Source organism: Pipistrellus hanaki (assembly GCF_964339955.1).
Source record: "Pipistrellus hanaki genome assembly, chromosome: 3".
In the NCBI taxonomy this organism is placed as follows: domain Eukaryota; kingdom Metazoa; phylum Chordata; class Mammalia; order Chiroptera; family Vespertilionidae; genus Pipistrellus; species Pipistrellus hanaki.
Window position 1 is genome coordinate 123,902,347 of NC_140505.1, and position 71,896 is coordinate 123,974,242.

Sequence of the window (71,896 nt, forward strand, 5' to 3'; positions counted from 1 at the left end):
TTGCATACATGCATGTACATATGTACTATAAAGAATACACATGTATTTAGTTTCATAAAATATGGAATTTAAAAAGTGATTTCATTTTCAAGGAAAAAAGTCAGCAATATTCTTACATATCCACACTGAGTAGTTAGGAGTCAGAAGCGAACAGTCTTAAGAGGGTATCATCAGTATCCAATGAGCATTCAGAATGACAGAATTGACAGGTTCTTCAGAGGTCTTCCAATCAGCCTACTACCAGCCATAAGAGAAAGCTGAAGCCTAGGTGAGTCAAACTTTTTGTCCCAGCAAGTTCATAGCCAAGCTTAGTCTAGAACTATGTCTTCCTACTCCTCAAGTTAATTCCTTCCCTGCTGGGTTAGAAGATTAAGGAGAAGCTTGTCCCCATTTTCTCCAGAATCTGTTTCAGGAAAGTGGTCAATCCTCATTTTTATTGTCCAAACCACTGTGGTCCCTCCAAAAAACCAGGCCCAAACCTGCAGCATAAAAATGGCACCATGTTGCTAAAACCGATTTGGCTCAGTGGATAGAGCATCAGCCTGCAGACTGAAAGGTCCCAGTCAAGTTATCATGAATAACCGGTCAAGGGCATGTACCTGGGTTGCAGGCATATCCCCAGTAGGGAGTGTGCAAGAGGCAGCTGATGGATGATTCTCTCTCATCGATGTTTCTAAATCTCTATCCCTCTCCTTTCCTCTCTGTAAAAAATCAATAAAATATATTTTTTTAAAATGGCACCATGTAAAGGTGTACCCCTTGACACATTATCCTATTGTTCCAAGAAACTGCCAATACAGCTCAAAATCTGTCCTATCTGTTGTGGTCTGGAATGTTTATTACAATACAACGGCATGCTCCCTAAGGAAAATGACCTTGCGCCATACTGCTAAAAATGAAAATGTGTCTGTAAAGATAAAGAATGAATTCCCTCTGTTCCCTGTGGGACATGGAATCACAGCTTAAGCACCTCCTTTGAACTGCTGGACATCTGGATGTAATTTGCAATGGGAGCCATGGCTGCCCTTTGGAATTAATCTGTCGTGGTTGTTGCTAAGGCCATGAGCAGGAAATATTCATGGGCTTATGCTCCATTTGACATTACTTGGTATCAGTCAAGAATAAATGTCCTGCTTTCTAAAAAAATACAAAAAAAAAAAAAAAAAAATCCTTATAGACACAGACAACAATATGGTGATTGCCAGAGGAATGGAGGGTGGGGACAGGCAGAAGAGGGTAAAGGGGGGGATAGATGGTAATGGAAGGAGACTAGACTTTGGATGGTGAATACATAATATAGCTTACAGATGATATATCATAGAATTGTACACCTGAAACTTATTTAATTTATTAGCCAATGTCACCCCAATAATTTCAACAAAAAATAATATAGGAGCAAATTTTTTTTAAAAGTTCTTAAAAAGAAAAAAATTAATTTCTGCCTTCTCTGAACTTAGCAGTTAAGAGATGCAAATATGTCACATTCCCAGACTCACGACTGGCTGAAACCAAAGTCCATTGTAAGTGGCAGCTCTCAGGTTAGGAACTGCTGAACTGATCCACTCACGGAGACTTGAGAATTGTCAGGACGTGAAGCCAAAGTCCCTCTGTCACCCACGTGGTGAAAACTCAGCTTCTAATTCCCTGCTGTGGTTGCACTTTTGTGAACAGATGATACATCGAGATGGCTGTGCCTGCAGGAGTGGGAGAAAACATCGGAGAAAGCTTATCCATTAACTGGACATTTCAGACTGTCTGACGTGAATTACATTTCACTACAGTGCAATTCTTTCAATAAAGTGAGATAAATCTTGGGATTTGGAACCCCAGAAGGGTAAAAGGCTATTTGCAAGTTTGAGAAGCTGTGGAGGAAGCCTTTTGCACAGAGGAACGCAGACATCATTGACACATATTCTCCTGAGCACAGCTTTTGTAGCTCATTCTTCTGATATACCTCCACCACATGCCCCGCTCATATTTCTCGTTGACAATCTCACGTCCTTCCAAAAACCAGTGACACGGCCACACATCAGCAAGACTCAGCTCTCTGAAACCTCCACACCTGCCCAATTCTTCCCGTTCTCATGGATGGAACCTGAGAACCCCATTTTAAACCACTGAGTCAGGAGCATACAAAGGAATTGAGGAATAGGCATACAGCTGGCATGATGCTAATGAACAAGACTCTAAGCGTTGAAAAATGCTTCAAACCCAAATCCAAGTCCAGATCAAGTAAACTCAAAATCTATGGGTGTAGGGTGCAGCTATTATTTTTTTTTAAATCTTCCCAGGTGATTCTAAAGTCTAGACAGGACTCAAACCCAGGGCGCTAGCACCATACAGGGCCCTGGGGACTGCTGCCATACAGATACACCATACTGTGCCCCAGTGAATGGCCTTTCAAGCAGACTGTCGCGGTAGAACTGAAATGTACTTAAATTAGCATGAAACCTGGTATGGCTGTTTTAAAGTTAGCCCCAAACTCTTCAACACTTCTCCCATTGAGAGGTAGGATGTATGTCCCCTCCTTGTTCTTCCTAAGTATGGGCGGATCCTTGACTGCTTCATCCATAAAAATACAGAACTGGTTTGTAGTCTTAGTTCTGAAGCTAAGAAAAGGGGGAAAAAAAATAATTTCTGCCTTCTCTGAACTTATTAGCAGTTGGAGAGGCAAATATGTCATATTCCCAGACTCGTGACTGGCTGAAAACAAAGCCCATTTTAAATGCCAGCCCTCAGGTTAAGAACTGCTACACTGATCCACTCAAGGAGACTTGAGACTTACCAGGCTGTCACCCACGTGGTGAAAACTCAGCTTCTAATTCCCTTCTGTGGTTGCACTTCTGTGAACAGATGAGACATCAAGATTTTTTTACAAGGCAAAAAGCAATGCCATTTCCCCTCAGGGGCTGGACACTTTGGGAGCCCTGAACCCCGATGCTGTAAGAGAAGGAGAAACAAGGAGAAATACACACAGGAACTGATGCCCAACCCGAGTTCCCAGCCACCACGTGTCAACTGAATAACTGAGACATTGACGGATTAGTCACAAATTCTGGGACTTGAAAGCATCAATATGAATAAGAGTGCTGGAGTAATGTCTCTGAATTTGCCCATAAAACATTCATTTTCCAATTTTCCTCCCAATCTAAGATCAATCTTACTTTAAATGATCAATCGCATTACAAGTGCCTGAGGCTACATATTGAATTTTTCTTGTTTTGAACAATGGCTACGTTTGAATTGAAATAGAAAAAAACAAAACAAAAAAACTCTGAAAATTCTAGGAAAAGGTCTGTAACAAAACTGACCTCAAAGAAACAACCACTATTATTTTGAAATATCAGAAAAATGAATACATTTTTAATATTTTTAATATGTGTCTAGAAGGCGACATGGTGATCCAAAAAAAGGTATATCCACATCCTAATCCCTGAGTGTCACCTTATTTGGAAAAAAGGATCTTTGCAAACGTGATTAAGAAATATGAGATAAAATTATGCTGGATTATATAAGTAGAACCTAAATTCATTAATAAGTGTCCTTATAAGAGACACAGGAGAGATTAAACAGATAGAAGGGGAGGAGGTAATGTGACCACTGATGTAGAGAGCTCAGGGATCTGAATGAGGCAGCCATAAGTCAGGAATTCCTTATGGCCCTGGCTGCTGTGCTCAGTGGTTAGAGCATCAGCTGTGGACCAAAGGCTAACTGGTTCAATGGGTTTGATTTGTGCACATACCTGAGTTGCAGCTTCCCTAGTCAGGGCACATGTGGGAGGCAATCAATCAATGTGATGCATGTCTCTCTCATATCAATGTTTCCCTCTCTCTCACTCCCTCCTCTCCTCCCTTTCACTCTCTCTGTAAGTTAGTGGGGAAAATAACCTTGGGTGAGGATTACAAAAAGAAGAAAAGAAAGAATTGCTTACTTACAGACCCTGGCCAGATAGCTCAGTTGCTTAGAGAATCGTTGACCCCTTATTCCAAGGTTGAGGGTTTGGTCCCTGGTCAGGGCACATACACAAATCAACCAATGAATGCATAAATAAATAGAACAAAATCAATGTTTCTCTCTCTCTCTCTCTCTCTCTCTCTCTCTCTCTCTCTCTCTCTGTGTGTGTGTGTGTGTGTGTGTGTGTGTGTGTGTGTGTCTCAAGTCAATCAATAGAAATTTTTTAAAAAATTGCTTACAGGTGCCAGAAGCTGAAAGAGGTAAAGAACAGATTCTCCTCTAACACCCAGAGTGTGGGGCTTGATTTTGGACTTCTGGCCTTCAGGAACTGTGAGAGAATAAATCTCTGTTGTTCTAAACCAACCAGTTTGTGGTGATTTGTTACAGCAGCCACAGTAAATTAATACAGTTTGGAAAACAACACATTTCCTCATCTAAATTTTATTTCCATGTCGATGCAAAATTTAATAAATTGCATTTTCATTCTTTACACTTCTCTCCTTATGCTTCTACTACAAGACAGATTGAATGACTTACCAGCACTCTTCAAGATTCTCAAGGTCATCAAAAATGAGGAAAAGTGCCTTATGAGCAATTGTCATAGCCAAGAGGAGCCTACAGAGACATGAAGGCTAAATGTATATCTGGCGGGGAGGGGAAGGAGGAAGGACGTTAGGTAACAATTAAATCTCAATAAGGTAATGACTTTACTTAAGAATAATATATCAGCCGAAACCGGTTTGGCTCAGTGGATAGAGCGTTGGTCTGTGGACTCAAGGGTCCCAGGTTTGATTCCTGTCAAGGGCATGTACCTTGGTTGCGGGCACATCCTGTGGGGGTGTGCAGGAGGCAGCTGATGGATGTTTCTAACTCTCCCTTTCCCTTCCTCTCTGTAAAAAAATCAATAAAAATATATTTTAAAAAAAGAATAACATATCAATACTGGTTCGTTGTTTTCACCTAAAGTACTACACAAATATAGAATGTTAACAAACTGGAGAAACTCTATCCCATCTTCTCAATTTTTCTGTACACTTCATAACGTCTATTAAAAGGCACATGTGCACACACACAAGACTGTCTCTATCAATATTCGTATTTTAAATAAGAAACTGAAGTTGGAGGAAGAGAGATATTTAATACAATGTTGAGGAAGTGTTCTCGAATGTTTCCCAGAACACTGGTCCTTAGTGCAAGGAATTATTCAATAAAGCCTTTTCCCCCTCTAATGATTGGCGACGTTCTGAATGAAATGGGAACACCACCAAGAAACTTTCCCGGAGTTGCAAAAAAAGAAAAAAGAAGGAAGAAAAAAAAAAAAAAAAACCGGGGGAAAACAGCTGGCTGGGCTTGCCGTCTGGTTTCCAAGGCTAACTGGCGTGCCATCTGCTCGCGGAGGAGCAGTAACCATGGCTCAGGGTCCCACCAGCTTGGGGTGTGAGCAATGTGCCCCGACAGGCCCGGCAGCTCGGCTCCTGCAGGTCGCTGGGGAGGGGGTGGCCTCCAGGGCGTGGACCCCGCTTCTCCCACCTCCATCTGCTCCCCTCCGCCCGCCGCGCCCGCGCTCTCCGCGCGCAGCCGGCATGGGGGGGCTGGAGCCACCCCCCTGAACCCAACAAAAGAGCCCGCCGCCCCGCCCGCCCGCCCCACCTCGGCTGCCCGCGGCCGCCCGGCCCGCGTCCTCAGCGGGAAGCGGCTCCGAAAGCCGGGTCTCCAGGTGCCGGGAGGAGCGGGGGAGGGGGCGAGGCCGCGACCGCGGGGCGGGTGCGCGCGGAACGCGGGGCCCCGAGCGCCAAGCCTCCGAGAGGGGGCGGGGCGAGCCCGGCCGTGCGGCCGCGTGATTGGCCGGGGCCGCCCCGCCGGCCGCCGCTGATTGGCGGGTTCTCAAATTCGGCCTCAAGGCGCCAGAGGAGGTGTTTTAGCGGGGACCGGGCTGCAGTCGCGGTGCGCGAGCCGGGACGCCGCGGAGTCCCCGCCAGCGAGGGGCGTTCGGAGCCGGGGCTGCGCGACTCGCTCTCCCCGCCCGATGCTGCCACCCGGCTGCTGATCGCATCGCCCCCGGATCCCACGTAGAGGTGCCCGGCTGGAAACCTCCTCCGCCAAGCGGGAGCAGTAAGTGGGGCCGGCGGGAATTGGGGGGAGAGGGAGCCCTCCCGCCACGGCCGCCAGCCTGCCCCCCGCTCCTCCTGGGGGCCAGGCCCGCGGGGGGTGTCCTGTCTGGCTCCGCCGCCAGCTGGGCAGTCCTGGGCATTTGCCTTCCCTCACTTTGGGGGGGCTGCGTTGGAAGAGTTTATCCTTTGGGGTCCGACCGGTGGGAGCTTGGGAAGAGGTTGCACTAAGCGCAGAATGGATTTGGTCTAGCGATCAGATTTCCTCTCCCCCCCCCACCCCATTCCCCCTTCAAACCCTCTTTACAGCCGAATTCCTCTCCGTTCTTTGCGCCAAAATTAACTGACCTTAGGAGACCCTGTAACTTTCTGACAGATTGGCCCTACACCTTCCTGACTTTGTAACTTCACTTTGTTCTGTTGCTTTTCATAAAAAAAATTTTTTTTAAATTAATACTTTTGTGGACTTTTTCTTCCCAAGTGTTCAGTAATTGATGCGTGTTTGTATCCATTCCTGTGCGTTTCAGAGAGTTGGGGGTTGGCTCTACGCTCCTGGAAATTCCCAGGATGGGTTTAGGGAGGGGAAGTTCACGTCCACGTCGAGCGAATAGCAAATAGGTGTTTTGGTTGGGGGAGAAAGCATCTAATTGTAAAATCGTTTCTTAATGTAATTGTGCATTACAGATGGAAGTAGATTGTTTAACACTGAAAGACCTGATCAACCCCAGGCAGCCCAGACTAGATTTTGCCATTGAAGATGGGGAAAATGCACAAAAGGTAAGTGCACTAAGGTCTTACGTATTTAGGGTAGTGATATCTAATTCACCTAAGTGTTTCAATATGGCACTTGTATTTGTCTTATAAACCTAATGAATATGATGAACATTGTAGAAATATACTTTTTTTTTTTTAATGCAGACACCCAAACCATGAATAATTGAGTCTCTCAGTCACTGTGCAGCGGAAAGAGGCTAGGTTAGATGTAGTGTTGGAACCAATCTGTATTAATCAAAGATATGCTGAACCCCTCAATCAAAAGTTTGTAATACTTGTGGTTGTCAACGTTGGAATTAGCTAATGCTGTGCAGGAATGTTAAGCCCGAGTGCCCGGGAAGAAAGACTCTGCTGTAAATGCCGGGTTATTAAAGTACTGTGAACTGTTCTTCATACCCATTCATTAATCTGCTCTGGAGGCAGTTCCATTCACCCGTATTGGGAGATAAGTGACTGAGCCCAACAACGCATGCTGTGTATCCGGTCTGGTTTTGCACTGAGTCGTTACCCCTTTTTTCCTGCCCTGTGATTTGTAAGACCCTGGTGGTGTCTTTAAGAAACATTACCAAGTAAACTGGCCACCCAACAGTGCCCTACCAAAAAGCTGTAAGAGCTTGTTAGTGGCAAACATCTAAGTGTGTTTAGGCAAAGGCAAATACTTATAATACACCTGAATGTGCAAACTTTGAATATAAATCTGAGCATAGCAACTTCCTTGGATATTGAACTTTTCAAGGGTCCTGGTCTAAATTTTAGATTTAGTGCCAACAATGACACTGCCTGGTTGCAAAGAACCTGTATGGCCCTTTGAAGAATATTTGACAACTATTCATTTTAGATAGGTATCAAATTGTATGCTTTTATGTTTTTCCCATGTAGGTTTTTCCCCTCCTTGCATTCACTTTTTTTGGTTTTTTGGTTTTTTGTTTTTTTTTTTGTTATGAAAAGAAGTACACCAAAGCATTATTGTTTTAAAGAGAACTTTTTAAAAAAATTATTGAAGTTATATGAGGGTGAAAATGCCCAAGACTTTATATTTTCAGAATTTTGGCTTTGGGAGTTTCAGAGCAAAACTGTTATCTTTTATAATTTGGATGGGACAGCCTTGAAAAAAATATGTATACATATAGTATATAAAGCCTAAGTCAGTGTACACTTTTTTTTTTCTGGACCCCCTTTTTTTATTGTATCTTCACCCAAGGATATATTTTCCCAATTTTTTATTTTTTTTGAGAGAGTGGAGATGGGGAGAGAGAAACATTGATAGGTTGCCTCCCGCGTGTACCCAACTGGGCCAGGGATGGAGTCTGCAACCCCGGTACAGTGTCCTTGGATGTGAATCGAACCCGAGACCCTTTGGTCTGACGCTCTAACTACTGAGCAAAACGGGCTAGGGCTGGGTCAATGACTTCTTATCAAGTGCCTTCAACTTCTGCTCTAGTTAGCATCAGTAAGTGCTATATCCAGTTGAGCTTTCTCATTCTAATGGATATGGAGGAAAACCTCGAGTGACTCCAGAGTGATTGGGAAAGTGGTTACAATGTTTGAAATGGAATGTCTGAGCAGGAATTATTTACCCTCTTAAAGAGAAAGCAAGGGGTAAGAACAGAGTGCTTCTGCTAGTTGCTTGGAGGGGCTTTTTCTCTTTTCCTGCTGCTGTGAAGGATTTCTGGGGATAGTGAGAACGTGGGATTTGGCGTCAGATCTGGGTTTGAGTTTCTGCTCTGCTATTTATTCACTTATGTCACCTCAAACAGATATATTTATTCAGTTTTTAAACAAATATTTATGTCAAAGGTGCTGAGGGGACAGTCATTTAATTAGGAGTCAATACATCTTCTAACCTCATTAAGTCTGTTTTCTTTCTTCCTTAAATTGCAACTAATAAGTAGCACTTCCCTCTTTGGGTTTTTGTTGAGCTCGGCAACACATACTGTTCACACTGCACTCAAACTAACAGCCCAGAGATGAATATGATGCAGACCCTGCCCTCGTTTATTTGAGAGACTTTCAGGAACTCAGATGTAAAACTAACCAACTGTACCATGATTTGATAAGTGCTGTAATTAGTGAGAACAAAGTGGTCCCTAGGGAACAGAGGGGGAAGAAATGAATTCATGGGGCGTCTAGAGAGTTGGAAGGCTTTCGAGGAGCTAACATTAAGGTTGAGGATGTTCAACACCCAAGAAAACCAGAGTGAGTGAGAGAAACATTTTAAGCAGGAGAAACAACATGATGTGTGGGTGTTTAAGAAATGTTCAAGAGATCCAGTAAGGCCGAGAACTCATGGTGCTGAATTGTTCCTTCTTAAACCCCTCTGAGGGATGCTTGCTACAGTGTCCTGGCCATCATTTGGCATAGAGTGCAATGGTCCATGAGGTCTGAAAGGTTGGCGACTGCTGATATAGAGCATTTATCTTTCTTGACTGGTCAAGAATTCTTAAAGTACTGTATCATACATGCATCTTCTTATTTCTCATGGAGAAACTTAAAACATAAAGTTTTCAACTTGGTTACCCAAATCTACTGTTCCCAGTTGTGGGATTATAAACAACTCTCCTAATTTGTTTACAGTGCATTTAAGCATGACAGAAATAGAAAAATGGGTGATTTGGGCCTAAGAGATGAGCAGTGAGGAGTGAGTGAACTTTTTTGTGCAAGAAGTAACACTTGAGCTAGGGCTTGAAGGAATGAAGGGTAAGACTTAGGCAAGTAGAAAGGAACTAGTAAAGAAGTAGAAATGAGACCCTGGCTGGTTAGCTCAGTGGGTTAGAGTGCCATCCCAATATGCCAAATTGTGGGTTGGATCTCTATTTAGGGCACATACAAGCAATCAGTTAATGCATAAGTAAGTGGAATAACAAATCAATGTCTCTCTCAAATCAATTTGAAAAAATGGAAGTGAGGGGTATATTTGGAGACAATGCCTAGATTGAGTGAGCACAGGTTTTTTTGGAAGTTCATTCATCTCTTTTGGGAGTGGTTAAGAAAGAAGGCGAATTCAGTTTTATATACATATATATATATATATATACACACACACACACACACACACACACAAATACAGATATATATGATTACAGGTAAATAAATATGTGCAGAAGGCAGCTGGTTGCCCGGCTTTGGAATTCATTGAAGGTGCTAGCCAAACACAAACTTGAGAATTATCAACATACAAGTTGGTTTTAAAATCATGTACATGAGAGTCATGAACTAAGCAAGAGAGAGCAAGCAGAGACAAGTGTCAAACTTTGTAAGGGTGGGGAAAGAGGAACCAATGAAGGAGACTGAGAGAAAACGAAATAGGAAGAGAACCAACAGAAAAGGACTGTTATCTCAGGACCAACAGTTTTTATAGAGCAAAGAACAGTCAACAGTCTTAACTATAACAGTGAGGTCAAGTGAGGTATTCTGCCATTGATCTGGCTCCTGGAAGGTGACCTCAGTCAGAAGCAGTGGATCAGAACACACCGATAATTTGAGGAACCCCTGGGATATGATCAGGGGCAAGTCCTCAGTGTGGATTACTCATTCTAGAAGTGCTCGGAAGGGAAAGAGAGCTGTATGAAGTGCAGGGCAGGTTTAAGAAAAGCAAGTGGACTGTTGGGGCAAAATGTGGAATTTGCGTAAGCTGGGAACTGGAAAAGAGGTTGACATAATGCCAAACGACTATATTATTTGAGGTCACATGATCAAAGCTGTATCTGAAACAAAAGCAAGACTGAACCCAAGATCTTTTGACTACCAACCCTTCTCGGTGGCAGCGTACAGCATAGTCTTGACGCTGGTATAATCAATAATGATGAGCATTTGTATATCCTTTCACCATTACAAACTGTTTTCCCCTTCATTATCCGATCTGATCCTCACAGTATCTCTGAAGCAGGCTCTCCAGAGTGTCTTACTACTATTTACATAAGAAAACCTGTGTCCTGGATCCCTTTCTCCGGGCTCTTCTGAGGGAGGAAGTGATTTCTAGGGTGTTGCAGCTTAGATTTCCTGACAAGCAGGTGTGTCAGAGAGCTTAGTGTGCAGGAGGCTTCTAGGGAGTTCTAGGATGAGTTGCCTGGGAAGGGAAGAGAAGGAAAGGCAGCAGAAATGGACAGAGGAAGAGGCAGATCTGCAACACAGTTTCAGGGGAAGTCTGAGTTTACCCTAGGGGAGGTCTGGAATGACCCCTGGGAGTAGACCCGGCTTTACCTATCAGGCCTCCCCGGCAGGGGGCGATCGCAGATGAGTCAGCCCTCTGGCCGACCAAGGCATTCCAGTGAAGGGCTTCCTGTTGGCGTCACTCCCAGCAGCTGGGGGAACCATTCATTCCTGAAGAGGTCTGGTTGCATCCAAGCATCTACCACGCCGCTGGGCAGCCTTGCTGGAAAGCCTTGGAGACAGAGACTTCAGTCTGAACTCCTTGTTTTATGGACCAGGAAACTTGGTCCCAGACAGAATGCACAGCTTGTTCAGTATCAAAAAGATAACGGAACTGAGACAAAAGCCAGGTTTCCAAATTCTTGTTTCAGTCCCCTTCCCACTGCCTTATGCAGTGTCAGGATTGCAGGATAAACAGGCAGATGGAGCAGGGTCGACTAGATAGCAGTCGACTTTCTACCCACCTGCTGAGACCTTGGAAAACAATTTGCTAGACATTTTTTTTTTCCTTTTGCTATAGAGGTGTGATACCATCACATCATATCAGATAACCTGACTCTCCTCCTACTTCGAAGTACAGATGGTCCTGTATTAAGATGGTTAAACTTACAATTATTCAACTTCATGATCTATCAGAATTGCTCCTTGATATGAAAAGAGGAAGAGCACATGGTTTCTGTGTCTGCAGGTGCCATGGAAGGTAGAGAAGGCGGGTGAATCTCTGCCTGGCTCAGTAAGCCTGGGCCACACCCTCTACTGTAGGGATGCCTCTTTGAATAACCAGGTAATCAAGGCACCGTGTTCTCTGCACACTTGTCTGGGGCAAGGCATTGTGCCAACAACTGTGAGGCATGAGACATGTACTTACTCCCTGACCTCCAGAAGTGCACAGTCTCATGAGTGAGACAAGACATTCACCCCGGAAGTTAAATATATTAGCTCTGCGTGTCAGAATGAATGGTAATAAAGACTAGGAAAGAGCCGAAACCGGTTTGGCTCAGTGGATAGAGCATCAGCCTGCGGACTGAAAGGTCCCGGGTTTGATTCCGGTCAAGGGCATGTACCTTGGTTGCGGGCACATCCCCAGTAGGGGGTGTGCAAGAGACAGCTGGTCGATGATTCTCACTCATCAATGTTTCTAACTCTCTATCCCTCTCTCTTCCTCTCTGTAAAAAATCAATAAAATATATTAAAAAAAAAAAAAAAGACTAGGAAAGAGGAAAAGATAATAGCTAAGCTTTATTGTATGCTTACTATATGCCAGGAACTATTCTCATAACCCTGAGGTTGGTATTTTTTACGAACTTCATTTTCAGTTGCGAGACTGAATGCCTAGTGAGGAGAAGGGCTGTGCCCTCCCTGGCACCAGAACCTGCATGTGGGACTGCCTCCCCACCACCCCCCCATCGATACTGTGGGGCCTGCTGGGGACGGGGTGTTGGAGCGGTGAGAAAGACAGCTTCCTCCAACAGGCACCCAGGACAAGCTTATTTCTAGATGCAGAATTTCAGAAACTCCGCTTTCAGTATGTCTTGCATACCAGCTACTTTTCTGCGGAATGAGGTTGTATGTAACCTCAAGCAAGTTATTTAACCTCTCTGTGCCTCGGTTTCTTCAGCTGTAGACTGGGAAAATAATACTATAGTACCCAGGTCACAGGAGTAGAAGAGGTTAATATCCATAAGTACATGAAACACAGTGTGGCACATAGTAAACCCTCAATACTTTCCCTGAGGGCCCGCTTGTAGAAGATTTCGTCAGAATTGCACACTCACAGGAACTTGTTAAGAGATATCGGTAGAGAGGGGAGGAAGAGAGGAAGCAAAGAATATATATGCATAGCTCGTGGACATAGACAGTAATGTGGTGGAAGCCTGGGAGGAGCAGAGATGGGGTGGAGAGAGGTGGGGGGACATCTGTAATAAGAGTCAATAATAAAAATTTTTAAAAAAGAAAAGAGTTCAACGATAATAGAGAGAGAGAAATAAGTCGGTAGATGCAGCTTACTGCTGCTGTGGCGGGAGGAACGTAGGCTCCCATCCCCACCCGCTCCTTCCTGTCCCAGGAGGACAGGACCACCATGGCCAGTGGGCAGCTTCTGCCAATTCAAGAACAGGCGTTGGCGTGCTAACACAGATTCCAGTTTCTCCCAATCTTTTCCCTCTGCACATGTTGCTCGTTTATAAGAAAGCACTTTTTGTAAACCACTGTTCAGCCAAAATCCAAGCATGCAGTAGCTATAGAGTGCTTACATGTACAGGAGAGGGAGTGACAAATACTTAACCACCCACCTTCATCATTGTATAAGACGCTATTGCCTGCAGGTGAAATTCTGCTATAAGAAGAGCCGAACCTTTCTGTTTTTGAATGCCAAAAGCTGGTTTTAGGGGAAAGAAGTTTGTTTTCGTTACTCGGTAGTTCCAAATGTGGGTTCTCTGTACTCAGTCCTGTTTTGAAAGGGACATAATGCACCCATCATTAATCTCAACGTGTGATCTGAGGGTGGGTTCTACTCCACAAACTATTACAAAGCTGGAAAAAATTAAGAACAGAACTTGAGAGATAAGCACTTGGAAGTCTCCGTAGCAGTTTAATATCGCCCCCATGACACCTAAGCCTGTGATCAGTGGTCTCTTCTTATTGAACAGGCTGAAGGTCAGTTTGATTGGTAATCTCACGTGCGGAGTCATGTAGGGTCGGGGTTACGTATGAGTCCTTTGAAGTGAGACTGCTCTCTAGTTTTGTTTTACATGTGGCATTTTGTTGGATGCACTTATATCCATTGGTCCTGCTCATTGTTATATTAGCCCTGTTGAACACTGAACTACAAAGCATTGGTTTTCTTTACTGGTTAGGCAAACTTGCAGTGTTTAAGAAATATGGCACTTAGGGGTATACGGACTCCATTCACGATTGCCCTTTTCACTCCCACCTGTGGTAGATACACTCGTGACTTCTTTCACAGCGACTCCATGAAAAACATGCACAAAAGGAGCAGCAGATTATAATCCGTTTCCCGCCGGAGCTTCTCCGTGCGTCCCCCGGGTCCTGTTTCATTAGTCCTGTCCTACTATTTCTCAGCCCTGAGCATATGGGCTGATTGTATTTTCATGGTGGGAACAAAACAGTTCTCTTAGTGGATAGCTGACCTGTCCCATTCTTGCTAAAAGATCTCTTTTTTTTTTTTTTAATTTATTTTATTGATCTTTTTTTTGCCCCCTCCCTCCTATACATACCCTCCCTCCCCAGAGTTTTATGTCCATTGGTTGTACTTATATGCATGCATACAAGTCCTTCGGTTGATCTATTATCTCCCCCAAATCTCCCTCCCCTCCCCGCTGTAATTTGACAGTCTGCTTGTTGCTTTACTGTCTCTATATCTATCTTTTGGTTCATCAGTTTATAATGTTCTTTATTATCCATAAATGAGTGAGGTCATGTGGTGTTTCTTTCTCAAAATAGGAAAACATATTTGTTGATCGATCAAGGATGACCCCGAAAACTCCAATAAAAAATGAACCAATTGATTTATCGAAGCAAAGAATCTTCACTCCAGAAAGAAACCCCATTACTCCCGTTAAGCTTCTGGACAGACAGCAGACAGAACCATGGACGCCCACAGCTAACCTGAAAATGCTCATCAGTGCTGCCAGCCCTGACATCAGAGACTGGGAGAAGAAGAAGGGACTGTTCAGGCCCATTGAGAACAAGGATGAAGTGTTCACAGACTCTCTGCAGGTAAACAGGCTGTGATAGAATTAAAATTTTTTACTTGATTATTTTTTTTTTAAATTATAGAATTCTCAATTTTTCAGCTACTATTGAGCCAAAGGCAGTATTAAGCTTAATATCTTTTCTTTATATAGCTGAAAAGGAATTCTCATTCTGTATCTCATTTTTCACAATGAACACTTTTCTTTTTTTAACAAAAAATGTAATACTTATTGTTAAAAGTATTACATATGTTATATGCATGCAAATAAGCCTAACCAATGGACACAGACAACAGGGGCATGAGGGCATGGGGGTAGGAGAAGTAAGGGGGGAATAAGTACACATATGTAACACAGTAATCAATACAGAAATTTTTTTTAAAAAGAGTATTACATATGTACCCTTTTTCCCCTATTGACTCCCTCTAGTCCACCCTGGCCCCAGGCCTTCAGCACCCTATTGTTTGGACACAAGTAATAGGGAACACTTTCTTTTTATAATATTCCCTTAACCAATATATTTAAAAATCCATTTTTAAGCAATGATATTTAATAACTTTGATTTAATTGGGGAAATTGTGTTTTTATTAAAAATGCTGCTGTAGATTTAATTTTGCTCCAATTTTAAGGATTTTTTTAAAATTTTAATATATTTTTATTGATTTAGCGAGGGAAGGAGGAAGGGAGGGAGAGAGGAAGGATGAGAAAGATCTGACCAGAATCAAAACATGACCTCATGGTTCATAGGTCAACACTGAACCACGCAGGCCAGGCAAGGATAATTTTAATCTAAATGTTTTTGACCTGGGAAATTTTATTATTCTCATGTATGTTCAGTTTGTTGGTTTGGGCTTTAAAGTTATCTTTAAATTACATGTCTAACCAGAGCTATTAAGTAAGCTGCATATCTATACTTTAAAAAAAAAATCAGTGGTCAATAATTTTCACTCTCCCATCAAACTTTTTCCCAGACTTGCTAAGAAAAGTTGCTCACAGATTGGAATGTTATTTCTCTTCCAGTCATTTTGATGGATTTTTTAAATCTATAAATATGTAAATTAATAGTATTGTTCTGGTTTGGGGATTGGTTGTGCGGTAGTGTCATGGGTATTAAAGACATTACCTACACAATAAGTGTATTTTATATGACCAACTATTCTAGCAAAAAGTAAAAGAAAAAGAAAACCAATTTTTTAAAAAGATATTTCTCAGTATTTTTTAAGAATATAAAGGGATCCTGTGACCACAAAGTTTGAGAACTATTCTAGGGTATATACCTAACAGTGCAATTACTGGTTTATTGGATGTTCAAATACTCACAAGATAATGCCAGATTGTTTTACCAAGAGCTGTTTGTTTCCACCAGTAATGTATAAACATATAGTGAACCATATCCTGACACTTGAAATTCTCAAATTTATTTATTTTTGCCAATCCAGTGGGTGTACAATTGTATATTATTGTGGTATCCGTTTGCTTTTTTCTTGGTTACCAATGAGGTTAAGCTTCTTTCCATATCTTTACTGGCTACCATGTCTTCTCTTCTGTGAAATACCTGTTGGTGTTCTTTACTCATTTTTATTAATTTGTAGGGTTTATTATATATGCATGAAACTAAACCTGTACCAGTTATACGTGTTACATTTCAATTTGGCGCCTTTTTTCCCTTTATGTTGCTTCTTATAATCACTTGTCCTTGTATCATGTATTCAGTTCTTCCTCTTCCCTGGAGTTGGCAGTGCTACACCTGTCACATATAGATCCACTTGTGTGTGCATCTGTTTCTGGGCTCTTTTCTGTTCCTTTGGGCAATTTGTCCATCCCTCCACCAATACCATACTATATAATAAAAGCCTAATATATAATACTAAGTGTCTGGTTATGTGGTTGGCTACCCAACCAATCAAAGTATAATATGCTAATGAGATGCTAAGGACACTCAACCGCTCACCATGATGTGCACTGACCACCAGGTGGCAGATGTCACAACCAGTAGGTTAGCTTGCTGCTGGGGTTTGGCCAATTGGGACTGAGTGAGACAGGTTGCACACGCCCTGGAGCTCTCCCATGTCCCTCCCCAGCCCCCATCATGCACCGGTGGGGGTCCCTCAGCCTCGCTTACACCCTCTCACAATCCAGGACCCCTTGGGGGATGTTGGAGAGCTGGTTTCGACCTGACAGCAGAATGACCAGTTGCTATGACATGCACTGACCACCAGGAGGCAGATGCTCTATGCAGGATCTACCCTCTGGTGGTCAGTGCACTCCCATAGGGGGAGCACCTCTCAGCCAGAAGCCAGGCTCATAGCTGGTGAGCTCGGCAGTTGTGGGTGCCTCTCCTTCCACGGCAGCACTAAGGATGTCTGACTGCTGGCGTAGGCCCGCTCCCCATGAGCAGTGGGCCTAAACTATCAGTCAGATGTCCCCCAGGGGCTCCCAAACCACAAGAGGGTGGAGGCTGGGCTGAGAGACCCCCTCCCCTGAATGCATGAATTTTATGCATCGGGCCTCTAGTATTATAATAAGCCTTCATATCAGGCAAAACAGGAACCTCAATTTTTCCTTCAGAATATGTGGACTATGCTTTGCCCTTTTTTCTTCCGTAAGTATTTTAGATTGGATTTTAATTGTAATTTCATTGCATGTAGATTAATTTGAGAATGAACCTATTTATGGTACTGAGCCCTCCTATCCATGAGTATATGTGTTTCTCTTAAGTTTTAAGTCTGTTTCTGTAAAGACCCAAATTTAATATTTTATACAAATAGATATTTACTAGATTTTTTTTTCCTTAAAGAGTTTTGTCTTTTCAGCAGCTTTCTACAATCTCTTATTATTGTTAATAATTCGTCAGTTTTGTATTTTTCATGTAAACAATCACTGCAGAATGAAAGTTTTGCTTATTCCTTCCCAATTCCTGTGCCTCGGTTTCTTTTTCTTGTCCTCATCCCCTGGCTATCTCCAGTATGGTGCAGAAGAGGAGCATCCTTATCATTTCCCTGATTTTTAAGGGGGTAGTTTCAAGGTTTTTTCTTTAACACTTGTTTTCAGTTGGGTTTTCATAGATACACTTTATTCAAGTTCTACATTCCTAGTTGTCTAAGGACATTTCTGAAAATCATAAATGGTTGTTAAATGCATTACATGTTTTTTTTTCCTGAAACTATTGAGATCATCCTATTGAATGTGTTCACTGAAAAACCTTTTCTTTTCTTAGGTTGGATTCAGCCCTTTTGAAATGAGGGTTGAAAAGACAAGGACGCTAGTTTTGTGTACTTACAATAAGAAAGAATAAGATTTAGCTGCTCTTGTTCCGTTCCATCAACCCTTGGACATTTGTAAACTTAGAAAACGGTTTAATGACACAGTGGAGACCACTGCATCTTCAATTTCATATTAATAGAAATCACTCATGATCTTATGAAAAAGAGATTCTGATGGACCAGTTCTGGGATGAGGCCCGAGACTCTGCATCTCTAACAAGCTCTTAGTGATGCTTGTCTACAGTCCAACAAACACCCTGTCAGCAGGACTCTAGCAACCTGTAAATGTCCGTACTATTCATTGTTCACGCTTTTAACTAGTAGGCTCGGCCTCAAATTGCAAAGGACAAGAAATTCAGTCTAGAGAAGGTAATAGGCAGAATGCTAAGAAAATTAGTTTAGGAGGTGTATTTTAACTAGACTCCAGGATGGTATGGAATGGGATGTCCCCCCAGCGTGCCAGTACTGCCCATCGCAATTTATGAGGATGTTAACCATGATGTCTCCTCCCCTCCTTCTGTCTGCCCGCTGCAGCTTCGTGTTGTGGGGGACGTTGCTGTGGAGAAATTTGAGAAGTGCAGGCCGAGCAGAAAACAAAAGAGTTTAGGACTCCTGTGCCAGAAGTTTCTAGCTCGCTATCCAAGTTATCCCTTGTCAGCTGAGAACACCACCATTTCCCTAGATGAAGTGGCTGTCAGTCTTGGTATGTATCGTCCGGTTACCCAGTTATAGTGGGACACTGGTTTCCTGGGGCAGGCCCCCCAAAGAGTGAGGAGAGAAGCAGGGGGAGCTTCCTTCCGCCATGACCATCCAGTGTAGGCTTGCAGGGGCCTTCTAGGCCTGAGGGGCAACAAGAATTTGGTTTTCCTAAGCTTAAAAAACACTTGGTCGAGACTCACATTACAGAGCCCTGTCTCCTATTTAAGTTTCATCTTATTTCAGACAGACTAAAAAATGTCTTGAAATATCCTGCTGTTTATTTTTACAATAATGCTTCTAAGAGTTCAGAATTGGTGTTAGTTCTGTTACAAAGCGAGATTGGAGAGCGAGAGCATGATGTTAGAAGCCCTATTCTGTGCTATTCACAACAAGCCTGCCAAACTAGGAAAAGCACATCTGGTCATAACGCAAACAGCTAAACCTTTATAACAAAGAGGAAGGCATGTGTTCACATGGGAGGGTGTGTACAATGTGCAAAGCTGTATGTTCTACAAATAAGTCCAGCAGCTTCCGAATAGAGACCCCTAGTGGACATGGATGGCAGCTGGTTTCAGGATGCGCATATTGCTGACAGTCATTAAATAAGTAGGAATCACAAAGATTTGAAGGTGGAAGTGTCTCCTTAGGAGGTTTTACACACATAATTTTGATAGATTATATTTTTAATTTGTTTATTAGTTCTAGTTCTTCCCATAGCCCAGAGAAATATGCACCAGCAGATGATTGTCGGTCTGAATTATTCAAACTGATGGTTAAAAAGATTGTGCTTGCTGGAAACTGAAATAATGAGGATGTCAAGGGTTGTGATGGGAAGACCACGGACGGGTGGTCAGGGAAGGCTGGATTTGAAGCCCAGTTCTCCATTTTACAGGCCATGAGAGCTTCAGGAAGTTAATCAACCTGTTTCCATTGGGATCATAGCGCCTACCTGGCAGAAACTGAGCCAGGTTGGGATAATGTCAGTAACGGGCCTACCTTGGGCCCTGGCATGGGTGGTTCTTACTGTTACATGGACATTTTCCCTTGGCTCTTACTAGATGTATCCCTTCTCCCCTAAGCTGTTCCTTCAGCCTCTGCAGTTAGGAAGGGGGAGTGCTTTGCTTGAGGAGCCGTTTTGAAACCCAGAAATGGGAACACAGTATTGGGCACTGGTGGCCACGAGACAAGAAGGGCAAAAGGACCCAGCTGGGGAGAGGTGTGACCCATCGGAGGCACAGCGTCCTGGAAACACGTCTTACAGAGGACGAGGGTAAAGCAGCAAACCAGTGTCCTTCTCGCTGGGATTCACGAAGCCAGGACCCTGCACTGATGTCAGTGCCGAAGACCAAGGGTTGGAGGTAGGAAGGCTGTGTTACAGGACACACTCCTACTTGGGGGCTGCAGGTCACTCTGTAGGCCCGCGAGTTGTGATTGCCTGGGGCAGACCCAAGGATTTTTTTTTTTTTTAATAATATATGATATTGATTTTTTACAAAGAGAAAGGGAGAGGGATAGAGAGTTAGAAACATCAATGAGAGAGAGACATCGATCAGCTGCCTCCTGCACATCCCCTATTGGGAATGTGCCCGCAACCAAGGTACATGCCCTTGACGAGAATTGAACCCAGGACCTTTTAGTCCGTAGGCTGAACCAAACCCGATTTCGGCCAGACCCAAGGATTTTTGCAACAGCTGGCTAATGCCTCACATCACCCAGACCTGCCAGATGAACTTACCATCTCTCTTCATGTGAGGTCAAAAATTAGGTCCCTCCAGGAAATTATTTCAGGGGTGATTGACTCTTCAGGTTGAATGTAAACGCCTTGCTGCATCCCGGGTCTCAAGCTGTAAGACCATATTTTAGCCAAGGATGTGCAGAGCAGTCAAACTGCAAAGTTTCCCAGATTCTGGTCCCATGTAGATTGGACATGGATGTTACAGATAAGAAGTTGAAGGGCTAGGAGGACCTTATTAAGTGGAAAATAGCACGTCCTAAGAAAATAGTTTATGGGGCTGAGATGTTCTTGGTAAGCTCCATCGGGGACTAAGGGAAGCCTGGTAAGAACTGGTAAATCCTTGATGTAGTGCCGCGAATAGGATGACTAGGATTGCCTGGATACAAAAGGAAAGGAAGGCTGGTGCCAGGGAAAACCTTCCCAGCGGGACAAGGCCCAGAGCAACTGGCGCATCTTGTGTCCTGTGAAAGGGGACTTTTCAGTGCACCAGCCGGAGGCCAGGGGCAGGCAGCCCTGAGGGAACAGGTGGTGCTGGTGCTGGCAGCGGCTGCACGTGCCTCACCGGCGTCACCAACAAACGCCTATCGTGCACCGTGAATGTCTTCCTCTCCAGGTGGTCAGATCTCCCTTTCTTTTCCCTTCTTGGGATGTCTAGCCACTCGATGGAGACTCAGCAGATTGCATCTAATACGAAACAACCAAACAGCCAGGCATATGGCTGGCCCTGAGGTGTTTCAGTTGCATTCACATGACATTTCTAATGGGAAGGTTTATAGAACGTTGCACTCTACACACGACGTGTTAATATCGGAAAGCAGACTGGAGCAAGGAACCCCGGGGGTCTGGACAGGGGGCTGCTGACTGCCCTGCCACCGCCTTCCAGCAGACATCTGGCACCGACATGGGGTCAGGAGCCGAAATGCTCTGATGGGCTGTGAAATGCCTCCTCATGCATGTGATGAACTTCCTCTCAGCTCCGGGCTTCTCCTTGTAATCCGGTCTGTTTCTCCTGTGAAGTTTCTGAAGGGCCACATGCTGCATTTGCTGCGTCTGCCCGGATTATGCAGCAGCTCCTGGCGAGTGCGCAGAAAGAGGGCCTGGTTGCAGCTGCGCTGGTTTTCTCCAAGGGGCCTGGCGGCCTCTGTCCTGGATACGTATGTGAGAGCAGAGGGGGAGGTGGTGCCAGAAGCCCAAGGGCCTGTTGCACTGCAGGTTTTTAAATCTGTTTCCACTGATCCTCTTGTGCCAGCGGCGACCTGAGGTAGCCCCAGTGCCATGCAGGAAGCGCCACACAGCGAACATGTGTTGGAGACGCTTCATGTTTGTGGTCGCATTGAACCCTCCTTATCTTGTGAGATAAAGACTAAGTCACAGACAGGTTAGGTCACTGCTCAGGGTCACCCGATTGGGACAGACAACATGGGGATTCATATCTAGGCCGTATAACCCCAAAGTCCCCACCCTCACCACCATAAATATTTTTGGTAAATTTCGTAGACGGCTCATAATCCTAGCTATTTGGGCAAAGCATTGGGCAAGGAGTAGGGAACTGATGAACTTGATGGTCCGACTGTACTGTACATGAAGTCTCTGTTTCGCTGGGCTGCTTGGTGGGATACGGTGACTGAGAGCACGGGAAGAGTTGTCTGTACCCATGGTGAAGCGGAGGGTACTCAGATATTGTTCCAGCCCTAACCGTGGCTTCATCCATCATTTGAGAAGGTGCCCAAACTCTTGACTCCTCAGTTTCCAGTGTGAAATAGGACATAAGATACTTACCATCTGTTTCCCTTTATTGGGCCATTAAGAGAGTTAGTAAGATAATCATTTTGCATCATTCAAACTCCAGGAAAGGAAAGTATTGTCCAAACAAAGTGTCTGCTCTTGGACACAATTTATCTTATAGTCTGCATAATTAGGGCTATAAGTCAAAGTCAGCCAGCCAGCATTCACCAAGTGTCCATCAGGCATGCTAGCACCTACCTGGGTCGCTCAGTCCACCCATTGTACAATAGCATGCCAACAGGGCTAAAGAACAGACATCTGCTGCATGCAATCCAGGTAGGACATCAGCCATCTCTGGGTGGATGTTTTATCCTACTGGGGGTTAGATCACAAGAAAAGGAAAGAAAAAAAATTTCTGTTAATTGCCACCCTTTTGGGATGAATTTGTGGCGCAGTCACACTTCACGGACATGCCACAGGGCATCACGCAAAGTAGTTCACACACATGGTCCAGGCTCTCAAGGAATTTATCCTCAAAAATGTCTGCATGATGATGGTTGGCTTGTGTCTTCCAAACAGGCGTTGAAAGGAGACGCATCTATGACATTGTGAATGTGCTGGAGTCCCTGCACCTGGTCAGCCGGGTGGCCAAGAATCAGTATGGCTGGCATGGACGGCACAGCCTGCCCAGAACCCTGAGGAACCTCCAGAGGCTGGGAGAGGAGCAGAAGTACGAGGAGCAGATGGCACACCTCCAACAGAGGGAGCTGGACCTGACGGATTATAAACTTGGAGAACGTAAAAAAGATGGCTGTGCAGATCCCCACGATCAACAGTTGCTGGATTTCTCTGAGCCCGACTGTCCCTCCTGTGAGTTCCTTGTAACCACATGAGTCATAGCAGAGAGACAGAGACTCACTGCTGAGATGGAAAGTGCCAGATTGGCAGCCCTGGAGGGAGGTGTCCTCTTACTCTCTCCGCTGCAGAAAGGCAGACAGATGGCTCCCCCACTGGGCTGCCCACTCATCCTCACTGAAAACCTGTCTGCTGGCAGGTCGCTTGGTGTTGGGTGTGTGGACCGCAGATCGCTAGCAGAGCTCCCATTCCAGATTGACAGCCCCATGCTGGTTCCTACCCTGTTTCCCCGAAAATAAGACAGTGTCTTATATTAATTTTTGCTCCCAAAGATGCGCTAGGTCTTATTTTCAGAGATGTCTTATTTTTCCAAGAAGAAGAATACGGTACACATTTATTGTTAAATGAAAATAAAGGAAATTTATTACCTGTATACGGTACGGTAGTACGGTAGTTGTCAACACAAACCAGACAAACTGAATCCTACAGTATCAAGAATTTACTCATTTATTCAATGACAATCATCTTTTGGAACATCATCATAACAATCCAATTCCTGAATTTCCTGGTGAATTTCTTGTGACTCCATTTCTTTCAGAATCAGTGGATCAAATCTCTCATGTTTAGCCTAGGGGGGCCTTATTTTCGGGAGGATGCCTTATATTTCACTCAGAAGGAAACCTGTAAGTAGGTCTTATGGATGTCTTATTTTCGGGGAAACACGGTATTTGTGAGCCTGTAAGGAAAAGTTGCTTTGGAAGGAGTTATTGTTACAATGGTATTAATTTTTCAAGTTGCATATTGGAGTAGATTCTGTAGAAAAGAACCCCGTTAGCAGCAAACGTTGATTAGAAAGATAGACATTGGATGCAGAATTTTTTTAACTTCCATCTACATTGGCCTTCCCCTCCCGACTCATTTATCCTCCTCCTGTCTTAACCACGGATCCTCATCGTTCTCTCCCTACTCCCTCTTGCTAAGACGATAAAGTGCAAGTATCACGCACGTTTCACTTGCAAATTTAAGAAATAGGAATGCAAAGGTGGGCCTGGTTTTCATTCAGTTTACTGCCTCGTGCCTTTTAGTTCCAGCCCGTGAGCCAGTTGTATCTTAATAACCAGGGGAGACGGCCATCTGTTGGGATGGTTTGCCTGCCATCCTCCGCAACACACATCTCATCAGTTCTCCTGTTTAGTTACAGTTTATTTGTGAAGAGAAATGGAAGAGGTGGGCACCTGCTGTGACTACAGCACATTCTGGAAACAGACATACAGTACCTCAGAGCCAGTATGGGCCTGGTTCCAGACCTCCGCAATAAAGCACGTTGTAGTGGAGGGTTCTTGCCTTCGATTTGTAAAAATTACAGTATCTGTGAAGTGCACTAAACGAGGTTAGTATTGTGGGCACAGAGAAATTAAAGTGGAATCCTTGCCTTTAAGGTCAGAGTGGATGTTTGAAAGCAGTTTCTCATCCCTACCCTATTTACCCCCCTTTTTTTTCTTTTTTTTTTTTAATCCTCACACAAGGATATTTTTCCATTGATTTTTAAAGAGGGTATGGAAAAGAGAGGGAAAGACAGAGAAATATTGACGTGAGAGAAACACATCTATTGGTTGCCTCCTGCACGTGCCCCAACCAAGGTACGTGCCCTTGACCAGAATCAAACCGGGGACCCTTTGGTCCAAAGGCAGACGCTCTGTCCACTGAGCCAAACTGGCTAGGGCTCTACCCTATCCTTTTCTCCTCCCACATCAGTCCTGGCGGAGAATCGCTTCAGGAAAACCACCTCCTGCTTTCTGTTCCACACAGTGTGAGTGTAAGGCATTAAGAGTGGATTAACATTCGCCTTTCAGAGTCTATTCCTTGTCTTTATAAGTCTGTGACTGTCCAGAAGGCCTCTCTCTGTAACAAAAGTGATCTTTCCGTGCACTAGCAGACTTAGATCGTTCTGGCAAACTGTAAATACAGTCTTTCTTGTGGTAAATTATCTTTTTTGATGCCTTTGTTTCATTCCCTTTGTAGCGTCTGCAAACAGAAAAGACAAGTCTCTGAGAATCATGAGCCAGAAGTTTGTCATGCTGTTCCTCGTCTCTAAAACCAAGATTGTTACCCTCGATGTGGCTGCCAAAATACTGATAGAAGGAAGCCAGAATGCGCTGGACCATAGTAAATTTAAAAGTAAGCATCCTCACCTAAACCCACCTCACCAGCACAGGAGGGTGGGATTCATACGGGGATGTTTTCTGCCTCTGAAAGTAAAAGAATAATTGTTTTTGGAGAAGCGTACTCCTTTCTGCATCTCAAAGTCCTTGGTGCTGTGAGAGGTGAGTCAGTCACATGCTGGATTCCCATTGAAGTCCCCTTGGCAGCTAGAGCGGACGGTGGAAGCAGAATGCTATCCGCAAATGCAGGTCAGGGTGGGTGTAAGATACTTCGCACTTCTCGTTAGTATCGCAGCATCCAAGTCAGAACGTCTGAGTTTTGTTTCCCCTTTATTCCCCACCCCCTGCTTACTCTTCTGATGGGTGGAGAGGAAAGGTGTGTACAGGTAAGGACCAGCGGAGTGACCAGAGTAGGGAAAGGGTGGTGGGACATGGCTGCGGACAAGGAGGGCGTTTCCGAGTTTCATACTTTTTGTCCAGCGTGGGTCCAGCGTGGTAGTCCATTCAAAACTACCAACAGCCATGAGCTCAACCTTACCTAGTTGTTTGTTTGTTTGTTTGTTTCCAGCTGGAATTAGAGCCACCCTGTGGGAGAAATTACTAAATAAAATCTAGCTCTCCCACGATTGGAAAGAAGATGAATGCTTGCTGTTTCTAGACAATAATCAACACTTCTTTGCTTGATCTTAGCCCTGAAGTCAAGTGGGTTTCCTACCTGTAAATTGATTTCTTAAATAGAAATTACTTTCTGGGCATCAACCTGCTTATTCACTGTGCTACCCCCCACTTCTGAATATCTCTTCCAGTCCATGCATTTTCAGATGTGTCTCCCCAAACCTCTTAAGACTCAAGGACTGTGCATCCCACCCCCTCCCCTCTGGGTGGCCAGAGGCCGGGACTTCAGGTGAGGAACTGCCTGTCTTCGGCACAGCGGTACCTCCGAATCCTGAGCCGGAACACCTGCGCCCAGGAGTGCTGCTTTGCAGGAAGCTCTGGGGATTCCCTGTCACATTCACAGCCCAGCTGCCTGGTGGAGCTGGTGCCACAGCCTCCTGCTGGGAGAAACTTGGGCAGGCGTCCGACATGCCACACGTCAGAGTCACACTCACCGAGCCTCTAATTACAGCCCGCTTCCCTCCCGCGGGTGCTTTTGCAGTCCTGGCACTCCCTGCTTGTCTTGTAAAGGTGTGAAGCTGTGGAAACAGAAGGACACCCTGACCTTGGTCTGTGGCTGCAGATACATAAATCCTGGGTGATTTCATGACAGAGCCATTGGTCGTTTCATCCCACCCACTGCTCTCCCCTGAGGTTTATAGGATGGCCAAGAAAAAAGTACCTGTCACGTAACTACCATGTAATGGTGTCGCAGGCAGCATGGCCGTACTGGTGTTTTATGTCTCCCAGCAAAGGTACGGCGTCTCTACGACATCGCCAACGTCCTGACCAGCCTGGCTCTGATCAAGAAAGTGCACGTGACGGAGGAGCGAGGCCGGAAGCCGGCCTTCAAGTGGATCGGGCCTGTGGACTTCGCTTCCGGTGGTGAGGCGTGGCTTTGTTAGGGGCCTGTTTTATTTAAAACCCTACATTTCTAAATCCTTTTATAAATCCCACGTCTGCTACAGAGTGAGGCCGATCTTCTCCCCCATTTTCCGTTACCCAAGTCACGTTCAAATTAGACTGTGGTGTCACTCTTGGTAAAAATGGCCCCTAAATATAGTATGGATGCAATGAACACCTTTGTCTTTATCATTTATTTCAAAGGTTACAAATGTCAATTTTACTAAAACTAGAGCAGAAGAGGGTATTATCTTCTACCTATTTCACAGGTAATAGCTGAGCAATTGGGGACTGGATCCTGCTACTTTACATATAACTAGGCAGTCTGAGTAAAAGCCATTAACCTTTTTAAATTACCCTTGCAATTTTGGAGTTAGTGGTATGAATTCCTGCCACTTAACCCAGGCCTATAGAAGTTACAGCTCTCTACCTCATGGTAGCACATTATTCACTTAGGGTCTAGATCAGTGTTTCCCAAACTTCTCTCATGATGAGAATCACCTGGTGGAGTTGTTAAAACACAGATTCCTGAATCCCAACTAAGAAGTGCTAAACTAGAATTTTTGGGAACATATAGGTAAAATTGCATACCTAACTTAGTGCTCTGTATATAACATCTGTCTTAGAGCACTAGTTAAGTATACAATTTTACCTATATATTCCCAAAAATTCTAGTTTAGCACTTCTTAGTTGGGATTCAGGAATCTGTGTTTTAACAACTCCACCAGGTGATTCTCATCATGAGAGAAGTTTGGGAAACACTGGTCTAGATGAAACCACTTGAAATCTAGTATAACTAATTCCACCCAGCAAGTACTTACTGAGTGTGGACTGTGCATCTGCCATGAGAGACTTAAAGCTGTATATAGCACGCCATCCGTGCCTGCATGGCATATACAACTTCGCCATTTTCTGTTGCTCTGCCTTTGGCTTCTCTTCATCCTTTCCCCTCTGAAGCCCTCTCCTCTTTGACACGAAAATATTCCGTTCCGCTTTCCAGATCTGTCCCAAATGTCAACCCCTCCATAAAGCTTCCCTCCTCACCCAGAGCGGAGAGTCTCTCATCTGACCTACTGCACTTCAGTATTATGCTGTTGTACTTGGTGGTGCTGGTGGGCCCTGCTCCGTGGGAGTGTGAGCAGAAGAGGTCTTTTGTTCCTCTTCGATCACATGAGTTCCCAGATCCGTGCCTTGCTCACTTCCGTTGGTTAATGAGCCTCTCCTGGAGTTCTATCATTAGCACTCATTTGAAACTTAAAAAACAATCCAGCCAAAACCGGTTTAGCTCAGTGGATAGAGCGTCGGCCTGCGGACTGAAAGGTCCCAAGTTGGATCCTAGTCAAGGGCATGTACCATGGTTGTGGGCACATCCCGAGTAGGGGGTGTGCAAGAGGCAGCTGATAGATGATTCTCACTCATTGATGTTTCTAACTCTCTATCCCTCTCTCTTCCTCTCTGTAAAAAAAATCAATAAAATATATTTTTTTAAAAATCCAGCACTGTACACGGTGGTAGTGGTGCTGTAGGAAATCAAAGGATTTGGGGTAAGTTCTGATGGACTTTTAGGTTTTGAAGGGATGGAGAGGTTTTTAGTTGGAGGAACCGATACCTAAGCACGAGTCTGATGCGGGTGGGAGAGATCAGCCCTCCTGGTCTGAGTGGAGGGCACAAGGCAGAGGGTGACGAGGCATGGTGATCCGCTGGGGCAGAATTTTGGTGGCCTTCAAAGGTCAGGCCAAGACATTTGTACTGATACACAGACTGCGTGACAAGGGGTCTTTGGTCTTTAGATGGGTTGAAAGAAAGGAGGGGTTCGAGGGTGGTGGTATCATTGCAGAAAATGAGGTAGTTGGGGAAATGAGCTGGAGTTGAGAAAATGAGTTCATGTATTTGCATAACCAGTGGGACAGCAACTGGGGGAGCTCTGATCTTAGAGGAGGGAAAGAGGGCTTGGAACCAGGTCAGGAACCTTAAAAGTAGTGTACCTACCCTCAGAAATGTGATCCTCCTCCTGCATTCCCTAGTTTCTTACTGATATCCTCATCATCAGCTCTGCTGTCAACTTATCAGTGCACATCATAGTGACCAGTCATTCTGGTCGTTTCAGTCACTTAGGTCTTTATTATATAGATTAATCATGTATTATCATTTAACAGTAGTTTTTTCCTTTTATTACTAAGAAGTATTCCATTGTATGAATATATAATTCTTCAATCATTTACATGTTGATGGACATTTAGATTATTTCCATATTTTGGCTATTACAAATAAAGCTACAATGAATATGCATGTAGCCCTAGCCAGTTTGGCACAATAGTTAGAGCATTGGCCTGCACACTGAAGGGTTCCGGGTACTATTCCCATCAAGGGCACGTACCTCAGTTGTAGGCTCCTCCCCAGTTGAGGCCCTAGGTGGGGGGTTGGGCAGGAGGCAACCAATTGATGTGTTTCTCTCACATCAATATTTATCTGTCTTTCCTTCTCTCTTCCACTCTCTCTAAAAAGCAATGACAAAATATCCTAGGATGAAGATTTATATATATTCACACACACACACACACACACACACACACACACACACACATACACACATGCATATACACTGAGTAGCCATATTATTATAATCTCTGAATGCATAATAATCTGGCAACTCAGTGTATATTTTATATAATAAAAGGCTAATATGCAAATTGTCCTCTCGACCAGGAGTTCGACCAGCAGGCTGGCCAACTACCCATGTCCCCTTTCCCTGGCCAGGCTGACCTGACCCCACCCATGCACAAATTCATGCACCAGGCCTCTAATACACACACACACACACACACACACACACACACACACACTCTCTGAGTGGCCAGATTATTAAGCATTCAGAGATCATAATAATCTGGCCACTCAGTGTATGTGCATGTACATTGTCCCCACTATTGAAACAGCTATTCCTTCTGCTCCTTTTGAGTGGTTCTCTCCCCACGGGTCCTGGGTAGTTTTCTCACCTATGCGAGCACTCCACTGCATACTCGAGGGGCTCCTTCCGCCCATCCCCAGCATCTCTTTCTGTATGGCTCTCCGCTCTCATGTCCTGCCATACAAACTCCAGCTGCCTTGCTTTCCTGGCCTCCAGCTCCATCCTCAGCCTGGAGAAACGTCCGGCTCTCTCTAGGCCCCCCTCTCTGCACCCCAACCTGGAAACCTTCTCCAGGCAGTGACCTGGGCGGTCATGGAGCTCACCTCACTTGATTCCTGGCTCTAAAGGATCATTGTCTTTCATGCCCTGATGTTCAGTGTCTTGAGAGCCGCTGGTTGATTTATCTATATTGTCCAATGTTCTGTTTTAAGAGGGGAACTCTGATCCCCGTTACTGTCTTGACCCATTTTTTTTTCTATTTGATTCTGTAATTTCTGAATTTCTAAAAAGAACATTTACTTTGTTTTTGTTATAAGAAATAGAAACCCATAAAGGTGATTTTCTTTTTCAATATTTGTGTGTTTTAGAGAACATAAGTATGGCTGGACCTTTCAGTCTATTTAATCAGTCTTATTAAAATGGACATGCTCGTCAGCCTGCGGACTGAAAGGTCCCAGGTTCAGTTCCAGTCAAGGGCATGTAACTTGGTCGCAGGTAGGGGATGTGCCGGAGGCAGCTGATCGATGTTTCTCTCTCATTGATGTTTCTAACTCTCTATCTCTCTCCCTTCCTCTCTGTAAAAAATCAATAAAATATTTTTTTTTAAATGGGCATGCTTTGAGCTTCTACATAAACAGCACAGAAGAACAGGGTAGGAATAACTGTCTGAGCAACAGCAATGGGGCCTATTTCTACCTAGAAATACAGTTTTATGTAGAAATTCTGTCCTGACTTCATATCGGCTCCTTGAAGCATAGAACGGGCCCCTCGGGCCCAGTCTTTTATTGTCCTTACTTTTCTGCAGCATTTCAACTACGAGGTTTCTGTTGCCCTTATTCCTTTGGTCACTGGGTAACGGGGCCTCCTACTGCATAAGGAATAATAAAGCAGTGGGATATAGAAATTTTTATATTCATTGCCTTAGAGCTATGGCATAAAAGACAGGTTTCAATTAACGTTAAAAATCTTAGAATATGCACATTGGGCTGAGCATAGCTGGGTTTTCCTTTGATACTCTACCCAAAGAAAGTATCTAAAATGTCAGCTCCCTTCCATTTGGGGGTGAAAAACATCTTGCTCTACTTTTATTGCAGGTTAGGTAATTTTAGAATATATATGGCTTTAGTCTCACTTTATAGCCCTCCACTAACTTTAAAAAAAATTGTACATTGAGAGAAATTGGGGTTTGAGAAAGGCTCATATAATTCTTTGGAGTGTCTTAGTTTCTCACTTATAGGGTAGCTCCATTACAATGATAGGCTTTCCAAGCCATATCTTAAAAGGGTAAGAGTCAAGTTGTCCAGAATTATAGTTGTGTAACAACACTGCCACGTCTCTTGTTTATGTAGGTGAAGAACTAGTGGATGTCTCTGCATCTGTCTTACCAGAACTGAAAAGAGAAACATACAGCAAAGTGCAAGCCTGTGCTGCACAGAAGCTGGCTCGCTGTGGCTCCTTCAACCAAGGTCCAGCTTCCGAGAGGATTCACAGGAAAGCGAACTCGGAACCCAGCAGCCCTTCCGGGCAAGAGCAAGGTATCTACCTGCCTTTACTGAACCCTGGGCTCCGCCAGTCCGTGCCGTCGTAGCTTTACCCACACCCTGGCAGTTCCAATCCAGTCCCGTCTCTGGGCCCTGCCTGCCTTTTCACTTACCTGAAGCGGGACAACTACTGGGGGTAGAGAGCTGGTGACTTCCCAGGGTGTGACCAGGGGCCCCTTCCTGGATAGTGATCCTTGTCAGCCCGGCAGATCAGCCAGCTTGCCACGGATAACTGTTCGATGCACCTCAAAAATGCATCCAACTTACTAGACAAAGCAGCACTTGTTTTCTTGTTCTTACCAATTCTTGATGAGACCTGAATTTAGTAGTAACAGCTAGCTTCTCAAAATTTCTCTCTTTGGCTCAAAACCAGAATAGACTTGAGATGGTCTTAGTCCCTGAGCTGTGAAATGCGTCCTTGCCATAAAAAACGGGTATGTGCACGTCTCTGGCTGTATTTCTTAGGCCTTCCTTTTCCTTCATAGGACCAGGTGGCTTCCTAGAAATTGGAAGTCTGGCAGCTATTTACCAGCAGCAAATAGAAGACAACTCACAGTAAGTCTTTTCGAAATTCCAGGTGTATTCTTCTCTGATTTCGAATGTTAACTTAGACTAAACTGAAATGCCACCCACCCAAAGGTAACTTGTAGCAATCTTGCTCCTAAGTCAGCCATTTATTTATTAAAATGTTCGTAAGTTTTCCCTTTATGCAAAACAATGTGCATGATAGAGCGTCAGGGACACAAAAGTACAAAAAATTATCCCCTGAGCTATGAAAGCTCATAGGGAAAAAAAATAAAAATAACAAATGCTCTCCAAAAGATAAATCACTATTAGTGTGACACTGAAAAATGATGCAACATAGTCTAGAATCACTTTGTCATCGTTGTAATATTGATATATGACTGCCAGGTGCTAATCCAGAAGTTATGTATATTAACTCATCTAATCATAACAATCTTTTTTAATCCTCACCTGAGGATTTTTTTTCCCATTGATTTTTAGGGAGAGAATAGAAGGAAGGGAGTGGGGGGAAGAGAGAGAGAAACATCGATGTGAGAGAGACACATCGATTGGTTGCCTCCTACACATGCCCCCACCAGGGCTGGGGACTGAACCCACAACCCAGATATGTGTGCTTGACCAGTAATTGAATCTAGGACCCTTTGGTGCATGGGCCGACACTCTAATCACTGGCCAGGGCTAATCATAACAATCTTTTGAGGTTGGTACTGTTATTCTCCTTTTATAGCAGTCACATATCAGAGGAAATGCTAAAGGAGGAACAAGAGACGTTTTTAATGACTGAAGTGGGAAGAAACAGATTCTGAGGCAGGGTCAGGGAGTGGAGGGACAGCAAGCTGATGAACGACAATGATTTATCCAAAAAGAATAGTGAAAGGAAACACCATTCAGAAGAAGAGCTTAGGGTGTTGGAGGTAAGTAGGCCGAGTTGGCAAAAGGCTTTGAAAGCCAGGTGGAAGGGTTTGGATTTCGGAGACAGATGGTGCAGATGGGGAAGACCATTCTGGCTGCTCTCAGCAGGTGGGATGGGAAGTAGAGAATGTCCTCTCGGTGAGCAGATCACAGAGCAGAGCATTTGCAGCAGTTCTGTCTGTGGTGCAGGCCTGAGCTGGCGCGGCCAGAGACGGAAAGCAGTGTAAACGGTGAGTCAGCAGGACCTGCCAGGGTAGGAGGAGGCATTGCAGAAACCCCTGGGTCCCGGTGATGGGGACAGTGGTGGAGAGGGAGAGACTGACGGCAGACGGCTGGGGGTAGGAAGGTGGGTAATGTGCTCAGTGTGGACACACTGCGATTCACAGAGCTGGGGAATAGCGATCGCTTACTCGGGGCGGGCTGTGGCGGAGAGTCACTCAGCGCTGCAGCCCGGAGCCCTCCGTTCATTCCCAGCACACAGCGGACAGTGAGATGGGGGGCAGTCCGGGTCTCAGTGATTCCATCTGAAAGGTAGTCGAAAGGTAGTCAGGAATCCCTGTTCTCTGTTTACCGGTTTCTAAAGGAGTTTCCTCATCTATTGCCAAAAATATACTGGACATATAAACATTTTGTTTTTAGTATTTGGAAATTTTTTTTGAATAAAAGACCAGATAATGTTTATAATCTCACATATTGATGGACCTTGATTTTGAATGTGTTACCTATAAAGTCTATAGTAATACTGAACAGAATGGGACAAGAATGATAGAAAAGAATAATTTTGTAGATAAGTGTATTTCCTCACTCACTGCCCACTTCATTTGTCTCTCAGAGGATTTGAGACGAATGGATATATCCTTGAAATCAAAGTTGGTCCAGTCTCTTAAGCAGCCCGGATCTCTCAAAGTGACTGGGCGAGAGGCCCCTCGGATGACCTTCGGCAGATTGCTTACCCTCCAAACCTCATCCCTAGTAAACTGCGGGGGGAATGAGAGTGGTGACTAATCCTATCTAATAAAGAGGGAATATGCTAATTGCCTGTCACACCCTCAAAGATGGCGGTGCCCAGTCCCCTCACCCCCCCTGGGGCAGCAGGCGCAGCACAGCCAGGCCCGCCCCCAGGAGGGTCCAGCCACTCTGCGCACCTTCCTGCAGAGTCCCCCAGCCCCCTCAGCCCCAGCCGCCCAGGGCCGGCCCGAGGCACGGGTAACACAGCGAGGCTTGGACTTCCAGCAGTGGCAGCAGCAGAGGTGTGATGGGGGTGTCACATTCCCCTGACGCCAGTTCACCTCCTGCCACTGAGGGCTCCCAGACTGTGAGAGGGGGCAGGCTGGGCTGAGGGACCCCCCCCCCACACTCCAATGCATGAATTTCCATGCACCAGGCCTCTAGTATTATAATTAGGTAAAGTATTATAATGTTATGCAAATTATCGTAGTACCCATGTACCTGGTAAGGAGTACCTGCTGGGTAACTGGTAATTATTAGATGTGGAAGAGGCAATTGAGGGGCCAGGATTAGCTCTAAACTGAGATCCTCCCAGAGTGACTCCCCCATTAGCCATCACACCACACACACCCGCCACCGCCAACTGTCCATCCTGGTTTGCCTGGTCATCGCCTCTGCGGGTAGCTTAGCTCACGTGTGTTCAGGGAATCCACTCTAACCCGCTCTCGCTTTGGTGCATCTCTTCAGAAAAGTAGAGTCAGGAGCTGGCAGAACGCGGTAACTCAGCGGTTCCTGTTACGTTTCTTTTTATCACAGGGGGAAAGCCTCGGACGGTGCGGGGGTGGTGCTTCCAACAAGCAGCCTGGACCCCGCCGCTCCCTTCCCTGTCCACCCTGCGGACTCGGAACCCTGTGCCAGTCCTTCCGCCCGCCAGGCGCCCTCCGCGCCTCACACGGACCCGCAGGCCTTCCCCGCACAGGGTGGTCTGAGCGGACAAGCAGGTGTCTCCCTGGCTTCCGCGGCCTCGGACACGGAGAGCCTGAAGCCAGCCCTGCTGGCCGGCCAGCCCCTGCTGTATGTGCCCTCCGCCTCCCTGTTCATGCTGTGCGGGAGCCTGCGGGAGGGCCTGCCCCCGGAGCCCGGGTCCGAGCGGGACAGCAGAGGCTCCGGGGTCCTGGCGGCCGCAGCCCAGAAGCCCGCAGCCCAGAAGCGCCGGGGTGAGGAGGGGCAGCCGCCAGGCGAGGAGCCGGCCGCCAAGAGACAAGGCCGGGGCTGCGAAGACGGCCCCCTGTCCCTGGTCATGCCCAAGGTAAGGGCGTCCGGGTGGGTGTGCTTAGGGACATTCCGTGACAGGAGCTCCTTCCTAACAAGGACACACCGAGGCTAATAAGCCACTGAGTCTGGCATAGGGGGTATTTCACGGGCCACTTGTACATTTAAGCCCTGAACTAGCTTTCCCCAAAGACCTTGCCATAAAGTAGTTCCGTAAGAAAAGTGATTTTTATAAAAGTCACACTTTGTATACAATGACAAAACGTTTAAAGGAAAAAATTCTACCCACAATGCCACCACACAGGCCACCACTGTTCACACGCCTGTCCGTTTCCTCCGGTCTTTCTCCATCCTTTTGTTTTTAAATGCATGGAGATCACTGAAACCGACTTAATCCAGGGCTCCCCTCAGTTCCAGAGTCAGGAGCGTGGGCGCTACTTCACTTTCCGAGTCCGTGCTCGGTCAGTTTCCCTCTCTGCTCAGAGATCCCGTCTCCCTCCCCACGGAGTGAAAAGAGCAAAAACGGCAGCTGCCCACGTCTGCCTCCGGGCGGCCATGCAGAGGTTAATGAGACGTGAGCAGTGGGAGGCGGACAGCAGGAGCGCTGGCACTGCGGCGGGTGTAGTGGGTAGCTGGGCACCCTTCTTGGGAATCAGTTCGTTACCTAAGGCCCTTCCTCCTGCCAGGGCGAACTTTCCTCAGTGTGCATGTAGCACGGGTTGCAGAACAGAAATGAAAGGCTGACTGGGATGTGCCCTGGATAACCAACACAGCTTCGGGCCTCACCGCAGTTCTTACCAGGCCCCTCAAAGACTGGTATCCTCACCCTTTCTGTGCCGGCAGCTGAGAAACTTATTTCACAGTCTGCACATCACGGCCAGTTTTCCATTGTGAAAATCTCCGCCATTTCTATGCTTCAGACGTGACGCTGGTCTTCAGACCATTCCTGAAGCGTGACTGAGCCGACAGACATGCACGTCACTGTTGTGCACGGCTGTGTCGGACCTTCCTGCCTCTCTGTTAGCTGTTTTGATAAAGCTGTCTCATTAAGATGTGCTGCTGGGATTGTGACTCGCTTTTCTGGTTCCCGCTTTGGTTGTGCTTAGAAATCCTCCGATTCCTCGGACGTGGCCTCTCCCGTGATGCTGGACAACAGGGCGTCTGTGTCCCCGGCTGACACGCACTCGGAGAGCCAGCTCCCAGCCGCGAGGGGAGCCTGGGGGAAGGCTCCAGCACGGGGCTTTGTGGCTTCTGAGTGGGGGAGTCTTCCAAGAAGCACGGAGGTCGGAAAGCCTTTGCGAGGACACGAAGGCACCGCCGAGCCCTCTTTGCTGCAGTGTCTTTACATGCCGCCGCCAGCCGGTAAGGGATGCCGTCATGTCCCAGAGGCCCTCGGGGTAATCGACGATCAGTTGGACTTTTAAATCTTGTTCTGTGTCGCCTGACTAAAGCAGTTCGTTGATGAGCCTCCCAGTCATTTGACTCGTTTCATCTGTGTCCTCCACTGATGAAACGACAGGAGAGGCTGCTTAGGCTTTCACCAACCTCAAGGTTAATGGGAAAATAATTATGCCAGGTGACTTTTTTTTTTTCTTTAACGAATTAAACTTTATTTGCTAAAAAAGCACAATAGCCCTGACCAGGTGGCTCAGTTGGTTGGAGCTTCATCCCATCTACCAAAAGGTTCTGGCCTCGATTTCCGGTCAGGGCACATACTTAGGTTCGATCCCACAACCTAAGTATGTTTTTCCTTCACATCGATGTTTCTCTCTCCCTTCTTTCTAAAATCAATAAGAAAACATATCCTTGGGTGAGGATTTAAAATTTAAAAAGACACAACAAATTTAAAAAAAAAATGATTCTTTTTTATAATTCGGCTGAGTCTGGCTGTGGTGCAGTGTGACAGTCGGAGCCAGTCGGCCACTGTGTGCCCTCGTGTGCTGATCTCCTGAATGTCCGGAGGGACGGAGCCTGTGACCAGCCTGAGGCAGGGCTGCAGCAGGGGGCTGGGTGTGAAAGCCACTGTTGTCTGTGGGAGCATCAGGTGCGTCTGCAGCCGCCCTCATTGGTAAAACAGCAATCATAACAGCACCTGCTTCTCGGGGGCTGTGAAAATTCAGTTCATGAGACTATATCTGAAGCTTTTAGAGGAGCAGTGCCTGACACTTAATGCATGCTGTTACCATTTTACCATTTTGAAGTAGAGCTGAGATATAATAGATACCTAATTTAGATATGCAGGGGTACATGAAGCCGCTCTGGATGGAGAGAGACTTAAATTGATTTTCCTCAAGTCCTTGTTCACAGGTAGGTAGGAACTGATTATTTACTCCTCTAGAAGACATGCTTTATTCTCTTAGCAAGTGCTTTGTGACAGTTCAATGCATGGAACAAAATCCAGGGCCATGGGCCCTTTGCCTCTGTGGGGCAGCCCAGGGATTCCTCCTCAACACACTGACAAGTGCACAGAACACAGGGATACAAAGGAAGCCAATTATGTGGAAACTGGAGGCCGATGCACGAAATTCGTGCAAGGGACTCGGCCCTCACAGCCCTCCCCCCTCCTCCTCGGCTTTATCTGGAAGGTCGTCCAGAAGGATGTCCGAAAGGTCTTTCAGCTGTCCGGTCCAATTAGCATATTACACTTTTATTATTATAGATACAGTTAGAAAAATATTTTTAATTATAGTAATAGAATTATGTGACAAAAAATCCAATACTCCCATAACTTAAAAGTTGTGATGAGCATAACAGTCTATTCAGAAATCTGCCAAAGCTGTAATGTTCTATGAATATGTCTGTGCTTTGTTCTAGTGACAAAGTCAAGGTACTAACACTGTTGTGTTACTCGTGATCTTAACCGAGGGGAATGTAAATTTCAGCTAGAAGGACGGGGAAGTAAAGATACAGTTTTTCCCATCCAAGTTCACATTACTCCTCCATTTTGATGCAGTGGTGCTCACATTGAAATCCCCCTCAGGAGATGCAAGCATGCACCCAGTTTTCAGAAATATGTGGTGTTTCAGCCAGAGCTGCTGCTGCAAAGAGGCAGTGTGAGCTGGGAGGGCACAGGGGAGGGGCTGGGAGGGCACAGGGGAGGGGCTGGCTGCTCAAGTTGATTTCCTGGGGGCATGGATGTGAGGGCGATCTGGCTGCGACATCTGATTTACTGGGGGCTCCCATTTGCAAGTGCACAGAGGAATTTGAGCTTGAATGGGACCTTCATGCTGACTTTTGCCTTGTTCTGCTTATTTCAGGATTAAATGGTCTCAATGTGCTCTTACCTGGCAGTCAGACCCCTCATGCTATGGGCCCCGCTTCGGGTCAGCTGCCATCCCTCGGTGTGCCCTGCATGGTCTTACCATCTTCGACACTGGGCCCATTTCCCGTTCTCTACTCTCCCACGATGGCCGGGCCAGTGTCCCCTGCCCCTGGCACTGTCCCCAACACGGGACCTGGGAATTTCCGCTTGCCAGGCCTTCAATCAACCCCTCATCTCCTCATCGGCCCTGCAGCCCTGGTTAACCCAAACCCCTCGGCACTCCCGTCGGCAGACCCTCAGCTTCAGGGTCCTCACTCACTTAACCAGAGCCCAGCAATGTCCAGACCCCACAACACCATCCAGCCCGCATCCCAGGTGTACGAAGGCCATCCAGGCTCCGTGGTGACATTGCAGCAGGTGAGTCCTGAAGTTTCGTTTGTTTGCACAAGAAAGCTCATCGCTCTGGGACGGGTGTGCCTGCGTCTCATTGGCCCTGGTTTTAGTCACCTGACTGCAGAGTGGAGGCTCCGGCTGAGGTTCTCCCGGCTTCCCCCATAGATCCGCTTACCTGCTTATAAAGTACAAAGGCCTAAGGCAGGAGGTTCGTGCTTTAAAGACAAAAATGTTTCTTCCTTTTTTTTTAATCTGAGGAAACTATTTTAGAATTAGTTCAGGTAAATTTTTGATGAATGCTGAATGTTCAGATTCTCCAAGTTTTCATTTCGTCAGGTCCATAAAGGAGACCACCCTGAATTTTAATTGTACAGAAACGAGAGAAACTTCGGGAATGTTGATACTGACACAAGATTTTTAGCATCTGTCACTTCTTAAAATGCAGTGTTTAGGAAGCATCTATATGCCTACACACTCAGAATATATGCAAATGTACATAGATAAGTGAATATGATTAATATAAATTAATCAAACTGTATTTCTCCCCCAACTCCATTTATTCCTCAGTCAATAAGTATTTGTTGAATTCCTATCAATTCCTAAACATTGTTTAGAATGATTGCTTTCTCTCTGAAAGAAAGTTATGTCGCAGCAAAAAAAATATTTTAAACATGTTATTCAGAGATTCAGAAGTTTAGCAGACGTTGAAATAAACATGTTGGTGTTTTAAACAAGGCTATTACAACATAACATGTACTTCCTGATCACCAGTTATGTGCCAGGCACTGGCTTAGGCAGTGAGGTGTAACAGTAAACAGTAAACAGACCTGCTCTCTCAGAGCTTGTCAAGGGAATAAATGTTTAACATTTAATAGGAGAGGATAAATATCAGTAAAGAAAAAGAGCCAAGAAACATCCACTTACTATTTGCCTAGCATGCTCTAAAATAACTTACCAGCATTATCTTGTTCAGTGTTTACAACCCTCTAAGGCACATGTGTCAAACACAAGGCCTGCAGGCCAAATCCAGCCCGCCAGGCCTTGCAATGTGGCCTGCACCGCGCTGTCATCACTGCACTCCGCTGTCAGTTTATGACATTGTCAGTTTATGACTGTTCAGTAAACCATTCGGCCCGCGATTTAGGCTGGATTTTAGATTTTGGCCCCTTCTCTGATTGAGTTCGACACCCCTACTCTAAAGTCCGTACTTTTATCATCCCCATTATATGGATGAGTAAACTGAGGGACATGCTGGTTAAATCATTTGCCCAAGGTCTCATAGCTAACTATGGCCGAGCCCAGACCCTGGCTCCAGGGGCCACGCTTATAAATTCTTTGTTAGGCTGCCTTTCTGCACACAAGGTAAGCTTGCTTCCAGTTGTGGTCAGGGTTGAGGAGATAAATCGCATGAATGCGATAGGAAAGCAAAGACGAGGGAACGCCTGCCCAGGGATCATGACGACACAGGACTGGGCTTCCAGTTCAGAGACCGCGAACAATTTGACTTCCCTTCTGAGTTTATTTACTCTCCTTTTCTTTTCTAGTCCCCGACTCCAGGGACCCCCAAGAGCACCCGACACACACATGGTGAGACTTTCTTCAAGACGCCCGGCAGCCTTGGAGACCACGTCCCTAGGAGGAGAGAGAGCAAGCCGTTGCAAAACGCCAGCTCGGCGCAGCGGAGACTGGAAATACCCAGCGGCGGTGCCCCCTGACCCGGTGCCGGCCCAATGGCTGCCTCCGCCCCCCTGAGCTTCCCCGTCTGTGTCACAGGCCACGTCCCGGCGCCGGGGCGGGAGCAGAAGGCACACCATTGTACCTCTTTCACCCGCCGGTCCTCCGGTGAACTTCCCATCACCGTCCGTTCTCCTGAATGTCACGGTCACCAGCGGCGCGGTTAGCACCAGTGAGCGCCCAGACTCCGTGCCTGGAGTCACAGGGAAAGCGCCCGCCCGCTGACTTGTGGTTTTGCTCCAAGAATCCTCTGTTTGCTCGAAATAGATCTGAAGGGGCTGCTGGAGCCTGTGGTTTCCCTAAAGGAGGGGCCTGTCTAGCACTTAACCAGGGTGGGTGTCCCTAACCGGCATCCCACTCGCCCCGAGGAGATCTGTGGTTGGTGGGAGAGCCTTCCGTCCTGCAGTTCGAACGGCTCCGGCTTCCGAGGCTTCGTCAGGAAGACAGCCTCCACTGCGATCCTCCCTGTCATTTATTCTGTTCCCGGGATGGGCGCCGTGCAGAAAGTTTACAAGTCCAGCAACAGCAACACATGCTTTTCAGGGTATGACGACTTGAATGTTTGTACTTTTCCCCCATAATTTGCCCTGCACTTACTTTACAGATTACAGGTAATGTGGATAATGTTGGTACACGTGACAGAATGTCAAGACCCAAATAACTGTGAACGGCACACCTGGCTACCATGGATGTGCTAACCCTGTCTGGGCACACGAACTGAGATGAACTACAGCAGCCGAACCGCTGCTTCTCGGTAACTGTGGGCAAAAAACCCCTTACGTGTTCACTGTCCTCCACTACATGCCCCTGTGGGGTGCTTTTTTTTTTTAATTTAAATATTAAATGTCAGGTATGCATGCCTTCTAGCAATTAATGTTCATTGAATAAATCAGGAGGGTGGAATGTAATTGTATGGGGAATTGGAATCTGAATAGGACCTTTTGGTAGAGTTCTGAAGAATTAGTGTAGAAATTGATAACAGGACAATAGGTGATTATTTTTTCTTTTACTTTTTTGTCTTCAGTTTGGAAGGGTAGGAGGGAAGTGGACACAGGTTGTTTTGTACCCAAGAGCATTCAAACCAGAGTTGTTTTCAGGGGACAGAAAACGCAGGGCTTATAGTTCAGCATGACTGCGATTCGGGAAGCTGTTATGCAGTATTCCTTTGTCAAACCGGATTACTTCAGGGTTTCCGTACATAGCCGGACTAGATCTTTGTATGCTAAATTTATTTATCTTAACCTCACTCCTGTTGCTTCAGATTAAATAAGTCCCTCCCTCCCTTCCTCTTTCTTTATTCCTTTCTCTTCTTTTTAATTTCTATCTTAGATTTGGAATTTTGGTTTAGGGTTTTATTTTATTTTTATTTTTGGACCCAAAATGTTATATGAAAGAATAAAAATATTAATTTAAGAGACTCTGGGAGTCTGGGTAAAGTAGTTTTATATTAATTACCGGATATTATTAGCCTTCTTACCACCATAAGATTTTTTTGAAACTAAAAGTAGGTAGTTAGAACAAGTAAATTTGCTACCATATAAAATTTTACTAACACTAAACTTTTAAAGTTTACAAGATGTTATTTTTCCCCCTTTTTTATAACCTTCTCTGGAGTTCAACAGATAAAAATGTTCAGTCATCCACCATTGCATGGTAATGACTACCTTGAGTGGATATGATGAGTTCCCTATCGGAACAAATAAAAACAGGCCTTTTCAGGATTCCGGTATATACACCTGTACAGGGGGTGCAGGTCAGAGCTGTCCTGCTGGGGACTGTCTCCAAATACTTTCACTCGAGAGGTCTGCATTTAAATCAGAACACAGACTGATTATCTCCTCTGTCCTTAGAAGTTCCTCACTTTCACTTTACTATCTTCTTTATAAAAAAATTCTGTTCATGATAAACCACATAAACCTCGGAGACTTCAGTTCTTGAGGGGTGTTAGGAAGTAACCCCATAAATGGGAATATCATGATTCTGTGACCATACTTAGCTATAGAAAGCTAAGAACAGGTGCCTTTTGTATTCAGTACCCACATCATAATGTGGCCGTGTGACATGTGAAAGCAGTGTGGTGGTTTCTGTCCAGATGATGCATCTGTTTCTTACAGAGCCACCAACTCTGTGATGCTGCTGAGCTGGACATGGGTGTCTGGGGCCGTGACACGGCAGTGGCAATCTTGAGTGTCATTGTATGATTTAGTAAAAGAAAAGAACAATCATTGGTGATCCTACTAAGGAAATGCAGCTCTGTGTTGGCACTGAGGAGGGTGTGTGCCCTGCACTGTCCAGGGTTTGTGAAACCCTTTCATTCTGGTACAAGAGTTGGGGGTGTAACTTTTATACTTGAATCTGCGTACCAAGTTTACATGTCTCAATTCCTTTGTGTAAGGTGCTATTTCTGTATTTAAATCACTTTTTCCTTCCGGGTAAAGCTGCTTTCTGCTTATCTTATTGCACTGCTAGTTTTATGTAGGTATTAATTTTATTGCTGCTTACTGCTTTTGTTTTCATATTTAGTTTTTTTTTTCTAATGGCTATGTTATCTATGTTATGTAGCTGTTTACTTGTAACTTACTACATGTAAACTGATTTTCTTTTTTTAGAAAAATATTAGGCTTTATAAAATAGCAATAAAAATTAAGAGATGTTAGTATGTTTGTTGGTGGATTTTTTGAGCGCCGTCTTCAGGAAAACCATGACAGAGACAGGATAGCCAACAGGCCTTAAGAAACCCAAGTCCGATGTTTATTCCGAGACTTTCTGGTGGTTCCCAAATGCCAAAACCTACTGCATCAGGATTACCTGGGAGCTTGGAGGATGAGGGCTGGTGCTACTAAGCTTCAGAATGCTATCTGAGTTAGAATCTCTGGAGGTTTGGAGCTTCCAGATGATACTCATGCTTATGCAATAGTAAGAATCACAGGCGAATACAGACCAAAGCCTAAATGTTTCTCAGTCTAGCAAATGCCCACCTTTAATTTAAAGCCAAATTCCACTGTTAACCTTCACTTTTTATTTTATTTTTATTTTTAATACATTTTTAGTGATTTCAGAGAGGAAGGGAGAGAGGTAGAAACATCAGTGATGAGAGAGAATCATTGATCGGCTGCTTCCTGCATGCCCAACACTAGGGATTGAGCCTGCAAACTGGGCATGTGCCCTGATGGGGAATCGAACCTGTGACCTCTTCATTCATAGGTCAGTGCTCAACCACTGAGCCATGCTGGCCAGGTGACCCTCACTTAAAACAAACATGTTTTTATTGATTTGAGAGAGAAACTTCGATGAGGGAAAGATATCGCTCCGCTGCCTCTGCACACCCCCAGTGGGATGGAGCCCTTGCAACTCGGGCATGTGCCCTGACGGCATGGAGCCTCTAACCTCTTGGTGCACAGGGCAGTGCCCAACCAACTGAGCCGCACTGGCCAGGGCTGTTAACCCTCACTTTTATTTTTTTATTTTTTTTTAATATATTTTTTATTGATTTTATACAGAGAGGAAGGGAGAGAGATAGAGTTAGAAACATCGATGAGAGAGAGTCATCGATCAGCTGCCTCTTGCACACCCTCTACTGGGGATATGCCCGCAACCAAGGTACATGCCCTTGACCAGAATCGAACCCGGGACCCTTCAGTCCCCAAGCCGACGCTCTATCCATTGAGCCAAACCAGTCCCTGCAACCCTCACTTTTAAATGATCTTCCAAGCAGGCTTAATCTGATTTACACTAACTCATACTCCAGAGTCAGTTATGTTACGTTGTTGTTAGTCTCCCCTGCTGGATTGTGAGGTGCTAGAGAAAACAACAGCTTTAAAATCGCAATATCCAGCTCAATGCATGGTACCCCAGTAGAAGCCCCCAAAGTGGTGGACAGAACCCCATGACAGGGTTTTCCCCTCTGCCAGAGTCAGCTTGTGCCTCCCTTGTTGTACTGTGATCTCATCTAACATGTCACTTCTTGCTCTTGTCCCTAGTCTCACAAGACACATAAAACAAATCACAGACAATTTGTTCTACACAGCACCAGGCTTAGGGTTTCACGGGCACATATGTAGTGACGTGTTACATTATAGCAGCATCTTGCTATTGTATATTGCAGGCATTTGCCAATATCATGTGCCCCGTCTTCGTTGACTTTTAACGGTGTGAACCGTGCATTGAGGCTCACAGAGCAATCATGAAAGCAGCTCTGATCTGTCTCCCTGCATCTCTTTCAGCTTCTTTAAGTCAGTGGGGGTAGCCCACTCGCCCTGGAATGAGTATTAGGTTAGGTGCTATGACTTATCTGGTTACTATAAGTAATAGAAGTTCTATAGTCATTTCAAGCCACAAAGACTGTCTCATATGCAGGAGGAGCATTGAAAACTGCCCTGGGGCCCATGTACAAAAGAGGAGGCATGGTCCTGTGTCTCCACTGAGCCCTGTCCTTCCTCGCGAGCCTGTCTACATTTCCAGCCCCAGCAAGGGCACAGGTTCTTGGGCAGGATGAGAACCGTCCCAGGCTGCTCTACCATCAGCCCACATCCGTGTCCTGAACCTGATTCTTGGAGAAAAGGCCCAGCAAATCTCAGCAGCCTCTTCCTTCAGTGCTGCTGGCACCCCACACCCGCAGGTCCCACAGGCCAGGGTCCCACAGAACACACCTCCATTTGCAGGAAAGCGGTGAGAGGCAAGCGGCAACCGGCACCTCCCTTTCGTGGCTGGCTCTGAGGAGGCAGAGGTAAGAAACCACAGCATTAGCCTTCAAAGCAATCTCCACAAAATCCATTTGCTGAAAACCTTCAAGGCCTTGAGAGTGAAGGGATTCAACAATGATGAAACGATTTTCAAAACCATTGATTGTAGACAATCCTGGAACTGAGGCCCACGGGCTCTGTAAGGGAGGGGTGGGCACCTGAACACCATGTGGTTCTGTCAGGCTGGGAAAAGCAGGAAACAGACCCCAGCTAGCAACAGCAGCTCCACTACAGCCACACCTCTCCCTGCCATCATGGCATCTGGGCAAGGACAAGCTGGTCCTCAGGCCTTACCTGGTCAAATTGACATCAGCTGAGATGGACACTGTGCCTTCTGCCCTTTGGTCCCTGTTATCCCTTGGACAACCACTGTGAGTTCCACGGACACCTCATCCACTTCCTGGCATCCCCTGCTGGGCCTCCCTCGCCCAACCTCAGGAGCCTCTGAGTCTGTGGGTTCTCAGGCCCCATTCACCACACCACGCACAGCCCAGAAATGCTAGTTTTCTAGGATGGTGGCCTTGCCAATGCTTTGCACACAACGCAGGGGCCCAGGAAAGTCATGCAAGGCTGTCTCTCACTCTCCCTGCCAAGATGGTTTCTGGTAAGACCAAGGCAGGCCCTCACACTGACACCAAACCCCTAAGTGTTTATGTGGTGTTTCTCTCTCTCTCTCTCTCTCTCTCTCTCTCTCTCTCTCTCTCTCTCTCTCTCTCTCTCTCTCTCTTCCATTTTCATTTGCTTGTCTTTTGGCAGATAAACAAACCAGGTCTCCTCACAGTGCTCCAGAGCCCACCAGACAAAGCCAGAACCTGTCCCAGAAGCTTGAGCAGATACAGTTAGCAGCCAGCTGACCCTAAGAGCACATCAGAATGTGATTCACAGAACTCAAGTAACAGAGGTGCTGCTGCAGCCATTCAACGCCCTTTAAAAAGCGAGAGGCCCACCAGCAAGGAAGATCTGGTGCCGAGACCAGATACGGACACATGTCGGACTGACCCACCACACTCTGCCACATTGAAATCACTGTGTTCCCCCCTCAGCCTCTTTCACATTCCTCACCTTAGACGGCATAGTTACAAGACTATCCAATCAGAATATCTCCCTGAACTAGAATTCCTGAATATCATAGTCTTCCTTATCCCTATTTTAAAAATTTGCTTCAAATCTTTATTCCGGGAGACAAATTCGGGCTTTCTCATGGGGTCTTCAAAGTCGCTATGAACATCTTCTAGCACCATTTTTTCTTAATGCAGAAGACATTATTGCAAAATAAGGAAGCTATTTCAACTCAGTAAATTCAACAGGTCGAAAACTTAACTGTGTTCCCTTAACCAGCACTGTCACAACCCAAATTGGCATCAAACCTATGAAAAGCTCTGGGGGTAAACAAGTAATTTCAACCTGAGATGTAAAAAGAGTTTTCAAGGGACAGGTAGATCCTAAAATAAGTTGGAGGGAATTCTTTCCTTGTATCTTCAGATTCCATTTGTATTCATTTCTAAAGCTGGTCATCGTAGTAATTACTAAACCAGAGAAACTTGACAGCCTTGGTGATCTCTGGCCAGCTAATGCTGGTATACCTGTCACGTTGTGTTGTGCTGTTATAGCACTTTGCTCCCATGTCCCCCTTTTTAAAGTTCTTTCAACCATTGAAAAAGAAGAGCTCACCTCCTATACAATTGAAGGCTGCGCAGGCACATTGTTTGGGTTATAGAAATCTATGGGATGTCCATCTCAGGAACAGTTCTAAACATTGGTATCTGTGCTGAGAAAATAAATGATTCTCATGAGTGGATACCAATTTTTTTTTGCAGGTTAGGTAGCTTCCAATTCTTTTGCTCTCAATATATATACTAGTATATTAAAAGAGTACCAGGCTGGCAGAGGAGGGCAGTTGGGGGGAGATGGGGGGGATGAGGGGGGGAGAAACAAGACCAGCAGAAGAGAGCAGTTGGGAGTGACCAGGCTGGCAGGGGAGGGCAGTTAGGGGCAATCAGGCTGGCAGGCAGAAATGGTTAGGGGCAATCAGGCAGGCAGGCAAGTAGTTGGGAGACAGCAGTCCTGGATTGTGAGAAGGATGTCTGACTGCCTGTTGGGATCAGGCCTAAATGGGCAGTTGGACATTCCTCGAGGGGTCCCAGATTGGAGAGGGTGCAAGCTGGGCTGATGGACATCTACCTCCCCCCACTCCCCCCCACCCTGTGCACAAATTTCATGCACTGGTCCTCTAGTATAATTATATAACTAAGATATCTGTATAAAACATCAGGATTTAAGTCTAATGGGGGAGCAGAATTCAAATATAATTTTAAAGAGGAAAAGAAAATATGCAAAAGTACTTATTAAAAAAAAGCATTGACATATGATTTTAAAATGACTGATAGTATGCATTAAATCTTTTAAATTCCATTTGGATTCCATTGCATACATTTAAAGGAGTGAGACAGCAGTTTCATTTCAGAATGTCAATATTCACAAACTAAGGAGATTATATTTATAATTTAAAATTTTATATAGCAACTTAAAAATGTACCACAAATTTTCAAATTATTCTAAGGGACATGAGTAAAAGCATCTGCAGACCACTCTCTTATCCCCAGAGATGAACCTTTTCAAGCCTATCCCTCACTTTTCAGCTCCCAGCGGGCTCCCAGCATTGTCCACACGGTGGCAGTAGTGTCTATTCAAAAGGATGGGTTTCCAGGTGTAGAGGACTGCTAAATCATTCCCATATTTCATTTGTAATCAACATGTTAAATAAATAGGCTAGGTATTGCATTAGAACAATAAATGTCCACTGTGACTTACCACCGCTGAATTTCAAACTATTTCATTAAATTTTCCAGTCATGTAACAAATAGGCTATAGCTATAAATATTAACACTACATAAATCTTTTTTTCACCCACCTGGGAATGACCTGGACATTCAACTCATTTTTTTATACTCCTCTCTGCTGTTTATATAGTCTCTGCACCGCCCCCACCCCCAGGTTCAGTTGCTAAGCAACTAAAAGAGCTTTGTTGTTCTTCAACACTAACCATTCACTGCCCTCAATCTCTCTAATGAGAACATGGCTGCAGCCCAAATTACTTCCTTTTCCTGAAAAACAGAACAGATGCTTATGACTTATGCGAATAGCAAAGCAAGTCACATCCCAATAGATAAATGCAAGAAAAGAAGAAAATAAAAACCCACAGGATTCTCAAGCAACTCTGAACACAATACCCAAACACAGAATTCACTTCGCCTTATTAAAAAGATCATGGCCTCAGCCAGTTTGGTTCAGTGATTGGAACATTGGTCAAAGACTGAAGGTTCCTGGGTTCAATTCCAGTCAAGGGCATGTACCTCAGTTGCAGGCTCAATCCCTAGTCTGATCAGGAGTGTACAGGAGGCAAGCAATCACCGTGTCTCTCTCACATCAATGTTTCTCTCTGTCTCTTTCTGAAAATCAATGAAAAAATATTCTTGGGTGAGGATTACCACCACCAACAAAAAATCATGATAATATTATTGAACACCTATTTATGCTAGGTACTTTGCATATTTGTTTGGTGCTTCACATGTGTTATTTCTTTCAATCTTCAAAATATTATTTCTCTTAATACACAACCCTAGTTTTTGAAGATTTTTATACCCCAGGACAGAGTAACATATATCTAAATTTTTTTTAGAAATTATTATTGACAAAAGGGAAAGGGGGAAAGAAAACTTGAATAGCTAGCCATTCGTCAGTGATTTCAAGACTTTTTTTTAAAAAAAATTACATTAATTTTCTAGATCAGAAAGCTGAGACCAATAGAAGTTAAATGATATGCCTTATAGTAAATGGCTGATTTAGATTCTGCCAGACTCTCATACCATCATGGCACATTGCCTCTTGCTTATATTGGGTTCAGACTGATGTAAGATTTACTACCTTAGCTCATCTACATATATAAAAGCCTAAGCAACTTTTACAACTGAACAATCGGAAGGACCAGTGAACTAGTTGCTACGATGCACACTGACCACCAGGGACAAGACACTCAACTCAGGAGCTGCCCCCTCGTGGTCAGTGCACTCCCACAGCCAACCTCCTGCAGCCCCTCCTCCCAGCTGGCCAGCCCCCCCAATAACCTTGATCACTGGCCAGGCTGAGGGACCCCAACAAGGCTGGCAGGAGGGTTAGTAAGGGATTACCAAACAACTCAACAGCAGGCTGCATGGGGTGACCAGGCTGGCAGCGGGGGCAATTAGGGACAATCAGGCAGGCAGGCAGGCAGGTGAGCAGTTATGAGCCAGCGGTCCTGGATTGTGAGAGGGATGTCTAACTGTCGATTTAAACTGGCAGTCAGACATCCCCTGAGGGGCTCTGGATTGGAGAGGGTGCAGGCTGGGCTGAGGGACCCCCCGCCCCCATGCACAAAATCAACTAGAAGTTAATTTATAAAAAGGTGGTCTTTTGTCCAACATGTGTAAGTACGATGAGAATTTTTACAGTACAGCTCTGGTAAGCTCTTCTCTCTGCGTGGATAGAATGTTTGCAGTCTCTGTGTGACTGACCCCAGTTCAAACCTTGCTTTGCCATTTGTATAACCTGAGAAAGTCACCTCCTCACTTTGGGCTTCAGTTTGTCCTTTATAAAATAAAAATAAATGGTATCTAACTCATGAGCCAATTTGAAAATTAGCATGTGTTTTAGGCAGGATAAGTTGCACTGCTGTAACCAGTGGATGCCCAGGTGTACAAGGCTCAAACGTCATACAAGTTTTCTTCTCACTCACGTTGTGGTTTGAGGCAGATGTGGCATGTTGGCAGCACCTCTCCTCCTCAGGGTTAGCAGGCTGACAGCTGTTCCGCTGTCTTCAACAAACAGCCTTCAAGATCCCCAGGCACATAACTCCATCCAGGTAAGCTAGAAGCAGGAAGAAGTAGGAGAAGCATGTTGGAAGGCTTTCTGAAGTCAGACCTGGAGGCTGGGCATCCCCTCCACTCACATTCTGTCGGCTGGACTCAGGCACACAGATACAGCTGTCTGCATTGGCTGGCAGGTGTACCAGGGCTGAGTTCCCAAGAAGAGGACCCAGCATTTGAACATTTAACCATCTCTGCCAAGGATCATGTTTCTGTGATCATTCTTATCACTCACACAGGAAGACCTCAGTAACTATTGGTTTCTTCCCTCCCTCCCTTCCTACTTTCCTCCCTCCATCTCTCCCTCCCTCCCTCCTGCCCTACTTGCTTTTCTTTCTCTTTCCATCACCCATTCCTCTATACAGAAAAGGCCTCATGTCAGATATGACTACTGATTATACTATAACAATTCTTCAATGTATATTAAAAGTTTAGAGATGAGATGGTTTTTATAGCAATTGACTTCTTTTCAAGTTGGAATCTGAGCCTACTTGATAAAAACACTAGCTGTTTGAATTATTATTTCCTCTTTTTTAAGTCATCATTGGCTACCAAATACTTGATTTAGTAAACCACAAAATTAAAAAAGGTATTCAAAACCATACTGCGTTCTCCATGCTTTACATCTTAAACATTTTAGAGTACCATAAGTAATCACAGTTGAAAGAGACTGTCAAAGTCAATTTGTCAAACTTCCTCAGTTCAGAGGTGAGAAAAAGAAAGTGCAAAGTGAAGTGCTGCTCCAAGATCACACAGCTGGTCGATGGCAGGGCTGGGGCTCTTGAAATCTAGTTGAGGAGATGAAAAAATACTTCCAAAGCTCAAGCAATGGTTGTGATTACTGAAAATGTGCATACAGAGTGCTTCGAGAACCCAGCAGAGCTTAACAGAAGTGTGGAAACAGTCCTATTTCCTCAGAAGGTGATGTTAAAATCTGATCTAGAATCAATGTCATTTTTGGTCAAAGTTATTTATCCAATTAGCTAAACAATTTTAAAATAAGAAAATAAAATTAGGAGAGTTTTAATCTTTGATGAAGGAAAAAAAAACATGAGAACTGAGGAAGGTCCGGACCAGAGTGGGAGGAGGGGTTTGGAGAGACAAACCTCAATGGAGCAGGGCTATGCATGGGGCAGGGACAGGGGCGCTGATGGAGGAGGAGGAGGGCTTCGGAGGCCAGGGACCAGCACAAAGGCTTTGAATGCTGGAGAAAGAGTGTGTGTGTGTGTGTGTGTGTGTGTGTGTGTGTGTGTGTGTGTGTTGTTAACCTTATTTATTAAACATTTGAGAGCTTAGAGCAAAACCAAAAAACAACAACTCAGAAGGCGGATGAAAGACATCACATCATTTTAAAGACAACTACACTCATTCTCAGAGAGCAAAATGACTTGTCAAAAGAAATAGCAGAACTGAGATTTGAACCTGCTCTTGTTGACTTCAAGTCCACTAAGCTTTCAATTGACATGTGCTGTAAGAAAGGGAGCAATTAATTATCGAACACAAACGTCATTTACTCCACGATTTTGCTATTACAGGCCATGGTAGATTGTAAGCACAGTGCCAATTCTCCATCCACCTTCGTTTATCCATGCTCATTGCAATGTGACTTTGCAGTTCTTCCTATGAGCTGGTAGAGTCCGTTGCCCCATCCGTTAAATCTGGCTGGCCTTGTGACCTGCTCTGGCTAATGGAATGAAGCAGAAATGATGACACAGCAATTTGAAGCCAGATGGTGAGAGACCTCATGCATTGCAGCTTTCTCTATTTTGGACTCCTGCCTCCGCCATGAGAAAAAAAAAAATCCGGGCTAGCAAGCTGGAACATGAGAGACCACTTGGTGTGGAGTTGATTCATGCCAGCAGAGACCTTTCTAAACAAGGCAGCTCCCAACCAATCTACCAGCTCACAAAAAACATGTGAACAAGCCCAGCCAATATCAGCCAAGCCTAGCCCAAGTCAGCAGACCTTCCCAGTGGTACCATAAACTAGTGAGTGATAATAAAATGTTTGACTTAATCCATTATATGTGGGGATCATTTGTCAGCAAGCAGTTGCTAACTGAGACAAATATAGTTCTCGCATCAGAACTATATTGAGAATCAGGCTAGCTCAACAACCCATAAAGATTTACCCAAACTTTACATAATACATTGGAAACATGTACCAACTACCCCCAGCTTTCTTATGTAGCCGGCAAAATGTGTATTGCTCCTGCTTCTTCTAAATATATCTTTATGTGAAGAACAAAAATATTTTTCTCAGCCACAACCAACCCCCTAAAATAAATGCTGAATACGACTTTTAAAATATTAATCCAAAGGAAATCAAATAATTGCAGTGCCAAGGAGCCATGTTTTTGTTCAACTTTGCCTCTTTTGAACAGGCCAGTGTGGAGGGCAGGCCAGTAGGGCAAACAGGCCAGGAGGGAGGGCAGGTGGGGGCAAGTAGGCAGGCAGGGGGGGGCAGTTGGTGGCAAGCAGGCCAACAAGCAGATTGGGTTGAAGCAATCAAGCAGGCAGGCAGGTGAGAAGTTAGGAGCTAACAGTCCCGATTGCTAGAGGGATATTCCAGATTGGAGAGGGTGCAGGTTGAGTTGAGGGACACCCTGCCCGCTCTGTGCATGAATTTTGTGCACTGGGCCACTAGTAAACTCATAAAAATTCTTTTAAAAAATTCATCTTAGGTCAGTGTATTAACTATTTTTGGTAAGTGTCAAAATAGTAATAATAATAATAATAAATAAAAGACAAGAAGATCACTTTTTTAGTCAAGAAGTAGAAATATTAGTAGGACAGTGAGAAGTAAGATCAAGTCAGAATTTGATGGCTGCAAAAGATGTCTCATTCCTCTTAATCCATAAGTCTCCTTTCCTTCCTGCACAGCCTTTAGAATATCAGTTCCAGACACCGACTCATCTTCAGACTTTGCTGAGTTTGGAGTTTGGAGGATCAAGTTTCACGAAAACCAGGAAAAGTCATTTATGAAGTATGTGAGAGTGGAAATTCCATATGGCTTCTGACTTGTAAAAGTATAATAATATTTTTTAAAAACTCTATCTTCTCTATCCAAACTTGTTCTCTTAAAGTATAACCTCGTCTGGTGGTTACTCTCTGAAAGGAAGTATTTTAAAAGGTCTCCTTTGGAAATAAAAAGTTATCCGAGTTCACGTTTGGTCTGTGTCAGCAAGTATTTCCACATGCTGCTCGCCAGCAGGCTGCTGGTGCCACACCATTTACTGAGGGCAGCCCGCCTCTCCTCAGACCTCGTGGGTGGAAAAGGGAGCGTGATTTGATCGCTATATTTTAGATCCAGTTAATATTGAAAACATTTAAGTAGCGCATAAGGAACTCAGTCCTCTTATGCCCGAGGCCAATGTTTCCACACTTAACTTAGGAGAAAGTATTGGTCTGGGGTTAGAAGAATGGGTTTTAGGTCCCAGTCCCAGCTCTTCTGTTTACTTGCTATGTGATCTCAGCTTTCTCCTCTGTAAATGGGAATACTGCTAATGTCACAGAGCAGTGTCTAGGAAAGTATGCCAGGTACATAATAAGTAGCTAATGTTTATTGAATTGAGCACTGCACTAAACTTGTGACATCTCATTTAAACCTCAGATGAGGAAATGAGGCTGAGAAGGTCCATGCTTGGGCTATAGCTTACAAACAACAGAGTGCGTATTTGTGCTTCTGTGTCTGATTTGAAACTTCCCGCATGCTCTTCCTCTCCCTGTCTGCCAACTTTTTACAGCTTAAAACAGGACTCTAGGGAATGGTCAAGACACAAGAGGGAAGGAATTGGTTTGCTGATTCCCCACATGGAAAAAGTCACTTGATAACTTACCTCTTGAGTACAAAAGATAAATAAACTTGTACTGTGTTTGAGAAATAAACTTTGTACTATATTTTAGGGTCTTGTTTGTTACAGCAGCTTGGTCTATCCCAACCAGTGAAGTTAGCAAATACAGAGTTAAAATGTGAATATGTTAGTTGAATGATGTCAAAGGCTAGTAGGATCAGTCTGCCAAGGCCTACAATCCCATATCCATGAGGAGACTATCCATGCGAGGCAGAGACAGCAAGTTAAGAACACGATCTCCCATTTCAGACAGAGGTCGCCAGCCCTCTCTCTGTGGCTGCCCAGCTGTGAGACAGCGGGTGAATCATTTGACCTCTCTCGGCATTGGTGAGCCCAGGTGTCAAGTGGAATCATAATAACCACCCAAGGTTTTGTCAGGATTAAGTGGTGTCATACAAAGAGCATTCAGCACAACTAAGAAACGCTCTGACAATCACTGAGTGATATTACAGCCAGTTGGGCGGGGAAGTTCCTGCCAGCGGGTCAGAGCACCCACGCGGGAGGGCAGCGCTGGGGACACGTTGCAATCCTTACTCCTCGGGCCATCCTCTGTGTCTCCAGCTTCTCTCCCTCATGCCCCTGGCCTTCAGGAGTAACACTAACATCAATTAGGTTACCGCTTTCTCTCACCTTCCATTCGATTTGATTTCCACTCCTTGCCATGCTTCCTTTTAACCTATGACACTTCATTGTTTTTTTTTAAAGGCATTCATCCATCATGTGCTGTGTGTGTTATTTGCTGATGTAATTCTAAGAGAGGAACATTATTTGCCTATTTCCAGGTTCACACACACACACACCTTACTGTCAGCCCCAAGTGCTGACCACAGATATTAAATTGTAGGCTCATGGTGCCCCCTATCTGTGGGCAGAGGAAAACAGGAGGAAGGGAGAGCATCTCCACAGGCCAGGCCATCTCCACGGGAGCAAAAAGAACTCTGATCCACCTACACTGACAAGGCGCGTCCATCCCTAAAGACAACCCCATTCGAATTTTTCTAAATCAGCTAACACAGTGGCACAGCTGTGTGGCCCTGTACCACCTGAGGAAGAATGGAAAGTGGCGATTATCCTGACAAGGTTAACGTCTTGGGCTCCCTCACAGGGGCATGTCCCATCTCACTGAGATGGGTGCTGCCATGGAGAGGACGTCCCTGGGTCCTGAAGACTTCCTTATTCCTAAAGTCCACCATTTGCTAGAATCTTGGGGCACAGCCTCTGCACAGTAGCCCAGGAGGGTTAAATCATTGCCTGGCCCCCTACAGACATGGCACTCATGCCATCCTCTTCAGTTGTTTGGTTGGGTGCCCTTTGCCACAGGTAAAATTCCTGGCTGTTTAATAATGTTTAAGTATTTCTATTTTGCTGTGCCTTAATAGTTCTTGAAATAAACTAAAGAGGCCAATAAACAAGAGTGCCGATTGTTCCAAAGGCAATCTTGCTCGTATTCTCCATTTTCAAGTACGTAGTAAAATTCCTCTGGTTTCTCCTAGGTCTAGTCATCATGGTCATAACCAGACTTCAACGTTCATGAAAATCTTCCACAACACATTAAATTGCACTCGAATGCACCATTTTTTACTTGACTAAACTGGCATGACTTGGTTATAGCAGTAGGATGGTTATAGTATTTCCTGGAATAACTTCAACATTTACTTTATTGCAAAATATTAAAAAACCACATTGTGTTCACAGTAATATTCAGCTAGCACTTAACTCCAGGATGCCTGGCACACCTATACTTTTTCCGCTTTTACTTCTATTCTCATGTTCTTCAATACCCAAGGTAGAATAAAACGTAGAAGTCATTGAAAGGATATATTTATTTGGAAAATGTTATTACTGTAATTTATTCTTTTTTTAAAAAAAAATGTATTTTATTGATTTTCCACAGAGAGGAAAAGAAAGGGATAGAGAGTTAGAAACATCAATGAGAGAGAAACATCGATCAGCTGCCTCTTGCACACCCCCTACTGGGGATATGCCTGCAACTAATGTACATGCCCTTGACCTGAATTGAACCTAGGACCTTTCAGTCTGCAGGCTGATGCTCTATCCACTGAGCCAAACCGGTTTCGGCTGTAATTTATTCTTTTCTGAACCACATGTTAATGTCTACCAGGGTTCATAGAAATTTAGACAGCTCTATCTATTTCTATCTTGGTTAGCAATTTCTCAATGCTATAGATCAGGGATCAGCAAACTGTAATCCCAGCAAATCAAGCCTGCAGCCTATTGTTGTAAATAAAGTTTTATTGGAACACCTCTATGCTCATTTGTTTATGTATTGTCCATGGCTGCTCTCACTCTACAGCCGCAGAACTGATTGCTTGCAAAACCCAAGATGTTTGCTATCTGGTCCTTTACAGAAAAAGTCCTGAGTCCTGCTGTAGATGACTTTCAGTGAGTCAGTTTGTACTTGTGAGGATGGGGACAGGATGAAAGAGATGATTTCCTCTTAATTAAATGGCAGTTTATATTTAGGACTTCCCTTTTGTCCTGGGTTAAATCATGTCCATCCAGGACCTGTGACTGTGACCTTTTTTAGAAACTAGTGGCTCAGTGCACAGATTTGTGTGCACATCGAAAGGAAATTAATTAGAAGAAATATTTTAATACCACTATTCACCCTTTCTCTATAATAGATATGTCAACCAGATTCACAATTGACAATGAAAGATCAAAACACATGCGTGCTATTGGTGCCAGTGAGAGCTTTATATGTATTGCACTTGCACAAATCAATGTTTATTTTTAAACTAGTGGCTCAGTGCATGGATTCATGCACATTGAAAGGAAATTAATTAGAAGAAATATTTTAATATTGCCATTTGCCCTTTTTCTATAATAGAAGTGCTATCAGGGATAAAAGAAAATTAGTAAAATGTATATGAAAATAATATATAAATTGATTAATAAATAAACAATAACATTATATAACAGCAACAAAAATTGGTGCCAGTGAAAGCTTTATATATATCATGCATGCACGAGTCAATGTTTATTTTTGTGTAGTGGCCAGTTGGTCAGATAGTCGGAAGGACATACGGTCAGTCACTTAACCTTATTTATTTGTAGATTGCCAGTACACATCATATGCACCAGCTGGTCGGTCACATGGTCGGATGGACGGTCAGTCACTTAGCCTTTTATATATTTAGAAATAAAGTCTTTGAAGATGTAATCAAGTTAAGATGAGGTCTTAATGAATTAGGATATGCCCTAAATTCTGTAAACATCAAGGGGCTACCTGGCAGGCCTGGAAGGCCTGGCAGGCTCAGTGACAGAAAGTAACCACACTGGATGGTCTAATCATTAATTCCTACCTGGGCAGGTCCTGGCGGTAGTAATGTCCCATGCCTATAGCTTCCTTAACACAGGTCAATTTTTACTTTAAGGGATCCCTGTTCATTGTTCTTATGCATCTAAAACAACACACATTTCAATGTCAGAGTAATTCTCTTCCCCAGACCTCAGAGGCACAATGGTCAGCACCAGAGCAGGAGACCACAAAACTCCTCAGTGCTATCTTGTTGCCCACATACCTTCGCTATGTGCTGTAAATGTTAACTACCCCGCACCCACCAATGGAAAAGAAGTATGCATCTCTCTTCATTTTACTTTTCATTCAATCCTAAAGATTTTCCCACTTTGCTTTCTTCCACCTCAATCTACCACCAATGGATTTCATGTGGCCTTCCTTTATGTCTTCCCTTTTGATTCCAAATGCATGAAAAGAACTGCAAAACTGCTGTGCTGGGAGCATTTTCTCAATCCTTTGAGATTTTGCTTCTGGGTCAGCCCTCATTTGGCTCAAATAAACTCTTATAAAATTTATCTATAAGCTTAAACTTTCTCTCATAAACAATCCAATGACTGGTGTCCTTGTAAGAAAAGGGAGATTTGGAGACACCAAGAAGACATAAAAGAAGGCCATGTGGCAACAGAGGCACAGGTTGGAGTGGCGCTACCACAGCCCGGGAAGCTAAGGGTTCCGCAGCCGCTGGAGGTGACGCAGAGGCCGGGAGAGGTTCTCCTAGGACTGCAAGAGGGCGTCTCGCTGCTGACATCTTGATTTCATGGTTTTGGCCTCTAGAGATGTGAGAGAATAGATGTCTGTGGTGTTAAACCACTTAGGAGGCAGTAACTTGTTACAGCAGGAAATGAATATACCCTCTAGTCAACTTTTAGCTGTGAAGTCCGTCCACGGGTTTTCTGTTTTACCATAAAAGGAAGACCAAGCAGGTATAATGCAATTGCAGATCAGTGATGTGTAGAACATTTTAAACACACACAAAGATGACAACGTATTTTTTCAACTCTGTGAGTTAGGATTGTGTGAGTAGAGATAAGAAAGTAAGTGGCAAAGAATTCTAAAAATAAAGGTGAGAGGGGAGATCAGATAGCTTGAGGAAGTATATGTAGATTTCCTATCAGAAGAGGGGGGGAAGGACATGCTTGAAAGCATTCTGATATCTTAGGAGTAAAAGTACACTATTAGGATTCTTCAATTTAGCCAAATTGCTAGTCATTGGATTACTGGCATGCCATCCAAATGTCACCCAGAAGCCTTCCAATGCCATTACCAAGTAAGATTGGCTCAAACCCCAACCCAAATAAACCAACCTGTGCAAACATAAAGCCCACCCCAAATTTCACTGTATGCCACAGGGACTATGTTCCCCAACTCGGTTTGATCTTGGGACTTTTACTTGCACATATTCTCTCTGTTAAAGACTTTTTTAAAATATATATATTTTATTGATTTTTTTTACAGAGAGGAAGAGAGAGGGATAGAGAGTTAGAAACATTGATGAGAGAGAATGATCCATCAGCCACCTCCTGCACACCCCCCACTGGGTACATGCCCACAACCCAGCTACATGCCCCTAACTGGAATAGAACCTGGGACCCTTCAGTCCACAGGCCGATGCTCTATCCACTAGCCAAACTGGTTTCGGCCTGTTAAAACACTTTTGATCCAGGTGAGAAATGTCATCATTCTCTCATTTCCATAAGACTCTATTCACAAAATATTAATAAGGTCAATAGGTTTTACTGACAATACAACACTGCAAGGAACTTTGAACAATAGGCGTTTTTGTTATTAAAAGGTCCTCTGGCCATTCCAGTATCATGAATTTTAATGCCCCAGAATTCTTAATTTCAACCATACTCCAACATGTCAGCTGAGCCATCTGTTCTCTAGAGCAGGGGAGAAAAGCTCTCATTATCTTACTCAGAATGGTTTAGTCTTTATTAATTGATAAGAGTGCCTTTGTCTGCAAGTAACAGAAATCAAACTAGAGTGACCCAAGCAAATACAGATTTATTTTATTTTCATATAACAAGATGCACAGAGGTAAGCAGTCTAGGGCTAATATAATTACTCAGTGGTTACATAAGTGTCCCAGATTTTGCCAGTCTTTCTGTTCTACTATTATTAAACATTATTATTTTTCTCATGTGTATGGCTCCATGGTTGCAAGATTCCTGCTGCACTTTCAAACATGAAGCTAATTTTTAAGTGATTTTATGGCTAAAATCACATGTGTTGACCATTGTGGTCAGGATATACCAGTATTTTAAATACCACAAGCCATATTACCGTGTTTCCCCGAAAATAAGACATCCTCCAAAAATAAGACCTACTTACAGGTTTCCTTCTGAGTGAAATATAAGGCATCCCCCAAAAAATAGCCCCCCCCCCCAGGCTAAACATGAGATTTGGTCCACTGATTCTGAAAAAAATGGAGTCACAAGAAATTCACCAGGAAATTCAGGAATTGGATTGTTATGATGATGTTCCAGAAGATGATATGATTGTCATTGAATAAATGAGTAAATTCTTGATACTGTAGGATTCACAGTTTGTCTGGTTTGTGTTGACAACTACTGTACTACCATACTGTACACAGGTAATAAATTTCCTTTATTTTCATTTAACCATAAATGTGTACCGAATTCTTCTTCATGGAAAAATAAGACATCTCTGAAAATAAGACCTAGCACATCTTTGGGAGCAAAAATTAATATAAGACACTGTCTTATTTTCGGGGAAACAGGGTATACACAACATTTTAGAAACTAAACCAGAATAAGATTTTTAATATATAATTGCCTAAGCATAGGTCAGCATACGGTCTAGTGCAGAGATAACAAAAAAATGTAAGATTTGTAATGAGCTGCTACATCATGAATGTTTCTGTGTTATGTACCAGAATCTGTAATAGACATTTTATATTCATTATTTAATTTTCATGACTCATCATTTTACAGATAGAAAATGTGAGGTTCAGTGATGCTAAATGATTTGTATAAGGTCAGGAATCCCACCCCTGGTGAGCCCAATCCCAACCCAGGAGCCTGGAGCCTTCCTCCTGCTGGCCGCCCAAGTAAATGGCACCCAAGCCCCGGACCCCGAGGACCCCCAGTGCATGTCTGTGCACTGTGGTCTTACCACACGCCAAAGAAAGGAACACACTGCATGCATGTCCTACTTTAAGACATTGTAGAGGCAGTGTGAGTGTTGTTACATTAGTCTTAAAACACATCTCCCACACTTATTTATGATAAGGTAGGTTGTAGATCTATTCTTAGACTACATTTTGGGGGCCCAGACATTACACCAGAATACTGTATAATGCTCCCTCCATTAATAAAGTCTCTAAAAAACAAGTAAGTTTAAGAAAAGTTGATAAATTATGCAAAAGAGCTAGCTGTGTTTGCAGCTCTTGGACACAGTGCCTCAAGGGTTCCAGCTCACTTTAAAGAACAAAAGTCAATAGAGCCAGACACAGTGCGTGGTCCGTATGTCATCTCCAGTCCTCTCTCTGCACCGTAGCCTGCTTCCCACCCTCCTGGATTTCCTTCCTTTGTTTTAGGTACAGTAAAATCTCCAGTTTCCTTCACCACTTCACCCTATCAAAACAAGGACGGATTTATTAAATGGGTATGCACATTAGTTAAACTAATGACACATTGCTGAAACATATTCAAACTAAACATGACCTCATCCAGACATTTGCATTTTGTTTTTCACATCAAACTGTAGAGTGAAAGGTTGCTCCTAGGAAAGGAAACTGGCATGTGCAAGTGTGTAAGGAAATATGGGGAGAGAATGAGCAGAGGGACCCTTGAAATAGAGTAGCTCTCTTGTTAAAGCTGAAGGCAAACCTAAGTAAGTACTTTCGAGGAGATCTGGGGGTGAGAAGGAAAGGAATTGGCAATTACCTCTCTCCTCCTGCTCATGATTCCTAACCAAAAGCTAAGAGTACGGGAATAATGATCGTTATCCTCCTGGAATACTCTGTCCCTTCATCTGCAACATCCTCTGAGATCTGAGACTCCTCTCACTCTGTTCTGGCCTAAGTCTGCCTCTGTAACGTGAAACAAATAAGAGCTGCTATTTCTGTCCATTCATTATGTGCTAGGACTGTGCCCAGGCCTTGTTTCACAGGCCTAATCTCCCCACTTCTTTCATGAGAGAGAATTCAGTATTTCCCCAAGGGTTTCTGCGGACAGATTATATCAAAATTACTTTCAGTGCTTATTTACAATGCAGGTTCCTGAGCCTGGCCAGTTTTATTGAACCACAACCTTCTGGGGATCTTATGCACACTAAATTTGGAGAACGGCTGGGTGCATTTATTAGCCCCGTTTTACAGCTCAGAGATATAGAGAGAAATTAAATTACCCTATCCTCAGTCACCTGGCTATTAAGCGGTAGGGGTTTGGCTCTGCACTTAAACTCTAAGCAATCCTGCAGCTAACCTTGTATAATTGAAAATTTTGAATGTAATGGCAGCTGTTCTCTTCAGACAACAATCCCACCTTGTCTAGGATCAAATTACCTGGTATAAAGTGCAGGAGTCTATGAGCACTACTATCAATCTGTCTGGGTTCAAATCTTGGGCTCATTTTTTTCAGCTATGTGATACTTAACGTACACTTGCTGTACTTAATTCATTTAGCTATAAAATGGGGTAATAGTACTAACTTCTAAGGATTGTTGTAAGGTTTAAATGAATCGCTACATAAAAAATGCTTAGAGCAATGCCTGATGTATTGAAAGTACTCAGTGGATAAGGTCTGAGCATTTCCTGCATAAGCTTAACTATAGCCTTAACTTAATTAAACCCTGGCCAGATAGCACCTGAAGTCAAAGCATAGTTTTTAAGTTTGGTTGTTTTGTTTTGTTTTGTTGTTGTTCACTTGACACATTCTATTTATATTTAATCTTTTAATTCTACAGCACTGATCTGGCTGATTACTGGAAGTTGTTGTTTACATTAATTGTACCCTTGGTTTCTAAGGGGATTATTTGATATTTATTAGTTTGGAAAAGCAGGCATTCAATGTTATTTCAGATCATGGTATACATTAAAATTGATAGATACTTGTCACTTTTCAGAAATACTTAATGAAAAAATAATTAATGTTCCCTAAAAACTTGACCTTTTGCTTGCATGTGCTAGAAATTTTAGAAAAGCTTGAAATCATAAAAATACACAAGATAGCCACTTATCATTTCCTACAAGTTCTTTCAAAGCATATCCAAAAAGGAAAACATTAACTATTCTGACAGAACATTTGAATGGTGGATACTCTTCTTGATATATTAACTTTAATTATTCTTCTACCTGACACTTAGGCTGAATAAGTTAATATAAATAAGATTAGAGAGACAACTAAACCAGTTTGCTAAAGTTTGTGCACAAGAAAATTCTCTTTATGCTAGAGTACATTAATATTTTTATCCAGAAGCACTTGAAATTAACAAAAAAGGATTTTGAAGTTAAATTTTAACTAAAAATTACCTTAGCTAGTTTCTAAAGCCACCTGATTTTTCCACATTTTTACGAGTTTGTCATGGGTATGACAAGGCCAAATTCTACCTCAGAATCTAGTAATTCCTGCTACTTTTACAACTTGTCCACAATTATTTAGAGTAAAATGCTTTCAAGATTATACTAACTTAAGCAATAGTTAGTAGACTTTCCAATCTTGTGACCAAATATCCTTTTCTATTGTTTAATAACCAACTCTTTTTGTAAAATTTTGCTGTGACCAATTTAAAATATACTGAGGAAGTTAGGCAACCTTTCAAGTTGCTTGAGTCTAACTCAATGAATAAACATCATCTTACTGAAGAGCCATAGTCTTCCTGTTGCCACAAGCTTAACCATAACTCAAGTGCAATGGTCACTAACTCTGCGGCAATGAAGAGTTGACGGAGGAGAGGTCCCACCGTGGAGAGGTGCCTCCGAGGCCATGCCCTGCACTTCCTTGCCGATCTCCATTACTCTGTAAGTGCTCACCTTACACCACTCCACCATCCACGAAGGTCACACAAATAATCCTATCTAATAAAAGAGTGATATGCAAATTAACCATCACTCTGCTACACCCACAGGCCATGCCCATGAACCAATCAGGAGAAAATATGCAAATAAACCCAACCAAGATGGCTACCAGCCACGGAGAGCAGGAAGGAGGCTTGGGTTTCTCCGGCAATGGAGGAAGCCAAGCTTTCTGCCTGCCCTTGCCAGCCTAGGCCTCCACTCAAGGCTACAAAGTTTCAATAATAGATCCAAACATAAATGGCAGCAGCCATGGAGCTAGAAAGAGCTGATGTTCCATTTAGGCTAGGGTTGCCCCCAGCAATGGAGGAAGCCAAGCTTTCCACACACCCTGGCTGGCCCAGGCCTCTGCTTAAGGCTTCAAAGTTTCAATTATAGAAGATACATAAATTCCAATAGAAATGGCTGCTGCCATGGAGCAAGCAGAAAGTTTGGCTCTGCTCCAGACTACAAAGTTTCAATTATAGAAGGTAAATAAACCCCAGATACCAGGGCCTTCTGCTTGGGTAGTGAGAAGGGCATGGCTGGCCTGAAAACCACCAGAGGCCCCTCCCTCAGGCCATCCCACACCCCAAGGGAATCCCCACCCTGATCCAGGATACCCTTCAGGGCAAATCAGCCAGCCCCCACCCATGCACCAGGCCTCTATCCTATCTAATAAAAGAGTAATATGCAGATTGACTATCACTCCAACACACAAGATGGCTGCCCCTATGTGGTCAAAGATCCTGCCCCCCCATGTGGACACAAGATAGCCACCACAAGATGGCCAGCAGGGGAGGGCAGTTGGGAGGGACCAGGCCTGCAAGGGAGGGCAGTTAGGAGCAAACAGGCTGGCAGGGGAGCAGTTAGGCATAAATCAGGCTGGCAGGGGAGTGGTTAGGGGGTGATCAGGCTGGCAGGCTGAAGCAGTTAGGGGCAATCAGGAAGGCAGGTAGGCAGGCAGTTGGGAGCCAGTAGTCCTGGATTGTGAGAGGGATGTCTGACTGTCCATTTAGGCCCCATCCTACTGAGGCCTAAATTACTGGGATGGGGCCTAAATGGCCAGTCAGACATCCCCTCGAGGGGTCCCAGATTAGAGAGAGTGCAGGTTGGGCTGAAGGATACCCCCACCCCCCAGTGCATGAATTTTGTGCACCAGGCCTCCAATTGTTTTATATGAAGCAAGATAATCCAAATCCTAAAAATTCTGCTTTGTTCTTCCTATGGTCACAGTTGTTGACTCTCTAACATCCATTTACCTCCTATGACCGGCATCAGCTAGTCAGATAACCTACCTCTTCGTATAACTTATCCAGCTGATGAGAAGTGAGTAAATATTTGCAGGGAGGATTTCTGGTAGAGATTTATCCACACCTTAAAAAGATAAGTGAATGAGAAGATTTCTCTTCTTCCTGTTGTCAAGCGTGAAAGCCTAAAGATGAAGTAAACAGAATTGGACAAAATCCAAAGATCGCAGAGAGGCAGAGGAAGAGCCAAGGTATGATATAATGCTCTGGGAGCTCTTTCTGCTTCTGGGCTTTCATTACATGAGAAAATGCCACTTACCATTGTTTTACCCAATTTGAAGAGTTTATCATTAATTGAAGGTAAAATCATCCTAATTACAAGTTCCTTAGTCCTATGAATAGCTCCAGTTTTGCCTGACTAATCCTCATTCTCTCTGTGCTGGGGCAGAAAAACCTAGAATGTAACAACCAATCTTATTTAAATCAGGACTGCCCGAAAGAAATGCTCTATTAGTCATTCATGATCTGAATTGTGGTGTATGAGATCAGTTTAAATATGGTACATATAAAAAAAGTCATGAGACATCTGTAATAAATAAGGCAGTGGCCAACTATTACTCATTAGTAGCTTTTTTGAGATAAGCTATCAAGTCTTCCCTTTCTGCACTCTTCTCGATGGCAGTGAAGATCATTTTTGTTACAGAGATGTACCTGGGATTCTCCAAATACTCCATCTGTGTAGCCTCGTCCCAGGTGATCCTTTGTTCTTGTTGGCATCGTGTGAGAAAATCCAGGGGCCTGTCCTGTCTTTTGCCCAAAGAATCATGCAGATTTGGCCCAGCCTTGTGCCAAATCCACAGTATGGCACTGGGCACACTTCTGAATAAGAATCTTCTTGCCCTTCTCAATATCACCCATTTTTAAATCCATCATTAGTCGCACACCACACAGAGATTCCCCACTTGCAAGCTGAACATCCTGCTCTCTAAGTAAAGACTGCAGCTATTTTATTTTATTTTAAATATGTTTTTGTTGATTTCAGAGGGAGAGGGAAAGAGAGATAGAAACATCAATGATGAAAGAGAATCATGGATTGGTTGCCTCCTGCACAACCCCTACTGGGGATGGAGCCCATAACCCAGGCATGTGCCCTGACCAGGAATCAACCCTGGGACCCTTCAGTCCGTAGGTCAATGCTCAATCCACTGAGCCAAACCAGTTAGGGCTAAACATACTCTTGCCATATGACCCTGCAACTGTGCTCCTTGAATTGCCCAAAAGAGTTGCAATCTATGTTCACACAAAAACTTGCACATGGAAGTTTACAACAGCATTATTCATAATTGCCAAAGCTTGGGGAGCAACCAAGATGCATTTTAGTAGATGAATAAACAAATTGTTGTACGCCAGACAATGGCATATTATTTGGCTCTGAAATAAATGATCCAGGGAAAGACTTGAAGGAAACTTACATGAATATTCTTAAGAGAAAGAGCCAATCTGAAGTGGGTATATATTGTGATTCCAATTAGAAGATATTCTGAAAAAGGCAAAATTCTAAAGCAGTAAAAAAAAATCACTGGTTGCCAAAGGGTTGAAAAGGGGGAGATAAATAGGTGGAGCACAGAGGATTTTTAGGAAGTAAAAATATTCTATATAATAAAACCCTAATTTGCAAATCAACTGAATGACAAAACGACTGTCGCTATGATAAGCACTGACCACCAGGGGGCAGACGTTCAATGCAGGAGCTGCCCCCTGGTGGTCAGTGCACTCCCACAGAGGGAGCACTGCTCAGCCAGAAGCTGTGAGCCAGGCTGACAGCTGGTAAGCACAGGGGAGGGGGCAGGAGAGGCAGCAGCATGCGGAATGGGCCTAAACTGGCAGTCAGACATTCTCTGAGGGGTCCCAGACTGCAAGAGGGTGCAGTTCAGCCTGAGAGATCCCCCACTCCCCCAGTGCATGAATGTCATGCACCGGGCCTCTAGTTTTGTATAATGGTGGATGCATATAATTATGTATTTGTCTAAGCTCCTAGAATGTATAACACCAAGAATATGCCACAATATACACTATGGATTTAGGATGATAATGACTTGTCAATACAGGTTCATCAATTGCAATAAATGTGCCACTCTGGTGGGGAATGTGTGCAATGGAGAGGCTATGCATGAGTGTGTGTCAGAGCACTCTCTGTACCTTCTACCTAATTTTGCCAGGAATCTAAAACTGCTCTAAATTTTTTTTTTTTAAAGATGATGATGACAATAATGATAATGATGATGATATAAGTTCCTAATCCTTTATTCATAACTATAAAAACTAAAGACCCTCTAAAACCCAAAACTTTTAAAATAATTTTTCTGTGGCACAATCTGACCTGAATTGACATGAAGCTATTTATGATATACTTTGGTAAATATTCATTTGTTTCACTAAAGAAATACTAATGTTTTTTATTTTTTTATTTTGGGGTGATGGAGATATTATACAAGATACAGTATATCTACCTTGTTTTTGTTTTAAAATCTAAAAATTCCTAAATTTCAAAATACGTCAGAGTCCAAGGGTTTCAGAGAAGGAATTATTGGCCTATAACATAGTTAATCCTTAGGGGGTACTTAAATCTTTTAGGAGCTGTTCTAGGCACTTTGTATTTATTAAATCAGTTGATCTAAATTGTACAATTGTGGTGTTTCCAAAACTAAGGTCTCTCCAAAGTGATATGCAATCCAAGAATGCTTGAAGGAAAGAGCCAAGAAAACAGATATTTTGTGTACAGGAGGCCTCTGGAGAACGCAGACAACTGTCCTTAGGTCGCCCGGCAGAGCTCCAGTCCCAAGGATCCACCTTCAGAGAAGATGTGCTTCCAGTGTCCTGTTGCATGTGGAAACAAGTTTCAGAACTTCTAATTTACCTCTCCGTGACTGATGCTTAGAGAGGAAAGGAAAGAAATCTTCCTATGCAGGGTCCCTTTTCTTCTTCTGTGGCAACACCAAGATGTGACAAACAACAACAACAACAACAAAGCAGCAAAGAAGAATGAAAACCTAAGTTATATTTCTACTTACAGAAAACTCTTTAGACATATTGTACCCTATATAGTTCCAACCAGTTACTTCTGAAACAGAGAGTATGCACTGGGGCTATGAAAATCACTCATGGAAAATGAACATTTTATCTGATGAGAGTATTGCATTTTTCCAGAGAGTAGTGAGTAAATATTTATTGGTTTCTAAGAATGAATGACTAGGGGAAAAAACTATATTTAATTAATATTATAATCCTATTCTTCAGTGATCCACTTCCTGGTGCACAGAACTGAGTCAAATCGATGGGAAATTAATTTTCATGCTGGGTTTGAAGAGTAAAATATCACCCATTAAACTAATAATGCGTATTACCTACTATGGCTTCATTATGTAGAAAAGGAAGGCCTCATTCAGATGACATATCATTCATTATATTACATTGATTACAAGTTTATAAGTTTGATTTCTACAACCCACATATGTCCTCTAATTTTAAGAACTATGCAAATAAATGTAAATTAAAAAGTGCAGCCACTCTCCTTGCTCTCTTTCACAATATAAAAGATAAGGCAATTTATCATAATTGAGTGAAGAGGCAGTACTGTCCTATTTATTTAATTCTTTAGAACTAAAAAAAAGTTCAAGGTGAAAGGCAGCTTTGTCATCTAGCTTTTAAGGGTGCTTTATAGAAGGCATCTGTTGCCTAGAATATCAGACTAATTTATCTACAGTAATAACAATGAGAGACACACAATTTTCACTGCATCTAGATTCAATCCCAAATGAAATTACCAACTACTGACCCTATATTCTTCATTTACCCAGGAATTTAGCTCACTTGGTATAAACATCATTTCCAGTTTCAACAAAGAATAAGATAATGTATCAGAATCAACTGTGACTCCTGCCTGCCTTCAAAGGGCAAAGAGCTTTTAGGCTAATGCAGAAGGCAAGGCTATTGTGCTGCCTCGTTCGATTCTGGAGGATTATTAAGCGTCTGTGGAAAGGTCACTGTCTGGCCTGTTGCCTCAGTTGTATGCTCGAGAAGCAGACCCTGAGATGGGGATTAGTGTGCAAGGAAGTGCTCCCAGAAGCAAGAGGGAGAATCCCAACAAAGGAGAAAACGGAACGGCTTTGATTTCAGCCAATTCCTGGGAAAGCAGTTTTAACCTGACTCCACAGGGGAGCTCTGGAGTGTAAATCATAGACTCGGAGCTGCAGGGCCAGGGACAGACTTTTAACTCCCAACATCATCATTCATTAGCTAAGCATCACTCTGAGGGACCGTAAACTCCCAGGCCCTTCCAGGCCTCTGAGTCTGGGCAAAGCCGCTCTGCAAGCTGGAGAACAGTCTTTTGAGGACCAGTGGTGGCGGCTCAGGAGGTCAGAAGCAGAAGCACATAAAAGCTGGGAGAGAGGAGCACCGAAGAGTGGAAGGAGTCTGAGAGGATGTGTAAGCAATGGCCATGTCCACTATCAAGTTATGAAAAACATATGACATTTACGAGGGGTTAAGATCATTCAGTTCTGTGGGAAACAATTGCATTTTTCATGTAGCGACCCTCCAAAAAACACACGGTCGAGTGAGGGATAAGTTAGAATTCAATATTAAATAGCAATACCCTGTTAGATGTTTTTTGCAGTGTCAATGTAAGAGACATCCAAACCTGTAAGAATTTTTATGAGTTTATTTGAGCCAAATGGACAATTGTTGGGAACCAGAATCTCAAAAGGCTGAAAAAATGCTTCAGAAAATGGCAGTTTTGCACTTATTTTATATATTGCAACCAAAGGAGGAGTAAGAGGTTACATGAAATTCATTGGTGATAAATTGGGGAGGTGGGAGAAAGGGGAGGCAGGGGTGGGGATTGGAATTCCTGGGATTAGATAAAAAGTGAAAGGAGCCCTAGCCAGTTTGGCTCATGGATAGAGTGTCAACCCCTGGAATGAAGGTTCAATTCTGGGGCGTGTGGGGGAGGCAGCCAATCGCTGTGTCTACCATCTCTCTCACATCAATGGTTCCCTCTCTCTGTCTCTCCCCATCAGTGGAAAAAAATATCTTCAGGTGAGGATTAACAACAAAAAGTAAAAGGAACGGACACTTCTTTTGCATTTGTGGGTTTTGCATTTGTGGGTACAGGATAGTTAACAGATAACAATTAACATGGTAACAATGGCAATGAGGGGTTCTGTGGTCTCCTGCTCTGGCGTGGTAATGAAGATTGACCTTTGCTAGGAAATACTACTACCCATGAACTGCTTTTAGTTAGGATGTTTTAATTTCAGACCATCCTGCTGGTTACTTTAGGTCCGTGAGTTTGTAAGGCCGTCATGAGGCCTCCCTGTGCTTGTTGGGTTTTGTAAGTGGCCCCTTTTTCATCCGCAGCAGAAAGATCTAATGACAGGGATTTCGTGTTTACACAAAAATTGGAATAAGTAGAGGAGCTGTCATAGGTTGGGCTTCCAGGAATAGTTCCCCTTAGGAAGCACAAGGAGGGAAGGGCATGGAGCTTCTTACTCAGCCACAGGCAGGAAGCTGAGGCATCGAAGCTGCTGTGGCAGCCCGGGCTGGCGTGGCTCAGTGGGTGGAGCACAGGCCTGGGATCGGATGGAAGGGCCCCTGGGTTTGATTCTGGTCAGGGACATGCACTGTGGTTGCAGGCCCCTCCCCAGCCTGGCCCCCTTTGGGGCTTGTCGGGGAGGCAACCAATCAATGTGTTTCTCGCACGTTGATATTTCTCTCAGTCTTTCCCTCTCTCTTCTACTCTCCTTAAAAATCAATGAAAAAATATCCTCAGTTGAGGATTAACAACAACAAAAGCTGCTGGGGCAGTCCAAGCGAGCGCTGCCGCCCCGGTAGGTTCCAGAGCCACTGCACCTGCGGGGTCCACACCAGGAGAAGGTATGAGCAAATGAGTGAATGAATGAAGCAGTCAACCAGTAAGCATCTTTTTAATTTCTTCTAGACATTACAACATAATATCTTATAATAGTCGTATGTTAAAATAGAATCAAATGCTGGGAAAATAATGAACAAACTGTCAAATATAGAAAAATACTTTGCTCTGCGTGGAAAGTAAGACGCTTTTTTTTTTTTTTTAACCTCTTTCACACAATTTTTCCCACTCCCACCTCATCCTATCTCTCACAACCACCAATCTATTTTCTATTATCTACGAATTTGTTGTTGTTGCTATTTAAGATTCCACATTTAAGAAGGATCATATGGTATTTGTCTTTCTCTGATTTATTTCACTTAGCATGCTGCTCTCAAAGTCCATCATGTTGTTGCAAATGGCAAGATTTCATTATTTTTTATGACTGAATGATATTGCATTCTATATGAAATATACATATAAACACCCAAAAGGCACCCAAGGATGTTTTACTGATTTGAAGAGTGAAAGGGGGAGAGAGAGAGAGAGAGAGAGAGAGAGAGAGAGATCTGTCGCCTCTCACACACACCCCCAAATGGTACTGAACCCGTAATGTAGGCATGTGCCCCAACTAAAAATAAACCCCATGACCTTTCCATACATGGGACAATGCTCCAACCAACTGAGTCACACTGGCCTGGCTATTCTGCTATTTTTAACCAGATTTTGTTTGTGCCATAAAATTATTTAAATTCTTTACATATTTTAGATATTAGTCCCTTATCAGATATACTATATGCCTGATGCACAAAATTTGTGCAAGAGTAAGCCTTCGTTCCCCCAGCTGCCGGCAGAGACTTCCCTCTGGCAGCCAGGACTTGGGCTTCCCTCACAGCCTCGGCTTTGTCTGGAAGGTCATCCAGAAGGACATCCAGTCTAATTACCATATTATGCTTTTATTATTATAGATGATTTGAACATATTTTTCTCCTATTCAGTAGGTTGCCTTTTCATTTTGTTGTTGGTTTTCTTTGCTGTCCAGAAATTTTTTAGCTTAATGTAGTCCCACTTATTTTTGCTTTTGGTATCAGATTCAAAAAATCAATACCAAGACCTATGTCGAAGAGCTTACTGCCTCTATTTTCTTCTAGGAGTTTTATGGTTTCAGCTTCTTTAACCTTTAAGTGTTCTAATCATATAGTTGTATCATGGAATCCTTCTTCTAGAATGTGCCTATCTTTCATTGGTTTCATTATAGTAGTTGAATAGCTTTCCTCAACTAATGTTCCCAAGTTTCTCAGTTCATGAGGATGTACCTGTGCTCTTGTGTTAAAAGCATAGTGATAATGGATTCAATCTTTACCTAAAGAAATCAGTCATAAAGATTATCCATCTTTTTGCATTTAAAACTACACAGTTTAATAACTTCAAATTATGCACATAATGAGATGTGTAGGGATTAGTGGTGATCAGATACACAAGTTTATCATTCA

The 71,896-nt window shown here is 44.0% G+C and overlaps 1 protein-coding gene, 1 long non-coding RNA gene and 1 pseudogene across 4 annotated transcripts; 1 reads left to right on the forward strand and 2 right to left on the reverse strand.

Annotated features, from left to right (window-relative positions):
- Window positions 1-1,359: 1,359 nt before the first annotated feature.
- LOC311620490 lies at window positions 1,360-5,710 on the reverse strand. Its single transcript, XR_014794702.1, has 5 exons — window positions 5,605-5,710; window positions 4,492-4,569; window positions 3,936-4,006; window positions 2,786-2,843; window positions 1,360-1,694 (listed from the first exon to the last, which is right to left on the reverse strand). It is a non-coding gene; the product is annotated as an uncharacterized lncRNA (long non-coding RNA).
- A 165-nt stretch (window positions 5,711-5,875) lies between these two features.
- Window positions 5,876-43,046, forward strand: E2F7 (E2F transcription factor 7). Of its 2 annotated transcripts, none has more exons than XM_084876281.1 (13): window positions 5,876-6,066; window positions 6,747-6,839; window positions 14,448-14,723; window positions 18,496-18,664; window positions 22,700-22,990; window positions 24,998-25,153; window positions 26,542-26,676; window positions 31,171-31,356; window positions 31,848-31,917; window positions 34,564-35,056; window positions 36,126-36,381; window positions 38,277-38,698; window positions 40,219-43,046. In XM_084876281.1, the coding sequence occupies exons 2-13, from the start codon at window positions 6,747-6,749 to the stop codon at window positions 40,387-40,389; spliced, it is 2,718 nt and encodes a 905-aa protein (XP_084732407.1). In that variant the 5' UTR covers window positions 5,876-6,066; the 3' UTR covers window positions 40,390-43,046. The 2 variants fall into 2 exon arrangements, with proteins under 2 accessions (XP_084732407.1, XP_084732408.1); XM_084876282.1 differs by having other exon boundaries at window positions 5,876-6,029.
- A 21,937-nt stretch (window positions 43,047-64,983) lies between these two features.
- Window positions 64,984-65,413, reverse strand: LOC311619016 (cytochrome c-like; annotated as a pseudogene). The gene has a single exon. The product of its transcript is annotated as a cytochrome c-like (transcript).
- Between the last annotated feature and the right edge of the window lie 6,483 nt (window positions 65,414-71,896).

What these genes read in the sequence shown, in the direction of transcription:
- E2F7 (XM_084876281.1), top strand. Translation starts at nt 6,747, where the DNA reads ATGGAAGTAGATTGTTTAACACTGAAAGACCTGATCAACCCCAGGCAG. An exon ending in TGAGCCCGACTGTCCCTCCT is followed by an intron (nt 22,991 to 24,997) that starts GTGAGTTCCTTG and finishes TTCCCTTTGTAG; the next exon opens with CGTCTGCAAACAGAAAAGAC. An exon ending in CCCTTCCGGGCAAGAGCAAG is followed by an intron (nt 31,357 to 31,847) that starts GTATCTACCTGC and finishes TTTCCTTCATAG; the next exon opens with GACCAGGTGGCTTCCTAGAA.